Source organism: Canis lupus, chromosome 21 (assembly GCF_003254725.2).
Source record: "Canis lupus dingo isolate Sandy chromosome 21, ASM325472v2, whole genome shotgun sequence".
NCBI lineage: Eukaryota > Metazoa > Chordata > Mammalia > Carnivora > Canidae > Canis > Canis lupus.
In genome coordinates, this window is record NC_064263.1 from 29728940 (window position 1) to 29801028 (window position 72089).

At 37.3% G+C, this 72089-nt stretch overlaps 4 protein-coding genes and 1 pseudogene across 4 annotated transcripts; 2 read left to right on the forward strand and 3 right to left on the reverse strand.

Annotated features, from left to right (window-relative positions):
- The first annotated feature begins 1683 nt into the window (after positions 1 to 1683).
- On the forward strand, positions 1684 to 2637 carry LOC112667923 (olfactory receptor 56A3-like). The gene has a single exon (XM_025459980.1). The coding sequence runs from the start codon at positions 1690 to 1692 to the stop codon at positions 2635 to 2637; it is 948 nt and encodes a 315-aa protein (XP_025315765.1). The 5' UTR covers positions 1684 to 1689.
- Positions 2638 to 25428: 22791 nt separating this feature from the next.
- LOC112667924 (olfactory receptor 56A3-like) lies at positions 25429 to 26370 on the forward strand. The gene has a single exon (XM_025459982.3). The coding sequence runs from the start codon at positions 25429 to 25431 to the stop codon at positions 26368 to 26370; it is 942 nt and encodes a 313-aa protein (XP_025315767.1).
- An 8289-nt stretch (positions 26371 to 34659) lies between these two features.
- On the reverse strand, positions 34660 to 36581 carry LOC112667925 (olfactory receptor 56A4-like). The gene is made up of 2 exons (XM_025459983.1): positions 36333 to 36581; positions 34660 to 35355 (listed from the first exon to the last, which is right to left on the reverse strand). The coding sequence occupies exons 1-2, from the start codon at positions 36579 to 36581 to the stop codon at positions 34660 to 34662; spliced, it is 945 nt and encodes a 314-aa protein (XP_025315768.1).
- Positions 36582 to 45020: 8439 nt separating this feature from the next.
- Positions 45021 to 57160, reverse strand: LOC112667927 (olfactory receptor 56A4-like). The gene is made up of 2 exons (XM_025459984.3): positions 55974 to 57160; positions 45021 to 45441 (listed from the first exon to the last, which is right to left on the reverse strand). The coding sequence occupies exon 1, from the start codon at positions 56982 to 56984 to the stop codon at positions 55977 to 55979; it is 1008 nt and encodes a 335-aa protein (XP_025315769.1). The 5' UTR covers positions 56985 to 57160; the 3' UTR covers positions 45021 to 45441; positions 55974 to 55976.
- LOC112667926 (olfactory receptor 56A4-like) lies at positions 49099 to 50060 on the reverse strand (annotated as a pseudogene).
- Positions 57161 to 72089: the final 14929 nt, after the last annotated feature.

The following is a 72089-nucleotide window of genomic DNA, read 5'->3' on the forward strand; positions in this document are numbered from 1 at the left end:
CTTCAGAAGACAAAGAAAATCTGCCTCTTCCTCTATACTTCTCCATGAGCATTTCTGTCTGAATTACCATTTCTTCCATGTGGCTGTACCCTTCAATGGTCATTTCAAGTTTTTCCCTCTTTCTATTCAATGAATCCCTAATTCTTTCCAAGAATACTCTGACATCCCTGAAGATGAAAATCTTCTTGGAAATGGTAAGATTTGGTGTTCTGACTTGTAAGAGCCAAATGTCAAACTTTTACAGAGAGTAGGAACAAAAGATGCAATCAGTAAAGATCAAATGACAAAACCTAAATGATGAAAGCAGTTTAAGGGAGTATTTTCATTTGGTGGCTTGAGGATGTACATGCTGTGGGTCATTGTAGCAAGGTCTGAGCTGAGCAAGAAGTATTACTTTATCCTTCAAACTTATAAGTAAATGTATCTAATGAGAAAAAAATAACAGATAGGCAGAGTTCAATGAACATAGTGCCCAAGACAGGAGAAAGTTTTTGGTCAACAACTCAAGACTAGCTTTATTTGTCCACGGGTTTTTGTCTTCATGACTTCCTGCAATTCCAGTATCTCCCATGCCTTGTGGGCCACTCTACCAAGGCAAAGCATAAAACTACTAGACAAAAGAAGCTGGATCATTATACTGAGGATATGATATAAAGAAAAACAGAAAGCAGATGAAAACTTTAAAGGTAGTCTTCATCACCCACACACTATTACAAATAAAACAAACAACTTCATCTTCTTCCATGACAGGTATCACTCTCACATACCTATGGGCAATTACTTATGCTCCTTTTAATATTGTTTCTTCCAGAAGTTAAGAATCCTACAATATGCAAATGTATAGGGGAAGGAGCAATTATTTGCCAGGATCCATACCTACCTAATTAAAATTTTTAGACAAAATGAAAATTAAATAACTTTATTTTCAGGATATCATTTTTTAAAAAACATTTTATTATTTACTCATGAGAGACACAGAAAGAGAGAGAGAGAGAGAGAGAGAGAGGCAAAGACACAGGCAGAGGGAGAAGCAGGCTCCATGCAGGGAGCCTGATGTGGGACTCAATCCAGGGACTCCAGTATCATGCCCTGGGCTGAAGGCAGGTGCTAAACCACTGAGCCACCCAGGGATTCCCAGGGTATCATTTTTTTAAATGCAATTAAATCAAACTCCATTTGAAAACTCAGAATAGAGGTAGAATGGGGAACTAGGAACATTTATCTGAGTCCCTATTTGTGCCTGGTTCTACTACTTATCTGTGCATATTGTTACAGTTAAATGATCACATGGTGGCCTATGTGGACATTAAAAAAAGGAAGAACCTTATAAGGACAAATTTAGAGACTAACCTGTCACAAAGAAGTTCTGAAGCAATTTTTTCCCTTCTTTATACATTCTGCAAGAACATAATAGTTCCATTAAAAATAAATCTTGAACTAATCAAAAATGTATAAATAAACCATCTTTCCTAAGTCCTCTATACTATTTAAAGTGATAGGAATGTCCTAGTAGCAGACCACAAAGAATAAACAGATGAATTCACATGGGTCTGGATGACCTGCTAGAACTAACAAGTTTCACCCAGATGAAGCAAATTGTTGTAAAGTCATGTGTCTTCAGTCACTAGCTAATTTTTATCCTAATTTTACAGATCATAAAAAGAACGCTGTAGAAATATTTGGCAAAATATGACAGCACATCCAAATGGTACAATCTCCATTGAGGTTTCAGACTTCCTCCTGAATTGTTTTGTCAGGTCTCCCAGCTGGAAGCTCTGGTTGTCCCTGCCCCTAAGCTTCCTCTTCCTCCTGGCCATGGGGGCGAATAGTGTTCTCTTGGTCACCATCCAGCTAGAGGCCTCTCTTCATGAGCCCATGTACTACCTGCTGAGCCTCCTCTCCCTGTTAGACATTGTTGTCTGCCTCACTGTCATCCCCAAGGTCCTGGCCATCTTCTGGTTTGACCTCAAGTCCATCAACTTCTATGCCTGCTTTATCCAGATGTACATCATGAATTGCTTCCTTTCCATGGAGTCTTGCACATTCATGGTCATGGCCTATGACCGCTATGTGGCCATCTGCCACCCACTGAGGTACCCATCCATCATCACAGAACAATTTGTAGCTAAGGCTGCTGCCTTTATTTTGGCCAGAAATGGGATTTTAACAGTGCCTATCCCAATTCTATCATCCCGACTCAATTATTGTGGGAGAAATGTCATTGAGAATTGCATCTGTGCCAATATGTCTGTCTCCAAACTCTCCTGTGATGATGTCACCATCAATCGCCTTTACCAGTTTGCTGTAGGATGGACACTGCTAGGATCTGACCTCATCCTCATCTTCCTCTCCTACAGCCTCATACTGCGAGCTGTGCTGGGACTCAAGGCAGAGGGTGCTATGGCCAAGGCCCTGAGCACATGTGGTTCTCATTTCATCCTTATCCTCTTCTTCAGCACCATCCTTCTGGTCTTCGTGCTCACTCTTGTGGTGAAGAAGAAAGTCTCCCCTGATGTGCCAGTCTTGCTCAATATCCTCCATCATGTCATCTTCTCAGCCCTCAACCCCATTGTTTATGGAGTGCGAACTCAGGAGATCAAGCAAGGAATCCAGAGATTACTGAAGAAAGGATGGTAGTAAGGACAACTGGATCTCTGCATTCATAATATAGGATGAGCTTTTAATCAATAATTGGTGAATAGACTGAAATTCAAATCTGTGAGTTGAAATTTACACTGGGTAAATTGGATATTGTGTCTTCATTAATAAAACTTAAGTTATATTATAGTTCCCTTTTCTCTAACTTTTCCTATAACAACATCATTGACCCCTTTTGCTTTTCCCATACATATTATCTTATTTTAACAAAATACTGGGGTCCTTGGGGCAGGTTTTAAGGTGAGAAATTAAGGGTTTGTAATACACAGCTGTGAATATGCTATGCCTTTACAATCATGAATATGTATTTGAGGAAATTTTTGGGTAGAGTTGTGTAATGTGTAATGCCTTCTTATTCTCATTTTCATAGAAGGAAGCTTATAGGAGACAAAGACATGGAAGTAAAATTTCAGTCCTAAATGATAGAGTGTTACTATTCATCTGTAATTGGTTCTGCAAATGGGCAGTTATTTGAAATAAGCATTGCAAGAGGAGAGGGGTTTTGCATGGATTTCTCATTCATCCAACAATAAGTAATGAATTTCATTATATTTGAGAGACTCTTAAATTCTCCTCCCCAGTGGGCTTGTGCTTTAGACATTTATCTTTTGGATCCAGGTTGTCATAATTAATGGTATGCACAAACAGCTCTGCTAATGAGTTAAAGATTGGAAAATTAAAATATATTATCCAATAATAATAATTTACAATTTTGAAAACATAATATCTAAACATTGTTTTCATATTAAGTGGACAGTTTCTGGTTTTTTGTATATTTTTTATTGGAGTTCAATTTGCCAACATATAGTATAACACCCAGTGCTCATCCCGTCAAGTGCCCCCCTCAGTGCCCGGCACCCAGTCACTCCATCCCCCTGCCCACCTCTCCTTCCACTACCCCTTGTTCGTTTTCCAGAGTTAGGAGTCTCTCATGTTCTGTCACCCTCACTGATATTTCGCACTCATTTTCTCTTTTTTCCTTTTAATCCCTTTCACTATTTTTTATATTCCTCATATAAATGAAACCATATAATATTTGTCCTTCTCTGATTGACTTACTTCACTCAGCATAATACCCTCCAGTTCTATCCACATTAAAGCAAATGGTGTGTATTCGTCATCTAATGGCTGAGTAACATTCCATTGTATACATAGACCACAGCTTCTTTATCCATTCATCTTGCGATGAATACCGAAGCTCCTTCCACTGTTTGGTTATGTGCACATTGCTGCTATAAACATCGGGGTGCAGGTGTCTCAGTCTTTCACTGCATCTGTATCTTTGGGGTAAATCCCCAGCAGTGCAATTGCTGGGTCATAGGGTAGCTTTATTTTTAACTCTTTGAGGAACCTCCACACAGTTTTCCAGAGTGGTTGTACCAGTTCACATTCCCACCAACAGTCCAAGAGGTTCCCCTTTCTCCACATCCTCTCCAACATTTGTTGTTTCTTGTCTTGTTAATTTTCACCATTCTCACTGGTGTGAGATGGTATCTCATTGTGGTTTTGCAAATGACATATCAGATAAAGGGCTAGTGTCAAAGATCTATAAAGAACTTATTAAAATCAACAGCAAAGAAACAAACAATCCAATCATTAAATGGGCAAAAGACATGGTCAATAATTTCACCAAAGAAGACACACATGGCCAACAAGCACATGAGAAAATGCTCTGCATCACTTGCCATGAGGGAAGTGGACAGTTTCTAAGCACACTTTGCATCCTGGGAATTCTGTTAGCTATTAAGACACAAAAATAGATAGAATATTTTGTTATCAGAGTACAAAGTTTGGTTAGGGGGAATATAAATATGAGTTCCAGGGATATGTTGTTCTCAGTGGGAGAGAATGGGAATGGAATAAGGCACCTATAGGCCGTAAGGTACCTGGCAAAATAAGAAAGCATTACATAGAGAGTTAAAGATCTGAATTGTAAGCCTTGCACAACTACCACAAAAAAGGTAGGTTCTTGGGAACAAATGAGGTGGTTCCATTGTGTTTCATGTTACTTATCTCCTACCCCTGAGAACAGTGAGCAATTTGTTTTAGAAGATCCTTTCTAAATATAAGATTTTATGCCTCAATAACAACTTAAAAGTGTGTTTCCTTGTTTTGACCATGGAAGGAAAATCTATCAATATTTTAATATCAATACTCTCCCCCAAATCTAGGTTCTTCAGCCTTAACTGATTCATCCTTAGACTACTTAAACTTTCATTCAACAAACTATCCATTTCTTTGTCTTCTCTGTCTCACAGTGAAGAACAATATTTCAGTCCTCTGCTCCTGGATATCACTGTGAGCTACCATTTGAAAAACACATATGGGCTCACATAATTAAGAAGCAATAGTTAAAAGCACATAATAAACATTTTAACTAGGAATAATATATTTATCAAAAGGAAAAGAAGAATGTTGGAGTTCCTGGGTGTATCAGTCAGTTAAACATCTGCCTTTGGCTCAGGTCATGGACCCAAGGTCTTGCTATCAAGCCCCATGTCCAACTCCACACTTAGCAGAAAGTCTGTTTCTCCCTCTCCCTCTCCCATTGCCCCTCCCTCTGCTTGTGCTCTCTCTCTCTCTCACTCTCTCTCTCTCTCTCTAATAAATAAATAATCTTTCTTTAAAAAAATAAATCTTTCTTTAAAAAAATGTCAAGATCCAATTAGGTTCATACCATAGATGCCCTTTTTCTTTATAACTTGAAAAAGAATTCCCAAAAATCTCATTTCCTCACACATTTCAACATAAGAAAAAAATGACTTGGTTTAAAGTGTGCATAATAAAAACAAGAAGGTCTTACAAATATGAAAATACAAGGTGCTAGTGTAAATTGAAGCTACTATCTCTTAGGGAATATTAAAAGTCTACTAGTTTTAACACTATCATATATTAACATCTACAAGTCAAGGGACTACAAACTTTCAGAATTAATCTCTACCAGGGTCACATTGTACAACAAACCTAGATCTCTCCAGTTAACTGTTAGAAAGCTTGAACACCGAATGCACAAAAAGGGCTACATCAAGGGATTTAAAACATGTACCATCCATGACTGAGAAAGTTAGATACAAGTCTTGTCTTCCAAAATAGACGGTAATATCTTTATATTTAAAACATATATTTTTGAAGGCTTTGCATTGTTGTGCTTATATGCAACTTTTAAATATTTTTGGCTCCCATCAAAGCAATATTTTCAAAAAAGCAGCACTGATAGGATCATTTGAAAAACAAGGTGAACAGATTAATTACAACTTTATCCCACTAAAATAATTGACACTAATAATGATATCCTCTAGAATAGTGCTTTTTTTAAGATTTTATTTATTTATTTATTCATGAGAGACAGACAGAGAGAGAGAGAGAGGCAGAGAGTGAAAATGGTTCCATGCAGGGAACCCAACGTGGAACTCAATCCCGGGTCTCCAGGATCACGTCCTGGGCTGAAGGCACCACTAAACCGCTAAGCCACCCAGGCTGCCCTAGAACAGTGCTGTCTAATGTGAGCCATTTAATTTTAAATATTTTAGTGGCCACATTAAAATATAAAAAGAAAAAGTTAAATGGATCTTAATGTATTTTGTTGAAATCAATATATCTAAAACATTATCACTTCAATGCAAAATAAATATAAAAGATTTAATAATAACATAGTTTACATTCTTTTTGTGTAGGCAAGGTCTTTGAAATACAGTATGTATTTTACATTCACAGTATATTTTGTTGGAACAATCTCATTTCAGGGGCTCAATAATGACTAGTAGATGCTATATGGATCAGAACTGCACTAAATCATATAGCTTTAAAATGCAAATGAAAAATGGGTAGGAAAGCAATTGAATTAAGGAAAAAAATGTATCCTTGGAAAAGAGCTAAAACAAAATTCCTTCTCTTTGGCTGTGATTTTTCTCTTATGTTTTTCCATGTGGAGAAGAGGAAGGCAGTGTTTTAGAGGATGAATAATAATGTCTTTGTCTTAAAATGCCACATTACATGAGTACTTATGTCCTAGACACCAATGTGAGAACAGTACAATATGAGATGGTTCATTTATTGGCTTCTTACAACACATAGTCCTCAAATCCTATAGCAACAGATTTGAAATAGAACCATGTATGAACCTGGGAAGTTACAGAACCCAAGGAAAAATGTAAATAGAGACTTTACTCATGATAAGGCAGGAATATTAGTGCTAGGAGAAGCAATAGATGTTAGTGTCAAAGGTTTGTCAAAAGGTAGATGAAAATAATCATATTTTGTAATTCTTTAAATTTCTCTTAACACTATTTACATGCACATATGTATATTTTAAATTGGTTCTTTTGTACTCTATTATATTGATAAAATATATTTATATGAAATGCTTAATAATGAAAGTGTTATAACTATTCAATAAAACATATGAGTAGGAAATCAGTCTGTTCAAACCAAATAGTCATCCAGAAAATGTTGAAGTTTAGATTTTGTTGGTAAGACTTTTCAATTTACTCACACATTATCCATAATTAGACCCTCCTTCAATGACCTGAGAAAGTAAGACATATTTGACGGGAGGCCCAGTTGACACTAGAAACTGGGCCAAGAGAACAATGCAGAGTGCATACAGAGAATGGTAATGGCCCTTTGGGCCCACAGTTAACATTATATTATCTGCAAAATATGCACTTATACCTAATATAGACAAATCTTTGTTATGGTGATACATTTGCAATAATGAGTAAGATAGGCAAAGTCCATGTTTATAAGTGCAAAGAGTCCATGCCTAGAGAAGCAGAAGTCCAAGAACATGGGGAAATCAATATGTAGGAAAGACATAGCCAAAAAGAAGCTAAAGTAAAAGTCTAAGGCAGCAGCCACTTGGCAGGAAGTCAAGGCCCAAATCTAGAATAGAATTTGAAAATCTAGACAGAATAGTGAGCCAAAGAAGTAACACAATCTTCATGACTGAAGCTATACAGAACAAATTGGAGCTGAAAAACAGGAGGCCCTTCATCCAAACCAGGTATAATGTATTTAAACCAGATAAAATGTATTCAAGTGTAGTCTAATAGAAATTATAATTCAATACTAAGACCTCTATTTTCCAAAATATTAATCAAATAATTACATTATTCTTCCAGCATGCCTAGATTAGGTGTCACATGAGTGAAAGCTGAAACAATTCATAGAAGTTCAGATCTGGCTACATCTGGTAGAACCTTGGAAAAGGGTAGCAATCTAATTCCAGGACTCAGACACACTGTCCTTTGTCAGTGAGAGTTTTCAAACTTTCTGGTAATTAACAGTATTTATTTTTCCTTCTGCATAATTTTATATCTTGCTTGAATGTTGTGAGCTCTATTTCATGTATATGAAGATGGGGTTACTTGTAATGTTGTATGATTTTAGTGAATGTTTTCTTATAAAAGAGGTACTGCCTATATACATGGGCTTTTATAGCAGAATTTGACAGTTTAGGGAATAAAAAGAACTTAAAAGTATAGGTATGTAAAATATTTAAACTAATGAAAAGAACAATGCTAAAAAAAAGTACAGCGACCTGACAACTTATGAGATAATATTAGCCAGCCTAGTATTTGTGTACTTGGTAACTGAAGCCATTGACAGAGGAAAAGTAAGGGAGCAAAACATACTGGCAATATACTAGGATTTATGAAACATGGAGAAATAAAATATATGGTAAAAATAGAAGAATGATAAGAAGGAGTGAAACAGAAGTAAACGTTTTTGAACTCTTATTTTATACATGAAGTAGAATAATATTAATAGGTTTGCTGTGATAATAGATGCATTTTTTAAATGCTACAACTGACAACAGCAGAAATTTTCTTTAAAAAGCTCATATTTGGGAAGTCTGGGTGGCTCAACAGTTTAGCACCACATTCAGCACAGGGTGTGATCCTGGGGACCCGGGATTGAGTCGCACATCGGGCTCCCTGCGTGAAGCCTGCTTCTCCCTCTGCCTGTGTCTCTACCTCTGTGTGTGTGTGTGTGTGTGTCTCATGGATAAATAAATAAAATCTTAAAAAAAAAATTAAACAGGACAGCTAAGGCAGTATGTTTAATTAGTTATTGTTCTTGAAACTACCAGCCCTCGCAATTTGCCACTAATGGTTAAAGGCTGATTATGATGTGTCATTTTAGGTTCATCCTTGGTAAAAATGAATGACACTGATTACAGGGAAAGCTAAGCATATGCGTGGAACAGGGAGTATATGGGAAATCTCTGTACCTCCTTTTTTATTTTGTTGTAAACTAAAACTGCTTTTAAAAAAATTAAATTTTAAAAAAATCACAGAGTAATAAAAACTAAAAATGGGAGGTTTTTAAAGGAAGGTTCAAAAAATTGAACACACAAAGCAAATTCTCAAAAAAAAAAAACATGAATGGTTATACTAATATCAGATATAGAGTGCCTGGATGACTCAGTGGCCAAGTATCTGACTCTTGATTTTTGTTCAGGTCATGATCTTAGGGTCATGAGATTGAACCCTGAATCAGGCCCCACTCTGGAGGTCGAGCCTGCTTATGATTCTCTTACTCTTATTCTCCTCCAACCACTCACATACACACACTCTCTCTCTAAAAAAATAAAAATAAAATAAAAAATACTAATATCAGACGAATTTCCATTTCACGTACGGTCAGGTACACTGTAGAAGGCCTGCTAATCCTACAGATAACCTCTATAAACCTCAGAAGAAGAGGGGCTGAAGGCACTGAAAGGTGAAGGAAAACATTTTTAGGACATAGGATGAAAGCTGAAGTCTAAAAGGAAAGAAATGCTGTGGGTAATTTATCATCTCCGTTGAAATTAGCCTGAATGAATAACAAAGTCAGTACAAAACATGGAGTACTTAAGACCAACAGTCTTTTATCCGTCCTGAAAAAGCTAAAGAAAAGTTTTGGATAATCGCAGCCACTGGAATAGGAAACAAGTATCAAGAAAAGGAGATTTGTATTTCCCTGATGGCCAGTGATGAGGAGCACTTTCTCATGTGCTTGTTGGCCATGTCTATGTCTTCCTCTGTGAGATTTCTCTTCATGTCTTTTGCCCATTTCATGATTGGATTGTTTGTTTCTTTGCTGTTGAGTTTAAGAAATTCTTTATAGACCTTGGATACCCTTATCTGATAGGTCATTTGCAAATATCTTCTCCCATTCTGTAGGTTGTCTTTGAGTTTTGTGGACTGTTTCTTTTGCTGTGCAAAAGCTTTTTATCTTGATTAAGTTCCAATAGTTTATTTTTGCTTTTGTTTCTCCTGCCTTCAAAGATGTATCTTGCAAGAAGTTGCTGTGGCCAAGTTCAAAAAGGGTATTGCCTGTGTTCTTCTCTAGGATTTTGATGGAATCTTGTCTCACATTCAGATCTTTCATCCATTTTGAATTTATCTTTGTGTATTGTGCAAGAGAATGGTCTAGTTTCATCTGCATGTGGCTGTCCAATTTTCCCAGCACCATTTATTGAAGAAACTGTGTTTTTTCCAGTGGATAGTCTTTCCTGCTTTGTCGAACATTAATTGACCATAAAGTTGAGGGTCCACTTCTGGATTCTCTATTCTGTTCCATTGATCTATGTGTCTGTTTTTGTGCCAGTACCACACTGTCTTGATGATCACACCTGAAATCTGGCATTGTGATGCCCCCAGCTATGGTTTTCTTTTTTAATATTCCCCTAGCTATTTGGGGTCTTTTCTGATTCCACACAAATCTTAAGATGATTTGTTCCAACTCCTTGAAGAAAGCCCATGGTATTTTGATAGGGATTGCATTAAACATGTAAATTGCCCTGGGTAACATTGACATTTTCACAATATTAATTCTACCAATCCATGAGCATGGAATATTTTTCCATCTCTTTGTGTCTTCCTCAATTTCTTTCAGAAGTGTTCTGTAGTTTTTAGGGTAGAGACCTTTACCTCTTTGGTTAGGTTTATTCCTAGGTATCTTATGCTTTTGGGTGCAATTGTAAATGGGATTAACTCCTTAATTTCTCTTTCTTCAGTTCCATTGTTAGTGTATAGAAATGCCACTGATTTCTGGGCATTGATTTTGTATCCTGTCATGCTGCCAAATTGCTGTATGAGTTCTAGCAATCTTGAGGTGGAGGCTTTTGGGTTTTCTATGTAGAGTATCATGTCATCTATGAAGAGGGAGAGTTTGACTTCTTTGGAAAGGGAGGAGGGGGAGGGGTTGGGATGACTGGGTGATGGGCACTGAAGGGAGCACTTGGTGGGATGAGCACTGGGTGTTATGCTATATGTTGACAAATTGAACTCCAATAAAAAAAAATTTTGTTTAAGTAAAGAAAAGGAGAGTGCCAGAGTGTGGAAAACCTAAGTTCTGTATATGGACTCTCTCGAGTCTCTGGCTAATTCCTGAAACAAGCATGCATACAGCAAATACAAAGCAGTTAAGATAAAGAGCTGAAGTAATATCTAAGTTGTTTTCCCACAGAACTTTCTGTTTCAGGACCAAACCATGTTAACTATCTGCTTAAACAAAAGCTTCAACCCCCTTTGAAAGACTGTAACAGACTCCAGAGCCTCCATAACATGCTATCCACAATACTCAGCATAACAGGGATAAGACTGAAAATCTCTGAAATGGTAAAAAGACAAAAAAAAATAGAGAAAAATCAATGAAACCAAAAACTGATATTAATATAGATAGAAATTAATATATGACTAAACAAGCTGATCAGGAAAAAAAGGATTCTAGTATGAGATGGCAACCCCAAACTCATCTCTTCCAAGAACACCCCAAATCTACAGCTATTTATAGAACAAACCATCCTGAAGAACTGACGGCTAACTGAACAGCTTCTACACAGCAAAAGATACAAAGAACTACAAGAGAAATGGAGACAGTAATGAAGAGAACCTCCATCCCCAATGCTGAGAACTGCAGTGGGGAAGGACAGTACTGAGGGACTGGGAGCAGATTCATCTGCCCTAAGTTACAGGGAAAAAAACCTGAGGTCCAATAAGCAGCTCGTTTATAAAAGATCCATCCCTAGAAAGCTTCTAAGTGTTGTGAGAGTGGAAGGGACTGGTGAGCACTAGTTTATGATCCCCTTCCACCTTGAAGGGCAGACTGAGGCAGGTTCTGGAAGCCATAGCCAGCCTGCTACCTAAGCTAGTATTGAGTTTCTAGCCCACATCAGCCCTAGAAACACTAGGGCACAGAAAGAGAGCTACAGTTTAAAAGAGCAAGTAGCATATAAAGAAGTCAGTCTTTAAAACTCCACCAAATGGTGAAGGAGCTGCTGGAACTGTCTCAAATTTAAAGGCGCTGGTAAGAGCCTCAGTTTACATTACCCCTCCACCTTGATAGCCTTAATGGTAGAAGGGTCCAGGCACCCTAACCAACTTGCCCAATGAGCCCAGGGCCCCAAGCCTATCTCAGCCCCTGCCATTCCACCAAGCTATCCCCAAGGCAGTACACACCAAGACATAGCCCCAGCCTTCATGCCAAGGTTACATGTGTACATAGTACCCTGGAACACTTTAGGCCCACACTGCTTCAGCTTCAGATAGCTTGTTGGTGCAGCCACATGGCAGAGTGCTCCAGGACCTCCTGGATGATGCTTGATTTGGCTCCAGCCACTTTGCCAGGGCATCCTCATGTAGAGTGCACTAGGACACTCCCACTCATACCATCCTCAGCACCAGCCACCCCACAAAGGCACCTCTGTGCTGAGCACACTGGGAAATCTCAGCTTGCATCAGCTTCAGTTGTCCTCCTTGAGTGACTTCAGTGTTGAAAGCCCCAGGACACCTATGTTTGTACCCACTCCAGGGCAACCTGTGCACAAAGAATCCACAGACTATACCAAGCCATGTCCACTTCAACTACAATCATCCTGCCAGGTCATCCAATGCATAGAACACCCAAGGACACCCCAGCTCACACCTTTCCTTGGCCAGCCCCAGCCACCCTGCCCAGGGTACCCTGAGGGTACCCTCTGAGCAGAAAGTACTGGAAAACTCCAGTTTACATCCATTTCAACTTTAGCCATTCTGATAAGGAGCCTTCTGTGCATTCTGCCCAAGGGGCACCCCAGCTCTCACCCACACCAGCTTCATCTACCCTGCCAGGGCACCCTCTGCACAGTAAGGTTTAGGACCACCCCAATCCATGCTCATTTATCCTGGCCATCCCACAGTGCAGCCCCAGCAGAGAGTGCCCCCTAACCCCTAGGCCACACCAGCCACAGCTCCAGTCAGCCAGTGAAAATCACTAAACACATATGCACTAAACAGAGGATGATCATATACAGAACCATTTCTTCAAGTTGAGGAGTAGTAGTGATTCCATCTAGTTCATAGGAACAAACACAGAAAGTCAAACAGATTTCAGAGACAGAAAAAAAATGCTCCAAAAGAAAGAACAAGATAAAACCTTAGGAATAGAATAATTGAAACAAAGTTAAGCAATATGCCTGATAAAGAGTATAAAGTAATGATTGTAAAGATGCTCACAGGGCTGGAGAGAAGAGTAGAAGAACTCAGTGAGACTTTCAACAAAGAAAGAGAAAATATTTTTTAAAAACAATCAGAGTTGAAGAATTCAGTAACTGAAGTGATAAATACACTAGAGAGAATCAACAGTAGAGGATTCAGAAGAAAGGATCAGCTGTAATTAAAAATAAAAATTTTAAAAAATAAAGTTTTTATTTTAATTTAAAAGTAAATAAATAAATGTGAACTATATTGTGATAAAAGCCTACCTCAGGAAACAAGATAAAGGTCAAATAAACAATCTAACCTTTCACCTAGAGTCACTGAAAAAAAAAAAAAAAAAAAAAGAAGAAAGCCTGAGATCAATAGGAAAAAGGAAACAATAAAGATCAGAGTAGAAATCCATGACATTCAAATTAAAATAACAATAAGAAACCAAGAACTCATTCTTCGGAAAGATAAAATTAATAAATCTTTAGCCAGACTCATCAAGAAAAATAGAAGGACCCAAATAAAATCACAAATCAAAGAGAGTAACAATTTACAGCACAGAAATACAAAGGATTGTAAGACTATAAAAAATTACATGCCAACAAAATGGACAACCTATAAGAAATGGATAAATTACTGGAAACATACAATCTTCTAAAACTAAATCAAGGGCAGCCCCGGTGGCGCAGCGGCTTGGAGCCGCCTGCAGCCGGGGGTGTGATCCTGGAGAGCCACGTCGGGCAGCCTGCATGGAGCCTGCTTCTCACTCTGACTGTGTCTCTGCCTCTCTCTATGTGTCTCTATGAATAAATAAATAAAGAAAATCCTTAAAAAATAAAGTAAAAAATAAAACTGAATAAAGAAGATACAGAAAATCTGAACAGACCAATCGCTAGAAACAAGATTGAATTGGTTTCAAAAAACTACCAAAAAATGAAAATTCAAGACCAGATGGATTCACAGGTGAATCCTACTACACATTTATAGGAGATTTAATACCTACTCTTCTCAAACTATTCCAAATTGTAGTAGAAGAAGGAAAGTGCCTATGTATAGCCTATAAGGCCAGCGTTAGCCTGATACCAAAACAAAGAAAACTATAGGCCAATATCCCTGATAAACATAAATTCAACAATTCTCTACAAACTATTAGCAAACTAAATCCAACAATACATTAAAAAGATCTTTCACCACAATAAAGTGGGATTTATTCTGGGAATGCAAAAATAGTTCAACATTCACAAATCAATTTGATACACCACATTATTTTTTAATAATAAATTTATTTTTTAATGGTGTTCAATTTGCCAACATACAGAATAACACCCAGTGTTCATCCCGTCAAGTGCCCCCCTCAGTGCCTGTCACCCATTCACCCCCAACCCCCGCCCTCCTCCCCTTCCACCACCCCTAGTTCTTTCTGAGTTAGGAGTCTTCACATTAACAAAATGAAGGATAAAAATAGTATGATCATCTCAATAGATTCAGAAAAAGCATTTGACAAAATTCAACATTTGTTCTCTCAACAAAGTGTGTTTAGAGGGAATATACTTCAACATAATAAAGGCCATATGTGAAAACTCCACAGCTAACATCATATTTAATAGGAAAAAGCTGAGAGCTTTTCCTCTAAGACCAGGAACAAGAGAAGGGTGTTCATCTTGCCACTTTTATTCAACATAGTACTGGAAGTCTTAACCAGACAAGAAAAAAATTAAAAGCATCTACATTGGTAAGGAAAAATTTAAACTGTCATCATTTGCAGATGACATAATATATATACACAGAAAACCCTAAAGACTCTAAGACCAGAAAACTATTAGAAATAATAAATGAATTCAGTAAAGTCACAGAATACAAAATTAATACACAGAAATTGGTACACTAATAACAAAGTAAGAAAAAGTGAAAGTTTTAAAACAATAGCATTTATAATTGTACCAAAAAGAATTAAATACCTAGGAATAAACTTAACCAAGGAAGTGAAAGACATATATCCTAAAAACTATGAAACACTGATGAAAAAAATTGAGGACAATACACACCAATGGAAAGATATTCCATGCTCAGGGATTAGAAGAATTAATATTGTGTAAATGTGCATACTACCCAACTTGATCTACAGATTCAATGCAATGCCTATTAAAATATCCACAATGTTTTTCACAGAACTAGAAAAAATAATCCTAAAATTTGTATGAAACAAAAAAGACCCTAAATAGTCAAAGCAATTTTGAGGGTAAAAAAAGCTAGAGGTATCAAAATTACAAATTTCAAGATACACTACCAATAGTATGATTTTGGTACAAAAACAAACATATAGATCAATAAACAAAATAGAGGGCCCAGAAATAAACCATGCTTATATGTCAATTAACCTATAACGAAAGAGGCAAAAATATACAATGAGGAAAAGACAGTTTCTTCAACAAATGATGCTGGGAAAACTGGACAGCCAAATGCAAAAGAATGAAACCAGACAACTTACTAACACTATACCCAAAAATAAACCCAAAATTGATTAAAGACCTAAATGTGAGACCTGAAACCATAAAAATTCTAGAAGAGAATGTAGGCAGTAATTTCTTTGACATTCACTATAGCAACATTTTTCTAGACACGTCATCCTAGGGAAGAGAGCAAAAGGAAAAATAAAAGATTTCCACACAGTGAAAGATGCCATCACCAAAACAAAAAGCAACCAACTGAATGAGAGAAGACATTTGCAAATGATTCAATAAGGGGTTAATTTCCAAAATATATAAAGAACTTACACAATTCAATACCAAAAAAACAAACAAATGAACAAACAAACCCACAATTAATCTAATTAAACATGAGCAGAGGACCTGAATAGACATTTTTCCAAAGAAGGCATACAGATGGCCAACAGACACATGAAAAGATGCTCAACATCACTAATTATAAAGGAAATGCAAATCAAAACTAGCGAGAGATTACCTTGCACCTGTCAGAATAGTTCTAATTTAAAAAAGAATAAATAACAAATGTTGGTAAGAATATGGAGAAAAAGGAAACTTAATGCTCTGTGGTGGGATTGTAAATTGGTAGAACCACTATCAAAAACAGTGTGAAAAAAAACAGTGTGGACATTCCTCAAGAAATTAAAAATAGAAATATATGATCCAATAGATCCAATAAATCCACTACTGGGTATTTACCCAAAGCAAATGAGACACTAATTGAAAATTATATATGTACTTCTATGTTTACTGCAACAATATTTACAACCGCCAAGCTATGGAAGCAGCCCAAAAGTCTATTGACAAATGAATGGATAAATAAGATGTGATTTTATATATATATAAATATTTATGTATTTATATATTTATATATAGAGAGAGAGAATAGAATATTACTCAGCCATTAAAAGAATGAGATCTTGCCATTTGTGACATGAATGGACCCAGAGGATACAATAAGTCAGACAGATATAGACAAATACCATATGATTTCAATTATACATGAAATCTGAGAAAACAATACAAATGAATAAACAAACAAAAAGCAGAATCAGATCTATAAATATGGAAAATAACCTGATGGTTGCCATGAAAGGAGAGAGCTGGGAAGGTGGACAAAATAGGTGAAGGGGAATAGGAGATACAGGCTTCCAGTTGTGGAATGAATACATCATGGGACTAAAAGGTACAGAACAGGGAATATAGTCAATGATAACTACAATAGCATCGCATGGTAACAGATGGCAGCTACACTTGGGGTGAGTATAGCATAACCTATAGAATTATTGAATCACCATGTTGTATACCAAAAACTAATGTAACATTGTTAAACAAATAAATAAATAAATATTTATTTGTATATATATATAAATATATTTATTTGTATATATAAATATTTATTTATATATATTTATTTATTTGTACATTATATATATATATATATATACACACACACACACACTCACAACCCACATAATAAGAGAAATACTTGCAAATTATGTATCTGATAAGGGAATTGTATCCAGGAAATAAAAAGAATTTTTCCAACTCAACACAAAGAAACAACCCAATTAATAAATGGGTTTAAATAAATGGGAGAATAAATAAATAATAAATGGGGGAAAAGATGCATTTTTCCAAAGGAGATATACAAATGACCAATAAGTATGAAAAGATGTTCAATATCTTGAAAATGAAAATCAAAACCATAATGACATACTATTTTATTCTAAGATTTCTATAATCAAAAAGGCAGGTTAATGAGGATGTGAAGAAATAAGAATCCTCACACACTACCAGTGGGGTTATAAAATGATGCAGCCACTTTGGAATAGAGTCAATTTCTCAAAAGTTTTTATGGATTTACTATATGACCCAGCAATTCTATTCCTAGGTAAATAATATATATATGTGTGTATGTGTATATATATATATATATACACACACACACATACATATTATATATATATTATATGTTATATACATACATATATAATATATAATATACATATATTTTTGTACATATATAATATATATTATATGTATATACATATATTTCTATGTATGTATATATGTATATATGTCTATACAAAAGTGCTACACAAATGCTCATAGCAACATTATACATAATAGATAAAAATGGAATCAATCCAAATATCCATTAATTGATGAATGAATGGATCAATAAAATGTGGTATATCCATGCAATAGGATATTATTCAGCAATAAAAATAAATGGAAGTACTGATACACACTACAACATGGAAAAACCTTAAAGAGATGCTGGCTGAAAGAAGCCAATGTTAAAGAACCACACGTTTCAGGATTTCACTTATATATGTCCATAATAAGAAAATCGTTAGAAACAGATAGTATATTAGTAGTTTCCTAGGTGCTGATTGGGAAGGGGGGCTTGGGAAAAATAGAGAATGACTCGTAATGGGTATGAGGTTTCTTTTTGGAATGATAAAATATTACTAAATTAATGATGATGATAATCGCACAACTCTGAGTTTATTAAAAACTATTAACAACAGATGTTGGTGAAGGATGTGGAGAAAGGGGAACCCTCTTACACTGTGAGTGGGAATGCAAACTGGTGCAGTCATTCTGTAAAACGGTATAGAGGTTCCCAGCAATTGCACTACTAGGAATGTATTCAAAGGATACAAAGTGATTTGAAATGATACATTTACCCCAATGTTTACAGCAGCAATGTCCACAATAGCCAAAATATCAAAATAACCCAGATGTCCATTGACTAATGAATGAATGAAGAAGATGTGGTATATAAATACAATGGAATATTATTCAGCCATCAAAAAAATGAAACTTTGCCATTTGCAACAACATGGCCTGAACTAAGAGGGTATTAGGCTAAGCAAAATAAATCACTCAGAAAAAGACAAATACCATATGATTTTACTTATATATGGAATTTAAGAAACAAAACAGATGAGTGTAGGGGAAGCAAAGAAAAAATAAAATAAGACAAAAACAGAGAGGGAGACAAACCCATCTCTTGATGCTGAACTATAGGAAACAAACCAAGGGTGATGGGTAAGGGGATTGGGTAACTGGGTGATGTGTTTTAAGGCGGGCACTTTATGTAATGAGCACTGAAAGTTATATGCAACTGGTAAATCACTAAATTCTACCCCTGAAACTAATAATAAAATATATGTTAGCTAAATTGAATTCAAATTAAAAAAAAATTTTAAGTATACACTTAAAAAAAGAAAAATGGGAAAAAAGGTACAAATTTCCAATATGTGGAAGGGGAAAAGAACATCGTTATATGGAATAGACTTTAAAAAGATAATAAATGAAAATTGTGAACATTGTAACAATAAATTTGACAACTATACAAAATGGACAAATTCTTCAGTGGCACAAATTATCAAAACTGATTATGATGGCTAGTTTTGTCAGCGTGGCTGGGTCATGAAATGCCTAGATATTTGGTCCCATATTATTCTGGATATTTCTGTGAGAGTGTTTTTGGATGAAATTAACATTTAAATTAGTGGAATTTGAATAAAACAGATTATTCTCCATAACATGGGTGAGGCTCATCCAATCAGTTGAAGTCTCAAGTAAAACAAAAAGACTGGTGTGGTGCTGAACATGAGTGAATTAGCTAGCAGACTGCCTTATCTACCCTGGCTTTTTCTGATTCTATAGAAGATGGCCTTCAGACTCAAACTGAAAGATTAGCCCTCCTGAGTCTCAAGCCTGCCCACTCACCCTGCCAATTTTGGATTTGCCAGCCTCTCCTTACTCATAGGAGCCAATTTCTTAATAAACAAACAAACAAATAAGTAAATGACTCTGATTAATTCACTCATACAAGAATAAAATTTGAATAAAGTTATATCTATTTATTTAAATTTATTTTACAACCCTTCCAAAAAATTGGTCACATATGGCTTCCATAGAGCATTCTCTCTTTCTCTCTCTCTCTAATATAAATAAATAAATCTTTTTAAAAATCATGCATTCTAATTTTTCACATTGACTAAAACAATTTAGGGAAACATTAAAGTCCAATTCATCCTGTTGATATTAATATATTTCACAAACAATTGTAACAAAAACATTGTAGAACTGATTCAAAAATAGTCAAATACTCCAACTTAGACGTGAACAATAGTCTCTTGTATATGAGAATGTAACAAACATCATAGTTAACCACACAAATCAGTATTGTTAAATATCTATTACTAATCAATACTAAATATCCATTATTTTGTAAATTGTGTTGGTTAACTGGGTTTCCCATTTGCAAAAAGCAAAGGTGATTATGTACTTTAGAATATATACATAGGAAAAATTAAAAGTATTTAATAACTAGTATAGCTTGGACACTAAGTGATCAGAGTGAATTAGCATCATGAAACATAACCAAAGACCATCAGTTTGCCAAATATTTAACCCTTAATTGTTTGATCCTAAATAGATGACAGACACCAGGGCAGTGGTGGGGATAGTTGCCCAGAGATAATCAGAATAGCAGATTTTATCAACCAAGTATCTTGATGACCAAATGACTATACCTAAGCAACCAACAGAATATCAGCCCCAAGATAGACAACATAAAGCATAAATAAGGATACAAAAATAAAATACTTAAGAACTTATGGAAAAGATAACAACTTTGTGACCTTGAGATGGAGAAAGAGTTCCTAAACAAGGGTCCAACAGTAGAAACTATCAGGAGAGATCTAGACAGGGTTGCCTATATCAATACTAAAGATTTCTACTCAACAAAAGATATCATGTTCAAAAATAGACAAATATATGAGAGATTAGGAGAGAATATTAGCAAAGTCTAAAGCTAGAATTAAATGTTCTAAACCCTAATTTTTTAAATAAAACGTTCTGTAAGTCATCACAAAAAAAGGAGAGCAAGAATGAGTAAAGAGTAAAAGTATATAATTCAAAGAGAGGAAAACCAGAATGACTAAGAAGTTTATTTTAAAAACACCAATAAAAAATAATAACAAATAAAAACACTAAGCAAACATAAAAACTAAATCAAGGGATCCCTGGGTGGCGCAGCGGTTTAGCGCCTGCCTTTGGCCCAGGGCGCGATCCTGGAGACCCGGGATCGAATCCCACATCCGGCTCCCGGTGCATGGAGCCTGCTTCTCCCTCTGCCTGTGTCTCTGCCTCTCTCTCTCTCTTTCTCTCTCTGTGACTATCATAAATCAATCAATCAATCAATCAATCAATCAAAACAATGAGGGCTACCCTCAACTATCATGTCTGTAAAGAAAAAATTGGATAATATCTAACAGTGCTATGGATATAAGAAATCAAGACACTTAAACTAATTCTGGTAGGATTGCATATAGGTATCCTAGAGAGAAATCTGGTATAGGTAGAGAAAAGTAAGTTTGAACCTCCTGATTCCGTAATCCTACTCTTAGGTATATAACAAAGGTAAACTTTCATATGTCCGTTAAGAAAATGGTAAAAGACAATGTCCCTCCTAATGTATTAATAACAAGGTCCCAACCTAAATGTTGCCTATATTAATAAAAAGTTACATACATACAATAGAATACTATCAAAATTAAAAGAAATGAACTATATTTGCATGTTGTATCTTGGACAAGTTTTTTTAAAAAAAAGTATTAAGTGAAAAATTAAGAGCCAAGATGAGATTTATAATAAATATGTAAAAATTGAACACTCATCAACACTGAGAAAAACTTTCTTTTGGATAACCCGTAGAGAAATAAACATATTAAAAGTGAATTAGAAAGAATATATATTAAATAAATAAGGTTTGTGCCTTTTGGAGGGGGCAGAGATTCAGATGGAAGTTAAGTGATGAAGTAAAATTAAATAAGATTTTATTATTAATATTAATAAACAAAAGCATTAGCATAAAGCCAAATTAAGGTCATAATACTAATGTACAATAATGTAAAGAATGTGAGTACCTCAATTCAGGGCACCAGTGGCCCCAAAGTAAAATTAAGGAAGACTTCATGTTCCATAACAATTATTCAGTTAAAATCAAATTACATTTTCATTGTAACAAAAATACTCTTACATGGGTATCCTCTCTGGAAAATGCATTTCATTTCTCAATAGGTAAAATTTTTGTTTCATTTCCATTTTATCATTATAATGGCATGGTTAAAGTCACTATACGTGATTATCCATTCAACAATACAGACAGACAATATCAATCCTTCACTGAGCATGTGCCTGAAATGCACAAAAATGTGTAGATGAACTTAGAGCATCCTTGGAGGAAGATGATAGCATACACATACACAAATGAATGCTCACGTGCAAATGTAAGCCTTTGACATCCAAAGAAATAATCCACTGTAGGTGATATATACAACATAGCACCCCCTAGGGATGGGCTCCCAAAGGCTCTTTTTCCCAGGTAGAAACAATCATTCTCTTCCTTAACTACATGGCTATTTGTTCTAGACGGGCCTTATGAGATTGCTAATCTTCATTTTCATCTCCCTCTATAGGGAAGAGGGATGGACAGTTTCCCCCAGAGTGGATCCCTAAAGCCACTGGGATTATTAGAGTCTCAGCTTTACTAGTCAGAGCTCCATTATCAGTGGAGGCAGAACCCATGCTACAATACCCTCTGAAGGTGAGTCTGTGAAAGAAAGTCTGGAGAGGTACCCATAGGGCACAGACATCAAGATTTGCCAGAAGACAGGGCCTTATCTTTTCAATCAAGATGTGTATCCCTGTCCTTTCCTGAGTCAAGGGTGCTTAAGTAGTCAGAGGTAATAGAGATTATAGCCTGTGTGACAAAAGGACCCTTCTTAGCTGCCTTGACCACAACTGGGGCTTCATGTACCAGGGATATATACTTAAGCTGGAATTTGCCCATGGAATATCAACCAATCTTGGGATAGCTGAAAAGTAGGACTTTTTTTCAATAAAATAATCTGATGTTTTTAATCTGAAGTCTGTAAATCTAGAAGCCATACAGGAGGAAATCTGTGTATATATACTTGATTCATTAGGGAGAGAAGTAAACTCATCCTATGTCATGACAAAGGTCAAAAAACAAAGATACGTATAAGTGCAAGGAGAGGGAGATAACTTACCTCAGTTCAAGATAAAGAATTTCTAAAAGCTGGAATACTAATACTAGAAAAAGCTGCCAGGAAAAAAAAAGTAATTTCCTTTCTGTCTCTGGATCCAGTCCATAATTCAAAGGATAGACTGGTGGGAATATTTCACAAGTTTATCCAAATACCATGGGGCTAGGCAACCTTTTCATCCCCTCCAAATTTCAAAGCTGTGTTTCTAGCATCCCATAACACAGTTCCATCCTGGAGCCTAGGGAAAGGGCTTAAATTAATTCCCTGCATTAGTTTCCAACTTCAACTGGCTTTCTTCAGTCTGACCCTCATGGAGGCAAGAAAAACTAGCTTTGGGGCTTCTGTCCTATTCACCATAGATGGTCTCTGATCGCAGAGGACGATTGAAAAAGGAAACAAAAAGTATCTATGTACATCCAAATAGTTTAGCCTAGAGGTGAGTAGATACTCATTGTTGAATAAATTGTTGGTTGAAAAAAAGGAGACAGGAAGAAAAAAAAAGAAAAAAAAGAGAATAGAACCATAAGATGGAAAATCCTTCCTTTGTGCTCTCTAGAAATTCTATCCTAGTGCTAGAAATAATCTTTCCAAGACTACTTAGAAAATTTTTTAAAAATTCTCCTTCTTCTAGGTTTCCTTATGGATCCTCTTTTCCTGCAGCAGGGGTGCTTCCATATGGCTGGACTCTCTAGAAATCAGGCAGGGATCCTTCATCCAGCTTAACTAAGGTGAGATTGGAAGCTGTGCTAAGAATGAAAGTGCTATAATGTTACTGTATAAGATGTGAGCAGAGGAGAAGCTGGAATAAAAAAAATGAAGTGCAAAAGACAAGTCCTGACAGGAGGAAGTAGTGTCAGAATTTGACACTGAAATTTGCATGTGCTGTGATAAAACTGGCTGGTATAACAGCAAATCTTCCTTGTACTGTGTCTCATTGGCACAAATGAGACAACTTTAAACTTTAAAACCACTCTGAAATTTATGTAGACATTGTTAGCATATGCTATCCTTAATAACAGGAAAAGAAGTGGGAGATAAGGTAAACTCTCCATGTGTCTTAAAATTATTTTTGCCTCCAGGAAGAGACACACGTTTCCTGGCAGACACTTAAAGGAGAGCATTCCCTTGATTTTAAGGCAGAACATCAAATGGAATGAAAAGAGGAGTTGGGGAAGAGGAGGGTAATTCCCACTACCGTTCTCTGACCCAGCAGTTCCCGAGGCTATTGGTAAGAAGGTTCAGGTCTAAGAAACAACAAGGTGATCAGGACTGGACCTATAGGAGCAAGGACATATACAGATGGAAACAAGCGTGTCATTTTAACAGCTACATCACATGGATTGTGATGACTAAAAACTATTTTCAGTTCTCCATTCATAATTCTGTTAAAAATCCTCTTATCTCCTCAGCCCCCATTCCAAAACTACCTCTCTACTGTTGTAATCAATTTTCAAAAATTTTTGCTACCTTAGAAGGACAGATTTTTGTCCTTTGACAGAGACTGAGGAACCAAAGACATTATCATGGCATGCCAGGTCTCAGAAGAATTCTGAGAGACTATCCAACTAATGATCCTTTGCTGGTGAGATGTAGTACAGTATAGGTGACTAAAAGTTGGGTTTAAAATGAAATAGAATTTTGCATCTAGATCGAAAGTTTTACTACCTATGATCTTCTGATTTTCTCAAGCTTTCTTCACCTCATTTTCCTCATTTGTAAATTCATATTAAGGCATACCTCACACAGTTGTTTTAATAGTAAAGTGAGATAATGCTGCTAATATATTTTAACACAGTTCCTGGTAAGTGTTGGAAATCCATTCAATACACTGCAGAGGTTTGTATTTTCCTGCTAGCTAAACAAATGCAAAACGGTGAAATTTAAACACTGATGAAGCAGAGTAATTTCCAATCATGGGATGACACCTGAGCAGAACATCAGTACTAGATGGACAAATCTAGGGACCCTACACAGCATGATTTTAAAGACTCTAGACATGCTGATGTTAAACATTTTGAAGGTATCTCTCATTGCAATAGATAACTCTTTTTCACAAGAGTTTTTTGGACTTGTCTTTAAAATTCAACAGGAGGGGAGTCCTGGGAACACTTGACTTCCCTGTGACTGAAGTTAATATTTACCTATACTCTCATATTCTGCATAATGCTCTGTTATTATTCTTAGTATTGTTGTTATATTTATCTATTCTTATCACACCCAACAGATTGTCATTTCCTTGAGAACAAGGATAATACTTAATCTTTGTGTCTCTTGTATATAAAGGATGAATAAAAGGTACATGGGAAGAAAGGAGTGACAACACTGAAGCAGTACCTGCTGTGGAGGTTAGGGACATTATATGGACAACTGGGTAAAGGGATTCAAAGAGGAATTACTAAAGGCCAATCTCACCACCTTCACACTGCTTAAATTAAAGGACCTATTTTTTCAAAAGTAAGGATGCTGCCTCACAGCTAACTGAAATTACTAATTCTATTTTATAAGGTTGATTCATTAAGAAATTAGAAATATTCCAGAAGTGAGAAAAAATTTGTTAAGGATTGAAATTAATTTCTTCTCCTATATGTAATATGCAAAATCTCCAGTTAAAGCAAAATAGAGCCATAAGTTGATTCCAATGAAGTGACTTTCTCTTCCATTTTAATTACAGTCAGAGGTTAATTTTGATCCTAACTTTTTAGATCGCGAAAGAAAATCTATAGAAACAAAATCCACAAGATGACACCTCACAGAAATGGCTCCACTGGGGTTTCAGAGTTCCTCCTGAATTGTTTTGTCAGGTCCCCCACTTGGCAGCTCTGGTTGTCCCTGCCCCTCAGCATCTTGTTCCTTGTGGCCATGGGGGCCAATGCTGTTCTCCTGATCACCATCTGGCTGGAGGCCTCTCTACACCAGCCCATGTACTACCTGCTCAGCCTCCTCTCCCTCCTGGACATTGTTCTCTGCCTCACTGTCATCCCCAAGGTCCTGGTCATCTTCTGGTTTGACCTCAAGTCCATCAGCTTTGATGCCTGCTTCCTACAGATGTACATCATTAATTGTTTCTATGCCATGGAGTCCTGCACATTTATGGTCATGGCCTATGACCGCTATGTGGCCATCTGCCACCCACTGAGGTACCCATCTATCATCACTGAACGATTTGTAGCTAAGGCTGCTGCCTTTATTTTGGCCAGAAATGGGATTGTAACAGTGACTCTCCCCATTCTATCATCTCGACTCAATTATTGTGGGAGAAATATTATTGAGAATTGCATTTGTGCCAATTTGTCTGTCTCCAAGCTCTCCTGTGATGATGTCACCATCAATCGCATTCTCCAATTTGCTGGAGGCTGGACACTGCTAGGATCTGACCTCATCCTCATCTTCCTCTCCTACGGCCTTATACTCCGAGCTGTGCTGAGACTCAAGGCAGAGGGTGCCATGGCCAAGGCCCTGAGCACATGTGGTTCTCACTTCATCCTTATCCTCTTCTTCAGCACCGTCCTTCTGGTCTTCGTGCTCACTCATATGATGAAGAAGAAAGTCTCCCCTGATGTGCCAGTCTTGCTCAATGTCCTCCACAACGTCATCCCCGCAGCCCTCAACCCCATTGTTTATGGAGTGCGAACCCAGGAGATCAAGCAAGGAATCCAGAGATTACTGAAGAAGGGGTGGTAGTGAGGACAATTGGATCTCTGCATTCCTAATATAGGGATGAGTTATAAATCAGTTAATGAAAACTTGGGTTGAAACTCATAGCTCCATATAGGTCAAGACATAAGATTAAGGAAAGTAAGTTAAAATGTGAAAGAATTTCTTGACTCTATCCCTCTGCTTCAAACCCTGATAATCCCCTAAGAAAAATCTGGCATCTCTGTGACTTTTTAAAAATTTTCCCCAATCTTTGTAATTCTATCTTATCTACAATGTGAAAACTCAGGAGGATGAATTCTACAGATAAGAAATGAATCCCAGTTAATATTGTATTTACTATTCTATACAGGTCATTTTTAAAAAATATATAACTGTGTGGGCACCTGGTGGCTCAGTCAGTTAAGCATCTGGCTCTTGATATCAGCCCAGGTCATAATCTCACAGTCATGAGATCAAGCCCTGCATCAGGCTCTGCGCTCAGCAAGGAGTCCACTTGAAAAATTCTCTCTCTCTCTTCCTCTCCCTCAGGCTCTCTCCCTTGCACTCATGCTCTCTCTCTCTCTCATTCTGTCCAAAATAAATAAATAAATCTTAAAAATGTGTGTATATATATATATAAACTGTGGATATTAATGTCTTTGTTTATAATATTATTAATTTATTATTGTTTTCAACCTAGTTGTATAATCCAGTTGAAAAAGACCACAGTCTTTAAATATCAGCTCTGAATGATGAAAAATAACTAGTGTCCATAAGTAAATCTCTTTTAGTTACCTCCAACCGAACCAATAACTTTTTTCTCCTTGACCAAGCAAAAACTTCCTTTTCTGGTGCAACCCTCAAATGGTTAGAGTTTTTGCAAGAAGTGCTCATATGTGGAAAAATGGCATTTGCTGGGTTTCAGAGAAGTTATCTCACAAAGCCTTTCTTCCATGTCTTCACACTACTATCTGTGCTTGAAGCTTCATCTTCAGGGGTCAAAGATTCACTTTGTGATATGTTTATAGAGTTCTGCTTTGGTGTACTAATATGTCACAGCATCAGAAGATGTTCCAGTAATGAAACTTTAATATACTAAGACCTACTATGAATTGAACAAAGATTTTCTAGGCATCTGCTCTGGTATAGGAACTTCGTTGGAGTTCGAGGGCACAAAGATGCACAGAACAAATTTATAGTCATTGAGAAATGCACAAGCTGTTTAGACAGAATATAAAGCAATCTAGACCCTATAACTTTGAAGGAATGTTTTCTTCTACTTAGAAGGAGATGGAAATACATGATATATGAATAAGTACAGTAAGCAACTTGAAAAAAAGAAAAATCCTGAGATGGTGAGTTAGAAGTTATGTACTCTAGTTCTTGCACAACCACATACAAGATTTGTGACCGGGAACAAATTAGTAGCATCCCTATAGCATCTTCATCTACTACATGAAAACAGTGAACTAGTTATTTTAAAACACATTTCTCCTTCTCAGAGTCTATGAAACCATGATCTGCCTTAAGATAGGCATCACTCATGCTATTGAGTCTTGTTTCCAAGCATGGGCATGAACACTTCCTCCCACTCTCTCATGACAGCTGAAACTAAATGGGAAATTTAAACATTGTATCAGGAATAACTTCCAAATACTATAATTTATAATTTTGTTCACAGGTGGAAATCCAAGCCTTCTTGAAAGATCATTTATATATGCACATGTATAGGTCCAGCCTGCATTCACCTGCCCAGAGGAAGTCGGTGGTCCTTCCTAATGGGAGGACTCTTTGTATGTTTATTTCATGATCCGATAACCTTGATGCCCCCTCATAAACAAAGCATACTGAAAAAGCTGTCATAAGATTTGAGCCATACTATCTGAGTCTTAAAAATCTGTCATACTATTTGAGTCTTCATCTTGTCTTTAGGATTCACATGCTCCTAGAATTACTGATGGGGAAAATATCAATTCGGGAAAGTCCTACTAGATCCCAAATTATAGGTTCCTGCCTTCTGAGCCTAAAATGAAAATGCCTCACAGTCCACTATCAGTACAGTTCCCCAAGTCTAGGCCCTTTGTCTTGAAATAAACTACTTAACAAATCACTGATCTATTTAAGGTTGGGTCCTCCACATGTTGTCTGTTTCTTTAATCCTCCATTCAGTAATGAAAATAATCTTTCTTCTAATGGTCTTTGGTTTCACTACTGATGGACTCCTATTAGCACCTGCTTGAAAATGAAAATACATGTACTTCATCCTAGTAATAAATAATAATTGCAGGGAATATTAGGTCAAAATTTCCTTCACACAATGCACCTTTATTATATAGACTAGATATCCAACTAAAATTTTACTGTTGAGGGGCCCCTGGGTGGCTCAGTGGTTGAGCATCTGCCTTTGGCTCAGGGCATGATGCTGGGGTCCCAGGATCAAGTCCTCCATCAGGCTGCCGGTAGGGAGCCTGCTTCTCCCTCCTCCATCTCTGTCTCCCTCTGTGTGTCTCTCATGAATAAATAAATAAAATGTTTTTTTAAATGGCCATAGTAATAAATGAAATGTCTCTCATTCATTTCTGCTTTACCATGAAGAGAAAAGGAGGCCAGGGAATCAGGGTAAATGATGACTTCTTTGTGCTAAAAATAATGAGAGAATATAGAATCTCAGAATGTAGGGTAAAATGGTGGAAGGCTTATTTTTAGCTCTCTGCACGTCAAACAGTCCCAAAATCCAATAACAGGACTAAGGCTAAAGATGAGTCCTAAATAAATCCAGGAAAATGTTATTACTAATTAGTGAATAATTACTTATTATTAGTGTTATTACTTATTAGTGAATAATAAGAAATATTAACCTGATAATAAGCAATGGTTGCTCAAGTGGAGTTTATCAGAAAGGAAATAATTACATCATATTTATTTATCTGAGCTGAAATCTTGCCTTGAAGATATTTCACAATTTTATACAATCAGTATTTAATATTGACTAGTTTTAATTTTTTAAGGTTTTTAGAGGAGACATAAAATGTAGAAAGCCTTATAATCTACCATTCAAAATGAAACACAGTGGGAAATCTACCTTTCTGAACCATGGAGCAAATCCAGATAATGATAAATGAAGGATTTGTTGGAAACTTTAACATTACTAGGAATCACAGATTCTTTCCCTGTCACTGGGAGATGTATCAGACAAATATCTCAGGACATTGTAACTTACACTGGAGATTGATCTAAGAAAATATTTCAGAATGTTCACGGGGTATGACAGTGGCCCTGCAAGACAAATTTTGGGATGAGTTATTACTTTACTTAATATGTATTCAATACCTGATATGCCAGGCATATCATGATGTAGGATTCTAAATAGAGAAATCATTCCAGAAAGCAGTAAGCACTATAAAGAAAAAAAAATGGCATGATGTGCTAGAGTGACCTGAAGCAGGAGCAGGAGGCCACTTTGGGTGTAACTATTAAGGAGGTACTCTCTGTGTCCATTGAAAGATGAATGGATAAAGGAGCTGTGGTCTATGTATACGATGGAATATTACTCAGCCATTAGAAATGACAAATACCCACCATTTGCTTCGATGTGGATGGAACTGGAGGGTATTATGCTGAGTGAAATAAGTCAATCGGAGGACAAACATTATATGGTCTCATTCATTTGGGGAATATAAAAATTAGTGAAAGGGAATAAAGGGGAAAGGAGAAAAATGAGTGGGAAATATCAGAAAGGGTGACAAAACATGAGAGACTCCCAACTCTGGGAAATGAAAAAGAGGTAGTGGAAAGGGAAGTGGGCAGGGGGATGGGGTAACTGGGTGATGGGTACTGAGGGGGACACTTGGCGGGATGAGCACTGGGTTTTACTCTATATGTTGGTAAATTGAACTCCAATAAAAAATGTTTTTAATAAAAAAAAATAAGAAGGTACTCTCTGTGTAGGTTGGTCATTTTTGAACTGAGATTATGAATGTTGATAAATTAATCATTTGAACCTATAAGACTGTTCCAATCAGATGGAACAGTAAGCAAAGAGGCCAAAGCTGAGAACAGGTAGAGAAGTCCAAGAGGTAGTGGACATCCTAGCAGGGAGGGGGGATACAGCCAAAGGGAGGCTAAGGCAGAAGCCCAGGGCAATGGCCAATGGAAAGATCTGCAAGTAGCAGGACCTGTGACAAAGAACAAATGGATATTAAAAGGTGACTATCAGTTAAGACCTGGCAAAGGACTAGAGGTCAATCCAGAACTAGTAAATAGGAACTCACATCAGTACCAAAGCAGGCACCCAATCCTACAAACCAGAGACATACAGGAGAGAGGCTGGAATTTAAAGGCTAGACCCTATTATTATAATGATACTACAGATAGAATGCTACTACAGGGAGAACATTTTATCTTGGGCAAGGTTATTGGAATGGTGCTCAACATTAAGCATTTTCTTCAAATATTGATTAATTGCATAATTTCATTCTCATTACTCTTAGACTGGAGGAGGCAGATCTGAGCTGAAGAGTAGATTACTAAATCTGGCTGGGATAGCTGTAAATAAAAGAAATCTAAAAGAATCTCCTTTCCCTGTATACTTTACCAGGGATTCTGGGGGATCTCAGTTGTAGTGGCAGGGGCAGGGACATATTCTGCTTGTCCAATGAGAGGTTTCAAGTTTTCTTTCTATTGACTATATGTTTCATAACATCCTACTGTATGAATGTCTTCATTTATGTTTTAATTGAGGTATAATTGATATAACGTTATGTTAGTTTCAGGTGTACAACATAATGATTTGATATTTGCATATACTGTGAAGTGGTCACTACAGTCTACCTAACATCCATCACCATACATAGTTACAAAATTTTTTATGATAAGAACTTTAAGATCTACACTCATAGCAACTTTCAAATATGCAGTACAGTTTTATTACCTATACATCCCCATGATTTGTTATATAACTGAAACTTTATGCCTTTTGACCCCATTCACCAATTTCACCCAACCCCCGCCCCCCACTTCTGGCCACTATCAATCTGTTGTCTGTTTCTACAAGCTCAGGATTCTTTGTGTGCTATTTTAGATTTTATATGTAAGTGAGATTATACAGTACTTGCCTTTATCTGACTTATTTAACTTAGCATAATACCCTCAAGGTCCATCCCTATTGTCACAGATGGCAAGATTTCATTCCTTTTTATGGCAGACTAATATTCCAGTGTGTGTGTGTGTGTGTGTGTGTATCACATTTTCTTTATCCATTCATCCATCAATGGATATTTAGGTTGTTTCCATATCTTGAATATTATAAATAATGCTGCAGGGGTGCCTGGCTGGCTCAATCAGTAGAACATGGGACCCATGATCTCAGGGTCATGAGTTCAAGCCCCATATTGGGCATAGAGCCTATTAAAAAATAAGTAAACAAGTAAATAAATAGATAAATAAATAAATAAATAAATAAATAAATAAATCTGCAATGAACGTGGTAGTACATGTATCTTTTCCAATTAGTATTTTCAGTTTCTTCAGACAAATGCTGCCCAGAAGTGGAATTGATGGATCATTGGGTAGTTCTATTTTTAATTTTTTTAGGAACCTCCATATTGTTTTCTATAGGAGTTGCACAAATTTACATTGCTACTAACAATGCATAAGTGTTTCTTCTTCATATTCTTGCTAATACTTCTTATTTCTTATATTTTTGATAATATTCATTCTAATGGGTGTGATGTAATATCTTATTGGATTTTAATTTGCATTTCCCTGATGATAAATGATGTTGAGCATCTTTTCATGTACCTGTTGGTCATCTGTATGTCTTCTTTGGAAAAATGTCCATTAGATCCTCTGTCCATTATTTAATCAGATTTTCTTTTTGCTTTTGAGTTGTATGAGTTCATTACAAATTTGGGGTTTTTTTTATTTTTTAATTTACATTCAATTAGCTAATATTTAGTACATCCTTAGTTTCTAATGTAATGTTCAATAATTCATCAGTTGCATATAGCACCCAGTGCTCATCACATCACATACCTTCTTAATGGCCCATCACTCAATTATCCCATCCCCCTACTCACTTCCTCCCCAGCAACACTCAAGTTTTTTTCCTATAGTTAAAACTCTTCCTCTCTGATGACTTCCCCTTCATTATATATTTTGAATATTAACCCCTTATCAGATATATGATTTGCAAGTATTTTTTCCCATTTGATAGATTGCTTTTTCATTTTGTAGATGACTTCCTTTGCTGTGCAGAAGCTTTTTAGTTTGATGTAGTTTGAATAGTTTATTTTTGCTTTGGTGCTTTTGCTTTTGGTATCATCCAAAAAAATCAGTGCCAAGACTGATGTCAAGGAGCTTACTGCTATGTCCTTAAAACATTGTCTATTTTGAATATAAGAAGTCCATTACTCTGCTAAATTATGTTAATGAATGTTTTTACTCTTATAAAAATGATAAAACTTTTAATATCTATCTGCTAAAACCAGCACATGAAATTTCATCAACAAATAGTATTATTTTTTGATTAAGACTCCATAATCCAGATGCCACACACTAAGACCAAAAGTTTTGAGACAGTCAAAATTATTTATTAATTTAAAAAGCACCTACTATGTGCCAGATACACAGAAGAATTAAACACAGTTTCTGACTTTAATGAGACTATAGTCTCTGGAAAGTGGCAAACAAGTATGGATCCAGAGTACCCAGCATTTGAACAAATTTCTCAAAGAAAAAAATAGAAATAAGTGGATAATTCATAGACATAATTCATATCACACATCTAAATTGGATTTAAATACCACCTATTCACTCTTATGACTAAAAAAATGTGTCTCTAGCTTAGATCTTGCCCTTGAGCAGTGCCATATGTTCAATTGCTTACTTCTACTTCCCCATTTAGATATTTAATAGTTATTTTAAAAGTATAGTCATTTGTAGGAGTTTGGTATCAAAATAGAGTTAAGTGTCCAAAGCCAAACTTCTGATACCACACATTAAACAGGTTCCTTGATTAATGGCAACTCTGACTTTCCAACTACTCTTACAAAAAGTTGGAGAAATAGACTCTTAACTATGGAGAATAAACTGAAGTTATCAGAATGGAGATGGGTGGGAGTATGGGTTAAATAGGTGATGGAAATTAAGGAGTATACTTGTGATGATCCCTAGGTGTTGAGTGGAAGTGTTGAACCAGTATATTGTACACCTGAAACTAATATGCCACTGATGTTAACTAACTGGGATTTAAATTAAAACTTCAAAAAATATGGAAAGAGCCCAGATGTCCACTGACATATAAATGGATAAAGAAGATGTGGTATAGATATACAATGGACTATTACTCAGCCATCAAAAAGAATGAAATCTTGCCATTTGCCGTGATGTGGATGGGAGCAGAGGGCATTATGCTAAATGAAGTAATTAGACAGAGAAAGACAAATACTATATGATTTCACTCATATGTGGAATTCAAGAAACAAAACTGATGAACATAGGGGAGGTGAAGGAAAAATAAAGTAAGAACAGAGAGGGAGGAAAACCATAAGAAACTCTTAACTGTAGGAAACAAACTGAGGGTTGCTAGAGGGCGATGGGTAGGGGAATAGGGTAACTGAGTGATGTGCATTAAAGAGGGCATTTGATGTAATGAGCACTGGGTGTTATATGCAACTGATGAATCACTAAGTACTACCCCTAAAACTAATAATACACCATATGTTACCTAAATTGAATTTAAGTTAAAAATTTTTTAACTTCTTTTAAAAAGCCTTGGAGTCAAAAAAAAAAAAAATAAAAAAAATAAAAAAAAAAAAAAAAAAAAAAAAAAAAAAGCCTTGGAGTCATCCTTTACTCCTCTCCATCTTTTATACACTACATGTGGACTCTCAGCAAATATTGTGACCCATAACTTTAATTTTTACTCAACATCTTAATCCAAGCCATTACTCCTTTCATTGGTTCCCCTAACCATACCCATATTTCCCATGTTCTATATAAACTGTTTCATCTTTGCCCTATGAATTAAATGTGATAGGCACTCAGAATTTAAAGACTGAGAAGGATGTGGAAGGTATTAAGTAATCATTTAATGAGTAATTGAAGGATCATGATGGCAAGGGGTTAAAATTAAAAAGCAATGGATTACCAAATGTGTGTTTAATGAAGATTTGAGAAGGAGTTAGTAAGGGTAAATATTGTGATAGTGGCTAGAGAAGGTTTAAGTTCAAGATGAGGATAGCATCATGGATGTCAAATATGTTCCTTGTGGCATTCAAATGAAACCAACACTAAAACAAACTTCCATAATCCCTGGTCTTTGACTCATATCTCTCAGAACTGGTACTTGAGTAGCTTGATAATCCCTTGTTTGATTTCCTGGGTTCGTACTCCATAAACAATGGGATTCAGAGCTGGTGGAATGAGGTGGTGTAAGACATTAAGAAGAATGGGTACCTCTAAGGGCACCTTCTTTCTTGCCTTGTTTGTAAAGATGAAGACTAGTAGCAATGTATAGAAGAAAAGTATAAGAATGAGATGGGAACCACAAGTACTCAGGGCTTTGGTGGCTGCACCTCCTGACTGCAGACGCATAACAGCCCTCAAGATGAAGCAGTAGGATAGCAAGATGAGCACCAGGTCAGAACCCAGTAGACACCAAACACTCACAAACTGGTAGAGCTTGTTTAGGTGGATATTCCCACAGGAGAGCTTTGCTACAGAAATGTTGGCACAGATACAGTTTTCCACCACATTGCTGGCACAGTAGTTGAGCCTGGCAGCCAGAACTGGTGTGGGTAGTGTGGCCAGCAAATTGCGGAAGACAATGAAGACAGCTGCATAAGTGACAAATTTTTCAGTGATGATGGATGGGTAGCGGAGAGGATAACAAATGGCCACATAGCGGTCATAGGCCATGACCAGGAAGGTGGAGGACTCCATGGGAAGGAATGTATTCATGATGAACATCTGCAGAAAGCAGCCTGCAAAGCTGATAGTCTTCATGTTGAACCAGAAGATGAGCAGGACCTGCCAGAATCATTATTCTCAAAAACTGCATCCATTTCCACTCTAGAGTACCTAACTTTGGGGAAACTCCCAATGTTTTTTTCAACCATCTATATCCCCAAACCATAGCCCCATAATCCCAGCTGGCACAGTATCCTAATTTCAAGTACCTTCTATGTGTATCCCAATTAAAGCCAGATTTATACACTTTTCTCTCTATCTATAGATAATGTCTTTTGCTTAAAAACGCTTATTTCTAGCCTGTCTTCTCTTGATCAACCGCAGATTTCTTACCCAAATTCCAGCTGAACACATCTGCCCACCTGAATGTATCACAAGAATATCAGAACTCAGTAAGTATAATACTTATATTTGGATACCCTCCAATCTCTTTATACACAAAAGAAACCTCTTCCAAATATGATTCCTATCTCAGCATATGATGTAAATATACATCCAGTTACATTTTAGTAAGTAAATTCTAGTCTTCTTGGATGTAAAGGTGGGATCATTCTGAGTCAAGAAGAATCTCTCCCTAGAAGTAAAAACAAAGTCCAAACTTGGCATTTCATTGACTGAGACATTGAAAGAGGGCCTGTCAGTTTGGAAGAATGAAACTTTTAATTTTTTTTTAATTTATTTATGATAGTCACACAGAGAGAGAGAGAGAGGCAGAGACACAGGCAGAGGGAGAAGCAGGCTCCATGCACCGGGAGCCCGACATGGGATTTGATCCCGGGTCTCCAGGATCGCGCCCTGGGCCAAAGGCAGGCGCCAAACCACTGTGCCACCCAGGGATCCCAAGAATGAAACTTTTAAAGAAGTGGACACTGAGAATGAAAGGGACATATGTGGGAGCTGTGATGAACCCAGTGTGATAGTGTGGGCAACTCATTAAGAATTTGCCTTCAGAGGTAGGAGGATTTATAGCAACAAAACAATACTATTCAGAGATAGATGACTGAGTACCTGGAAGTGAATCTAGAGGGGGGTCTAACCTTAGGAATGACAGTGAGGCAAAGGATGATGTCCAGCATGGAAAGGATGGCAAGCAGGTAGTACATGGGTTCATGCAGAGATGTCTCCTGCTGGATGGTGAGTAACAACACAAAGTTAGCCCCAAGGGCCAAAACCAGAAGGGGAGCCAGGACTACAGAGAGCCAATGCTGTGTGTCCTGCAATCCTGGGAAGCAGATCATCAGGAATTCAGTCACTTGGGTGCCTGTGTTGTTGAGAAATAATACCATGACTGGCAGGTGGGCCTGAAACTGGCTGAAAGAAAAGACATGAATTCACAGTTTGACTGTTTCCTTAGTAACTTCTAACTGATGTACTGCCTCTGTTCTAGGCCATCAAGGTTCTCCACAGTTCAAATGACATAAAATCTGTCTACAACTTAAATTATACAAGTTATTCTTTGTTAAAACAATGCCCTTAGCATTCATAACTATGAATAAAGAATAATTCCATTCACAAATATATTCCAACTCTACACATAGACTCAGCCACCAATAGAACATTCTTTGCACTTTGTCTCACTTCTTGTTTTTATATGTGATATCCTACTCCTAGAATCAACTCTCTTGCCTTCAGATAACTAACTTCTGCCTCTCCCATTCTATCTGGACAAGAAGTTACAGTTCTTAGGAATATTTTTTCTTGTTATTTTTCCTGTATCCATAGTTACATGCCTCTTCTTTCCATTGTTTCTTTATGATCCTTAAATATCCTGAGCAGGCTGCTGTTAAAACATTAATAAAACTCTCCTATACAAATGACATTTCCTACTTGTATTCCAAAAAAGTCAGTGCTCCATCTGTCAGCAATGGAATTTCATCTTTTTTATTATAGCACAGAGGAAAGCACTTCATGCACCTGCTGACATCATAGGCACTCAATAAGTACAAATCAGATATATGAGATTAACAGATTATTGAATGCGTTAAAATACCCTTGACTTTTTTAATTTTGCATCTCCATATCTTGCTGTACTGTGAACCACCAGCAGTCTTGTTTAACACTCAGTATAAAGTTGAACAAAGCAGAATGGGGAAAAAAATTAGTGATAAAACCTAGGGATGAAAATAATAAAGACAAAAGATACCTGTCCTGCATGTTACTTGCATCTAGGTTTGGAAAATAACTTAAAATAATGAAATAAAAACCACTCTATTTCCTGGGTTGAGAAAAAATAAGGAAATGAAGCTTCTAGAATAAGAATAACTAAAGGAATATTGAAATATGCCCCAGGACAGGATGCACACACTGGAGCTTCAGTTCTCTTCAAGTATCTTCTTAATCATCTCAGGCCCTGATGGGAAGAAGTTGCCACGTTCTGCTGTATTCTCCTCTGAGGCATGCTCCTCTGCTGTATTCTCCCTCCTCTGGGGAAAAGCCATCTCTCACAGATGGATTTGGGGGCATGTTGTTAGGATGCCCCCAAGCATTCATACACACATATACACAAATCTCCCAATCAAGGATTAGAGCTGTTTATTTGTTTTTCTTGAATATATAATGTGGGCTTCTCATCAGGATTTTTCTTTATCTGGACCAGTGGATCTCAAATGTAGGTGTGTATGAGATCACCTAGAGAGCCAGTTGAAATGCAGATTGCTGATACCAACCTCCAGAGTTACTAATCTTATAGTTTGGGGGGATAAGGAGCCAAGAATTTCCCTTTCTAACAAGTTTCCAGGCAATGCCAATACTTCTTTTTCAGGAACAATATTTTGAGAATGACAAAGCTACACTCACTTGTCATAGCTGACTTAACCACTAACTTAGATGAACCCTAATCCAAGACTGCTACCTCAGTTCAGCTAGCCATAGCCTCAGCTCTGTTCAGCCTCAACATCACATTGGCTGCTTCTCCCATTATCTTTATTTATATTATATGAGCACAATTCTGGCCAATCTCTGGTCTCCTAATTTGACAGTTATCTTCCTCCTACAGAGGAATTCTATAGGTTCCCTTTTCATGGTTTTATCTCTCTGCCTGGATCTATAGTTCTTAGCCACTTATCCTAGGAGGACCAAAGCTCATTAAGGTCAAGAGCAAGGTATGTATCACTTTTTTGTGTGGCAGGGTCTTCACATACTAACATCGGAGGATATGATACCATTCTTCTAAATAAACAGTGAACTAAATTGAAGACCAAACTCAAAGTATCACTTATGCTTGGCTTTCTAATGTACTGTTCTCAAAAATACTTACAGAGAAAGTCTGCTCCAGATGGCAATTTGACCATCCAGCTGCTGTCAGGTAATGTGTGGCTTCTCCAACTCTCACTAGCCCTCTCCTTATGGCTTTGGTGGAACAGGAAAGAGTGTTGTGACTTTGGCCCTGGACAGCTTTATGAAGATGTTGTCCCTATAACAGCCACCACTCTCCTGTGGCTGGAAACATGAAGAGTTGCTTGGGGCATCCTGCTCCCATGGGTTCCTGCCTCCCTGCAGATTCACACACACTTTCCTAATATAAAAAGAGAGATTTTTGCATTTATACTCAAAGGAAGTGATAGAGTAGTCATTAGCTCATAGTTTCTTTTGAGGTGTCCAAGAGTTACCTAAACTGAGATGTATCACTTCTAACAGAAAGGAATATCACTCAGGGACTTGTAAGATGCAACTGAAAGACTCTATAGAAAGACAAACATTAACAGGCTTATGGAATGACTTCATCTTACAAATTAGCTGCATTCTAGAAAAATAGTTTTAAAATGAGTACTTTATGATGATTTATTTCATCATTAATTTATATTAATTTTTAGAAATATCTTCACAAAGGGAAAAATATGTCACTTATAGGAAAACAACTATAAGGAATCCTGAACACTCCAAACAGTATATTTAAATAGACTGTAGTAAGTCAAGAATATCAGTTTTTATTCTGGGATTATCACTGAAATAACACTAAAAAAGACTGCATAAAAATTTCATTAATCCAAAATAAGACAAAAAAGTTAAAGAAGGAAATTAAAATGTGTGAAGTAATATACAAATAATAAGATGGTAGCTATAAAGCAATATGCAGTTGCATTTATGTAAATAGACCGAGTATTCCAAGTAAAAGACTAAGACTATCAGATTAAATATATTCATGTTGCTTATCAAAAAGACACATTTTAAGTATAAACACTCTGATTGAAAACAAAACAATGGAAAAATATATCATGAAAATACTAACCAGGAGATTGTCAGTAGCTATTCTAATTAAAGCTAGAAGCATTACCAGAAGTAATGAAGGACATTTTATAATGATGAAGTTATTAAAATGATGAATTAGAAAATATACCAATATTGTAACTTCTATTAAAAAATGCAAAAAAATCAACACAAAACAAGAAATAAATCCACAAAGTTAGATTTCAACATGCCTTTCCTAAAATATGACAGAACATCTGATAAAAATAAGACCCACACTGATATGAAACATTAGAATGATGCAATTAACAAATCTTGCTCAAATGACATGTACAGAACATTATACCCAATAACAATAGTATGAATATTCTTTTTAAGTGTATATAAAACATGATCAAAACCAACCAAATGCTGAAACATAAAAAAGTCTTAACAAATTTCAAAATATTGAAATTATTCAGAATATGTGCTCTGACCACAGTGGAATTAAACCATGAAGAATAATAATAATGTATCTGAAAATATGCACATCACACATATATAATAATGTATATCTAAATAACTATAAGTAACAGAAAAAATCAAAATGTAAATTGGCAAATATTTTGGGTTTTTTTTTAAGATTTTATTTATTCATGAGAGACACAGAGACAGTGAGAGAGAGAGAGAGAAAGAGAGAGAGAGACACAGGCAGAGGGAGAAGCAGGCTGCATGCAGGGAGCCTGACATGGGACTCAATCCCAGGTCTCCAGGATCACGCCCTGGGCTGAAGGCAGTGCTAAACCACTGAGCCACCCAGGCTGCCCCAGCAAATATTTTGAACTGATATAATATAAAACATAAGCAACCCTATAGAATAGTAAGAGTACATAAAAAGAAATTTATAGTCAAATATATATACATATATGTATATTATATATTACATTTAACATATTAATGTATTACATGTAATAAAATATATTACATATGAATGAAAAGAAGAAAGAATAAAAAGTAATGAATAAATGACATCTGAAAAAAGGACTAATCAAAAAAGTAAAAGGAAAGCAATAATTAAGGTAAAATCAGAAAGATCTCCCAAACACAAGAAACCTGAAGAAAACTACACGAAGGCACATCATGATCAAACGGCTCAAAATCAATGATAAAAAGAAAATCTTAAAAGCAGATATAGGAAAACAGACAAATTACACACAAAGGAAAAATGCTAAGTATAACAGCAGATTTTTTTTGTCAAAAGTTATTCAAGTGAGGATACAGCAATGTGTTTAAAGTACCAAAAAAATTTTGTCAACTTAGAATTCTATATTTAGTGAAAATACCTTTCAAATCTAAAGAGAAAAAAACATGTTTTCAGACCTACAAAAGCTGAAATTATTCATTACCAGGAACCCTGAACTACAAAAAATATTAGAGGAATTCTTTTTCAGCAGAAAGAAAATGACAGTAGATGAAAATCTGGTTCCACACAAAGAAATAAATAGTTCCAGAAATGATAATTACACAGGTAAATAAATAAGCAAGCTCTTACAAGATTGTTATAGAATATATGAAATGGTATATCACTTTAAGGCACTCTGTGATAACTTGATGTATACTTAAAACTTAAAGCAACAACTAAAATAAAAAAACAAAAAGCTATAATTAATAATCAAAAGAAGAGAAGAAACAGTAAGAAATAATCCAATATAAAGCATTAGAACAAGAAAACATTGAACAAAGAACAGATAAATTGTATAGAAAACAAATAGCAAGATGGTAGATTTAAATCCAACCATATCAATGATAAAACTAAGTGCAAATAAGTAACAACCCAATTAAAAGGCCAAAATTGTGAGTTTGAATAAAAAGTCCTGACCAATTATATGATATCTATGAAAACCCCACTTCAATTATACAGACAATACACAGATTAAAAATAAAAGAAGGAGGGAATAATTTCCATTACCAGAAAAGAAAATAAAACAATTTCTGTCATGAACATGGATATAAAAGTTCTTAACAGAGTATGTGAGTGGCTCAGTTCCTTAAGCAGCCAACTCTTGATTTTGGCTCAGGTCATGATCTCAGGCTCCCTCTCCCTCGGCCCCTTCCCCTGCTCACACACTCTCTTTCTCTTTCTAAAATAAATCTTTTTTAGAAGAATTATTTTAAAATCATCAGCACATCAAATGCAATGAATATATAAAAATGGTAAGTGATCACAAACAAGTGGACTATAATATTTGAAAACTAATGTGACTTGCTACATTTACAGAATAACAATGAATCCATGTGATCATCTCAAAGGAAACAGAAAAAGCATTTGACCGAAGTAAACACCCCTTTTAAAATCTTAGCAAGTTAAAATAGGAGGGAATTCCTTCATCTGATAAAGCATATTTCCAAAAGACCTACAGCAGTCATGGTAATCAATGGTTAAATAATAAAGACTGTTCCTTTAATAAAAGACAAAATAAAAGGCAAAAATTTCTACTATCACCATTTCTCTTCAACACAACACTGGAGGCTCATTTCAGTACAGTAAATCTGGAAAAAAATAGCAAGCAGGAGGATTCCAAAGAAAAAAGTAAAACTGTCATTTTGCAAACATATGAGGATTTAGAAAACCCAAAAGTAAAATACTAGAATTAATACATGAATTTAGCGTTATGACCCAAAACATTGCCAATACACAAATTAGCTATGACAACAAACAGAAAACAAAACAAAAAGGACACATTCACAACAGTATCAGACAAAAAATAGTATCTAAGAATAAGTCTAACAAAGATTATATACTCTTTACACTGAAAGATACAAAATTGGAACCTAAATAAAATATACAAATGTAGTTATTGACTTGGAAAATTTAATACTGTAAGGATGTCAACCCTACCCCAAAGTTAAAGCAATCCCAGTCAAATTCCCAGCAGTTTCTCCCTCTTTTTTTTTTTAAGAAGTCATTTGTAGGGATTCCTGGGTGGCTCAGTAGTTGAGCGTCTGCCTTAGGCTCAGGGTGTAATCCTGGAGTCCTCGGGATTGAGTCCCATATTGGACTTCCCCGCATGAAGCCTGCTTCTCCCTCTGTGTCTCTGCCTGTGTGTGTGTGTGTGTGTGTGTGTGTGTCTCATGAATAAATAAATAAAATCTTTAAATAAATCTTTAAAAGAGAGAGAGAGAGAGAAGTCAATGTAAAACATGTAAAACCTGTAAAGCTCATGTGGGAATTGAATAAAGCAATCTTAAAAATGACCTGGATGGCTTATATTGGCTGCCAGATTTCAAAACATATTACAGAGCTATCAGAAGTAAGACAGTGTGATATTGGCACAAAGATAGACAAACAAACTAATTAAACAGCCCAGAAATAGGTAGATGATAGATAGATGATAGATAGATAGATGATGATGATAGATAGATGATAGATAGATAGATAGATAGATGATAGATAGACAGATGATACATGATAGATGATAGATGATAGATACATAGATGATAGATAGATAGATAGATAGATAGATAGATAGATAGATAGATAGATAGCCACCTGCCTGATTGACTGATAAGAAAAGCAAACTAACAATTTCAGGGCCCTGGGAAAAACGGTCATTTTAACAAATGTTAGATGAATCAATAGGATATCCACTATATATCAATATAAGTCCAGATGGACTTATATTCATCCCTTCTGAATGTTAAAATTAGTGTAGTGTAGTTACTAGTGTAACTCCTCAAATACCTCTGCAATGCTTCTTTCAGAACAATCTGAATAAAATGTAATTTAGATCATGCCATTTCCCCCTTTAAACATCCTTCTGTGGCTCCCATGAGTTTTGGCTAAAAAAAAATAACTCTTAAAATCAAATTCTGCGTGTTTCTACAAATATAGTAGTTCAGCTACACCAGTATAATTTTATCCTTTGCCTCATCCCTGTGCCCTTCTGAAAATTCTCTGATGGAAGACTAAATCCTAGAGCAACAGGATAAAACTAAGTGGTATTGAGGCAGAATCCAAACTCATTTCAACTGTATTCAATCTCTCATTTTGTTCATTTGGGAGCTGATATCGCAAATGCTTGGCCCTTTCAGGGTAGGAGCTGCAGAATATAGTATTAAGCTTTCTGAGGCAGGGAGAGATGTGGCCAGTTGTCCATAAAAGGACAGCTTGGTATGTGAAAATTAATAAAGGGAAACATCACAGAAATAGAGACCAGAGACCAGAAGGGGGCGCCATACGATTCAGCACTGATTACGGGAAGACTTGCCGATTACAGAACCCAACAGGGAAAGATGTACATTGAATCTCCGATAAGAAACTGGCTACTCCTGCAACTCAGTCAATGAGAAATTGTCATAACCCCGAATTCTTGCTTTTCTCCAATCGACTTTTCAACCCCTTCCAACTTCTTCCTTCTTCTCTGTAAAATAATGTTCCTCTTCTTTGCTTGTTGGGCTTGCCTATGGTTTGGGGGTAGCTTGTATGTCATGTATTACAATTCTGTGCTATAAACTCACTTTGCTGGTAAAATAACTGGCTGTTTTATTTTGTAGGTTAACAAGTGAAATGTTGAAGAGCCTAGAAAATCTCAAATTGGTACTTCAGTTCTCTTTGGATGATTCCTAGACCATCCATCATCATCCTGAGTTACTAATTTTGCCATGTTTTCTCCAAAAACATAATAAGCCAAGTGTTAACCTCTTATGGAGGGGTGTTTCTATACACTGTTCCATTCCACCACAGCTTTGGGAGAGAGAACTGGAGTCTTAACTCATGACAAATTATCTCTCAGGAAAGTAAATTCTCCCTTTCCTCAAATGTCTCCATGCGGGCTCTGGTTTTAGGTTAACCTAATCTTATTCTTGCCTTAGCTAGTCCAGCTCTGGACACAATTTTACTCAGTGTTAGACATCAGAATGGCCACTGTTCTCATTACTTGAGCACCAGTATCTCCCTGTCCCTATGCCTTCAAGTTGACAAACTCTTCTCCAATCAATGTTTAAAGCTCTACAGCTATCTCTTTTCCAACTTTACCTTTCAACTTGGAGCTGTAGTTCTTAATGTAACTGACATCTTCCTTGATAATACCAAAGTTCATGAGGAAAAATGACAAAATCTTAGACATTTTTGAACACTCATCATCTGGTGCAGAAAAAAAAAAAAACCCTGACACATCTCAAAATTGGATAATAATTTTCCTTTCTTGGTTTCTCCATTCAGCATCACTTCTAAATGCAGATCTGAGCTACACTTTACATATTTTGGGCTAACTTAAAGGCATTCCACCAAAATTGTGTGTAGTGGAATGATGTGTCTGATGGAATAGTGTATGTCTGGTGCATAATAATCTCTGTATCTTTGGGTTATCAAACACCAATATCTAAGAGGTGCATTCTCATTCTTTTATATTCAGGGTGGAATGGAAACCCTAACACAGAGTATTACTTCTGCTAAGACGTTTTTTAAATTGAATAAATTTGACATATAACATTGCATAAATTTAAGGTATATAGAAAGTATTACTTTGCTACATTTATATATTGCATTATGCTGTTGGAGCAATATTTATCATGTTACATAATTATGGTACAATATTATTATTATTTGTATTGATTATACTGTACACTAGATCTCTATGGGCTATTTATGATTCATTATAAATTTATACCCTTAAACACTATCAATCTTATTCCCTCACTCTCCATCCCCTGGTAACTACCATTCTACTTTCTGTTTTATACAGGTTTGATTTTTTTTTTTTAGATTCCACAAATAAGTGATACATTCAGTGCTTGTTTTTCTCTGACTTATCTTGTGCCAAGCCTTTAAATGGATATTTTGAAGGTAATGTGTAACTTTCCTCTAAGTAGATAACTTATTCAGCTAGTAGTCTGCTTCCAGCATGTGACTCTTCAACTTCTTGTTGCTTTATGTTCTTGGCTGGGCTCCATGAAATTGCTAAAGTGGCAATGTTGCCTTTCCTGTAGATCAAAAGATAATAGAGATGCCTTGAGTTTCCTGTCCTCATGGTCACCATTCCCTGAAGTATTACATCCTACACAAACATACATTACATCCTACACAAACATAGTTTTTGGTAGATTCTCCACATTGGCTGTCATTTCTTTTTTCTTAATCTTTGGATACCTAGGATTTCATATTTATAGTGATTTTAGAGTCATCAAATCTAGAATCCTCCTAAGCCTACACACATACTTATACAGATCCACACACTTCCAAAGATGAAGGAAAGATGTATGCATTTAAATACGAAAAGAAAGAGAAAACTAGAGGTTTATACCACTTCACCCAAAGCATCTTAAAATCCCATGCATTGGAGTATTTCTCTGTAAGAGATACCAGACATTTAGGACCATATTCCTCAATATAAAATTTACCTCCCACATTCTATTTTATTATATGCTTCATTCCACATTTTGTTAATCTATCACATATGCATTTGCTAAACACCTTTTACAAGTTTGTTATTCTGCTTGACTTGGTAAGAAAAGCAAAGAGAGTAACAAATACTAACCTAATAGAACTTATAAAGGAGAAAGCACATTAGAGGGAAATGAGAAATTATTTAGAAGACAGTGAGCAATATACCTCTTTGAGAGGTATCAAGCCTACAAGCTCCTAAATGGAATGCTGCTAAAATGACTGAAGCTAATTCTAGAAATTTAACTTACCAGAAAGTTTCCATATGGGCCCAAGGAAAAAAAATTGCAGACAAGTGAGAGGATTTTTAAAATCCCAAACAAAAAGGTTTTCTATCCAAAGTGCTACAAGATAGTTTCTTGTCAACATATTAAATTAAGCAAATCTTGAATGTTTAGTTATCAAATAATCTTTAGTGGAAATTCCAAGAGGATTCTAGATTTGATGACTCTAAAATCACTTTAGATATGAAATCCTAGATATCCAAAGATTAAAAAAAAAAAAAAAAAGAAATGACAGCCAATATGGAGAATCTACCAAATATTATTGTGTGCTTCAAGAGGTAAATTATAGAAAATTTGATTTTTTCTGTAAATTCATATTTCATTTTTGAATGAAATTTGAAATTTTAAAAATGAAATTTAAACATGAAATTAAAATTAAAATAAGATGCTATTTTATTTTATTTTTTAAGATGTTATTTTAAAAAAATTAAATTTTATTTACTTTAATAAATCTTTTTAAATGAATCAGTAACATGAAAAATTGTGGAAATACAATTTCTAAATTAAAAAAATGAAATAGTAACATGAAAAATCATAGAAATACATGTGGTGAATCTGTGATTACATGTTCCTCATGGCTCACTTGAGAAGCCTACAATCATTCATCGTGAAGAGAAGTGCTTTAGTCTGGATCCATTCCAGACTGTTAGGCAACTACCAACATCTGAAATGAGGCAGCAGGACCAAGGTTTTAAAAGATGACTTAGAACAAGGAATGACTCAGGATGCCATGGCACACCATGAACTTCAAGTAAGAAAAGGATTTTATAAGACAGTGATGCACAATAATCAAGAAATTGCACTGGGGACCAGGAATGACACACAGGGCAGGACAGACATTTCTGAAATACATCGTGATGTATAAAATAATGAAGAGCATCTTCCTTTGAATGAGAGAAATCAATGTTTATAGGAGATAGTAAAATGGGTTCCCATTTACAAGTTATTAGCATGTTTTAGTCTCTGGTTGAAAAACTTTCCATAGAGTAGGCCACCCAGTAATCAGATAATTATATAATTAAAGGTCAGTTACCACTCTTCTTAAATGAGAAAATGAGAGCTCAGATCAGTGGGTCAGAAGTTACACATCTAGTCAGTGACCAGATTGGAATACCTGGGATTCAAATAAAGACTCATTTGTATCTCCTCCAAAAGAAGCAGTCTTATGTTCTGTGCTATATAAAATCACATTGAACTGTGAGTTATGTAAGGCTTTTTTTTTGCAAAGTGCTTTGGAGAATACATTATATTAACAACTTGATCCTTCTTCTAAGAAGTTTTCAGAGGAAATAGGAAACAAAATGTGCATGTATGAATTATTCACTTTAGTTCAACAAAAATAACTAAAATATGTAAATAATTGTGTTGGCAGCCCTAAGTATATAAAGTCAAGAAGATGAACAAAACTCTCAACAGACTTAGGAATTCATAATCTAGTATCAGCAGAAGATAAGCATGTTGCTCAAGATTATCAGATTACTTCCACTGGGGTGAATAAAGGGAAGCATTGTAAACTTGCAGTTTATCAAATGAAGACACTGGTAATGGTTTTCTTTGTGGAAGAAGATTCTTGAGCATTGTCCTTAAGAAGAAAATCAATGGGTATAATTTGAAAATAATGAGCTAGGAACAACTGGAAAGATGTGTGAATAGGATACTGTTTGAGAAGTTTATATTTTGGTTAGGATCAGTCTTTGGAGCTGTGAACAGATAAGAGAGAATGGATTAAAGCTATCACTTTGGTGAAAGACAATACTATAGTAATGATAAATTAGTTTATAAATCCTCCAAGTATGACTAGCTTTATCATAGATCAGCTATGTTAGAAGACATTCTCAAATGGCTCTTATATGTGAGGAGGAAGCTCTCAGTATCCAAAAGAGGATGTTGCCAATGTAAAATAATTCCAGGAAATATTGTCTGAGTCCCCACCATTTTCAGAGCATGATCAGGAAGAGAATTGCAAAGAATTAAACACACCTTCCTTGTTCAAATAACCCACTAATACAGGTGCCTGGATCCCATAGGACACTGTGTTGGCAACAGCACAGGATATTGACACAGCAGAGATGAAAGTAGAATGAATAAGTCAATTTAATTGTATATCTAAGATAAGCAGGAAGAAGTGGGGATGCAGATAGTGCCTGACATCTGATGGAAAAAGTCAGATAGGAGAGGATGAAAACGCGAGTTAGTAAAGCACATCTGAAAACAGGACACACACTCTGCTTAAAGCAAAGTGCACACATACAAAAATGAGTCATCTTGTGAAAATTGTTTAATTCATTAAAAATAAGTAAGGAACTACAGGAAATTCATACTCCAGAGAAGTGGCATTAGATAAATACATTAACAATATCTGGCAGAGCTTAGAGGAGGCAGTGGGTGACACATGTCATTCCCTCACTATGAGAATCAAAGTCTTCAAAAAAAAAAAAATCAAAGTCCTAGAGACAACTTCTGTATTTCCAGAGGAGACTCATTCATGACACAAAACCAGTTTGAACTGTGGCAGATAGAACCAAAAGACCTAATACATATCTAAGTATTAAGCAATTGAGGAAACTGAGAGGCACTGAAAGTGACTAGAATACCATTTTTCTTCATTTGAAAAGCAGTATCATTCTAATTAAGTTCCTGTAATTATGATTTGACAATTCTCCCTCACACAGATGAGCTTAAGGGAAACTTCAGGTAACTCTAGAATGCAAAAAACTAAGGTTCCAGTCAGTGCAGGTTAAAAAGAAAAAAAAAAGAGTCAGGATATGAATATCTCCATAATCAATGAAAATTTGGAGAATGTAAATTCCAAACTTATTCCTATAGTAACTATTTAAATTTCCTATGTATTATGAAAACTATTCCCCATTATCAATTTCAATTCCACAGGTGAGTTCTTACTCATTTTACTTCTTACAATCTTCTAAGTAGCTTCTGGATTCCTTGCTTGATATCCTTGGTTCTCACACCATAAACAATGGGGTTCAGAGCTGGGGGGATGAGGTGGTGCAAGATGTTGAGCAAGATGGGGACATCTGGGGGAATTCTCTTCCTGGCCAGGTTAGTGATGACCTAGAACCAACAGGACTGTGCTAAAGAAGAGGATGAGGATGAAGTGAGAACCACAAGTGCCTAGAGCTTTGGCCATAGCACCCTCAGCCTTGATCCTTAGCACAGCTTTCAGGATGAAGGAGTAGGACAGAATAATTAGGATGAGGTCAGAGCCCAGTAGAGTCCAGCCTGCCACGAACTGGTAGAGTTGATTGAAGGTGATGTCATCACAGGAAAGTTTGGATACAGACAAGTTAGTACAGATACAGTTCTTGATGATGTTCTCTGCACAGTATCTGAGCCGGGAAGAAAGTATGGGGATAGGCATAGTAAGAAGGCCATTCCGGGCCACAACAAAGATGGCAGCCCTAACTACAAATTGGTCAGTAATGATAGATGAGTATCGTAATGGGTGGCAGATGGCCACATAGCGGTCATAGGCCATGATCATGAATGTGCAGGACTCCATGGGGAGGAAACTGTTCATGATGAACATCTGGAGGAAGCAGGCAGAGAAGCTGATAGGACCTCAGATCAAACCAGAAGATGGCCAGGACCTTGGGGATGACAGTGAGGGAGAGCACGATGTCCAGCAGGGAGAGGAGGCCAAGCAGGTAGTACATGGGCTCATGCAGAGAGGCCTCCAGCCGGATAGTAATCAAGAGGGTGGCGTTGGCCCCCATGGCCAGGAGGAAGAGGAGGCTGAGGGGCAGAGACAGCCAGTGCTGCCAACTCTGGTAGTTAGGGAAGCAGATGAGGAAGAATTCAGAAACTAGAGCAGTGGAGTAGTTGCTGGGTGGTGCCATGTAAAGTGTTCTGATCATTACTTCAGTGACTAACACTTCAGAAAACCCTGAAGGAGGAGACAGGAAAAAAATCCATCCAAACAATGTGAATATCTATGGGGAAGTAACTTATTTTTCAAAGAACCATTCAAAAATTATAATAAGTGTCTGGTACTCCTTCTGTACCAAAACACCTATGTAGGCTCTGCTGTTAGAGAATATCAACCATAGGTCCTACACAAATTCATGGCCCTGTTCTTCTTCCAAGAGAGGACATCACAGACAAAGGAGAAATCAAGACTAGATGCATCACCATGAAATACCTAAAGACTTCAATAGAGTTCCTACCATTTATATAAGAAATAGCATCTTAGAGAAGTCTAAAAAAGAATAGACTTTGAGATAACAAGGTCTTCTAATGTCTTGGGCAGGCAGTTTGAGTAAGAACAAGAAATTGCAGGAGTTAGCAATTTTGGTCCAACAATACTACTCAAGAGTGACGTACAGCAACAACTGCTGTCTTTATCTGACTCCATGTGGATTCTCTGGCAGTCACAAACCCAGAATGAGCAGGTTCACATGGGTTCCTGGACTGATACACCCTAACCAGTTTTGAGTATTTAAGACACTTCTGAGGTAACCTTTTATATGGCTGCCATACTAAGGCTTATCTCAGAATATTGAGTGACATGTTCAGTGACACTTTGTTTTCCACACTCTAAGGATGCCCAAAACAAGCTAATTTTTCTCAACGATGGCGGTGATCCTAATGACGGTTAGACTCGCCTAGAGCCAACTTTCCTGCCTTTTCTGAGAGGTAAGAAGGTAATTTAAGTGTAAATATTTGAAGGCATATTTTGAAAATGGAAGAAATAAATTTGTTCCTCTATTTTGCCTAATACATTATCAGTTTCCATATTTGCTATTTAATCTATAGCAGCAATTCCAACAGAAAGATACCGCAAGACATATACATAATTTTACATTTCTAGTAGCCACCTTAAAAAATTCAAAGGAAACACATGAAATTAATTTTAATAATATGTTATTTTCTTCAAAAGTCCACAATATTATCACTTCAACATATATCAATATGAAAAAGTATTAAAGAGCTATTTTACATTCTGTTCTTGTTTTTGTATTATGTCTTCAAAATCAGGTACATTTTATACATGCAGCACATCTTAATTATGACTAGCCACATTTCAAATGTTCAGTAGCCACATGTGAACTGGATGTGTACTGTATTGGGACAGCAAAGGTCTAGAGTTCTGCAAAACTAAACATTCCTCTTTCTATTTTGCTTAACATGAGTTCACTTTTGTATTGCAAATGGCATCTATAATTTGGGTTATTTATGGAAATTCCATTCACTTAGCTCTGGGTCATCTCAAATTTACAGTTTTTATTTTCCTTTTCAACACTCCCCATCAAATTTCCTTTAGAGGTTCTTTAGTAAATTGATCTTTCAAATTTCAGGATAAGAATCATTAAGGACAGAGATAATCAACACATTCAGAGCTCCCAACCTAGGTAACACAGATGCCTCTATCAGAGACTAGGACTTTCCAGTAACCCTTACTTCCTTGACTCAGGTTAGATCATCACTCTTGCCCTGACCCCTACTTTATTTTTTTTTTTCATTAGCATAATTTTTTTTTTATTGGTGTTCAATTTACTAACATACAGAATAACACCCAGTGCCCGTCACCCATTCACTCCCACCCCCCGCCCTCCTCCCCTTCTACCACCCCTAGTTCGTTTCCCAGAGTTAGCAGTCTTTACGTTCTGTCTCCCTTTCTGATAATTCCCACACACCAGAAATGTGATTTAATTATTTTGGAGTCGATGTCATTATTCAGCAAAGAACATCAGAATGTCCAGATATCTCTAAATGTGGTCTATAGGAATACTGTTCTTCCACATAAGATTTGGGGCCTGTAATTAGGTTTTATTAAGAAAGTGTGGCAAAAAAAAGTAGAGTTCAGAGAGTAGAATCAGAATTAGGTAATAGCTATAGCTTCAGACATAAATCCAGACAAAAACAATTTATCCTGTTAGTCAAACCACATAAACTTACCTACAGCCAGATTCCAGTTACCTTAAAGAAATAAATCTATTCCTACAAGCCCATCTGCTTCATTTTCAATTGGTCATTATGCTCTTTTTCCTGGATCAATGAACCAAAAATAAGGTATCGACTCTATACTCAGTCTTCCAGGGAGCATGCTAACATGAATAATAGAAAACCTATTCTAGCCAGAGAAGCAAGAAAGAGCATTGGGAGACAAGGCAGGATGAGAGGGAGAGGCCTAGAAGAAGTAATTAAGGCAACTGGGATTGCTGGTTCTATCCCATCTGGTGCTTCTCCAGCAATTTTCTGTAGGGTGCCTGATTGCAGCTGAGAATATCAACTCCTGGTCTCTAGCTGCCATAAGCAATAATGAAGATACAGATTTACTCAAGAACAGTCACCCAGATCTCAGCTTTTCTAAATGGGAAGGGTATAGCTTATACTAGAAAAACTTTGCTTCTACATAAAAGTAGTGATACAGAGGCACCTGGAATGGCTCAGTTGGTTAAGCATCCAACTCTTGATCTCAGCTCAGATATTGATCTCAGGGTTGTAAGTTCAAGCCCAGTGGTAGGCTCCACACTGGGCACAGAGCTTACTTTAAAAAAAAAAAAGAAAAGAAAAGAAAGCAGTGATGCATCAGAGTTGGAGAAATTAGTAGAATCTGAATCTGTAGCATCAGGCCTGCTATAGTCCTACCAGGAGAATTCTTTCTCCCTGCTCTTATTGAATATTGAATATCTGAAGGCCTACATGCTTCATCATTCCCATCTTCATAATTTTCTTGCCTCCTAAGCAGACTGACCAGTTTGAGGAGGCTGTACTCCACTGCTGCTATTTATGACTATTTACTGCACCACCTACCCCAGACCTTCAGAGGCTCCAGAGGCTATTTTTATGACCCTAAGCTCTATCCTGTCTCTTGCCTTCCCACAGCTCACAGAGGCTAAGGCTATTTAGCCACCTGAACCTAGAGCCTAAAGCACATATTCTCAGGAGGGGAGGTGGAGAACAAAGCAGAGAAAACACAGAAGACAAAATCTAATATGGGAATAGCCGTGAACAAGGAGAGAATTAAGGAAAACTTTTCTTCAAAGAAGGGTACTTCTAAATAAAAAGCATATATGTTTGAAAAATAAGTATTTCACTTAGAACAGAGAGAAATTTATTTCAGGTCTTAAGCGTACTTTTGGAAAAATTATCATTAAATGAGAATTCAATATTACCCTTAAACTAGGGTCACTTCTTTATGGCCATTGTACAAAAATGGATCGTGCAGGAAAGATAATCCTGCTATACTTTATTCTTCTAACCCTGCACCTCTTCCTGAACAGAAGAGAAGATCCCAGGCAGGCTCCTGCTACTGTCTGGTTTATGTAGCATCCACATGCCAGAACCAGAAGCCCTCACTCAGAAAGTCTAAATTAGGAAATATAATACATAAAGATGAAATCATGATAGAAAAGATAAGTACAGACAAAAGTGATGACACCAAAGAATGACTCCATCGCTCTTTTCTACTGAGAACACTTCCAAAGTAGAGAATCATAGCTTTACAGCTTTTCTCAGATGAAGTGCCAAGTCATAGTTTGTTCTGAGAGAAATTACAGAAGCTTTCTACCCTAAAAAGGGAAATTGAACTAGAGTGAGGACTCTGAAATAAGTTAATCGGAGAAGGACGAACATTATATGGTCTCATTCATTTGGGGAATATAAAAAATAGTGAAAGGGAATAAAGGGAAAGGGAGAAAAATGAGTGGGAAATATCAGAAAGGGAGATAGAACATGAAAGTCTCCTAAGTCTGGGAAACAAACAAGGGGTGGTGGAAAGGGAAGTGGGCAGGGGGTGGGGGTGACTGGGTGACAGGCACTGAGTGGGGCTCTTGGCAGGATGAGCACTGGGTGTTATGGTATATGTTGGCAAATTGAACTCCAATAAAAAATAAAAAATAAATTACAAAAAAAATAAAGTGAGGACTCCATGAGATCTGTAAAAAATATGTGATATAGAATTATAAGCTCTGTTTATTTCTTTGGTTATTTTACAGGTAAACTTAGGGTGATATTCCTTTCTCCTGCCCTGGGCAGAAGCTGCAAACCAATCAAGCATCTGCATATCATGCAGCCACAAATCAGTAAGATAATGTACTACACAGTTGTCTGGGTGTGGTAAAAGCAGTCTGCTGTTTCACGCCTGGTGTATAAGAGCCTGTCTTTCTCCTTTGACTATCCCAGATGGAAATGTGGAGGCAACTTTGGGGGAACAAGTGCATTGGAAGCCAGAGAGCCTCAAAAATGTGAGCACTGGATGGTATCATAGCCACATATCATCCATGGCCATCCTTTGCAGTTCCAGAAGGTATGCCTGTAGATAGCCTCATGGCATACCCAGCTTGCATAGGTATGAATAGAGTAAGTTCAACTGACAGATTTATGGAGCACCACTTTGGAGTTTCAAAAGTAACCCTGACATAGATAAACATTTCTCAAGGAAAGGTACTAGAAAGGTACAATAAAATGACTGTAGGGCAGATCTATTTTTAACTCTTTGAGGAACCTCCACACAGTTTTCCAGAGTGGCTGCACCAGCAATTGCACTGCTGGGGATTTACCCCAAAGATACAGATGCAGTGAAACGCCGGGACACCTGCATCCCGATGTTTCTAGCAGCAATGTCCACAGTAGCCAAACTGTGGAAGGAGCCTCGGTGTCCATCGAAAGATGAATGGATAAAGAAGATGTGGTCTATGTATACAATGGAATATTACTCAGCCACTAGAAATGACAAATACCCACCATTTGCTTCGACGTGGATGGAACTAGAGGGTATTCTGCTGGTGAAATAAGTCAATCGGAGAAGGACAAACATTATATGGTCTCATTCATTTGGGGAATATAAAAAATAGTGAAAGGGAATAAAGGGGAAAGGAGAAAAATGAGTGGGAAATATCAGAAAGGGAGCCAGAACACGAGAAACTCCTAACTCTAGGAAATGAACTAGGGGTGGTGGAAGGGGAGGGGGGTGGGGGGCGGGGGGGACTGGGTGGTGGGCACTGAGGGGGGCACCTTGATGGGATGAGCACTGAGTGTTATTCTATATGTTGGCAAATTGAACACCAATAAAAAGTAAATTTACAATAAATAAATAAATAAATAAATAAATAAATAAATAAAATGACTGTAGGGTTAGAGGAAGACAAAATGAAGTGGATACCTTAAATGAGGAGTGAAACAATGATCCACCTCATACTCAGAGGGCAGCAGGGAAAGTAGTGTGCTTAAAATAATATAGGAATAATAATGGTATTATCATTATTCATTTAATGTCTATGTAATTAAGGTGTGTGCATACAAGATACTGAACAAAAATTTTCATACTTAGTTTATTAACTCTTCATAACAATGGTCAAGTATGTTCAGAGTGAAGCATTCAACCCCCAAAACCAAAATTCTGGGGTGAATTCCTTACTTCAGCCCAATCAACCCCTCACTCCACAAAAGCCATGTCTAAAAGAAGAGGCAGGAGATTCATCTATGTTCTTTGCAAATCAGGAGACAGGCAGATCTCTTTAAGTATAAAATTTGTTTCTTTAGGGCAAACACTCCCACTCCAATCGAGCTCCATTTGGCTAAGACTTAGCAAGATCCTCAGATAAGGAGTCAGTCAGGGCAAATTCCCAAGTGACTACAGATACAAGAAAGAAAGGTTTCCTTTGAAGCAATAGGAAACAAGGATTCACAGAACAATGTTTTCATTATTGTCTGAGACAAAAAGAATCAGAACTCATTCTGGGATTAAATAGTAAAATTTCCTTTCCAGCATAAAAATAATTCCCAACTTTTACTAATAATTCCAAAGGTGGATATGATCCTTTTACCTCTTACAACCTTCTCAGCAGCTTCTGCATTCCTTGCTTGATCTCCTTGGTTCTCACACCATAAACAATGGGGTTCAGAGCTGGGGGAATGAGGTGGTGCAGGATGTTGAGTAGGATGGGGACATCTGGAGGAATTCTCTTCCTGGCCAGGTTAGTGATGACCAGAACCAGCAAGACTGTGCTGAAGAAGAGAATGAGGATGAAGTGGGAACCACACGTGCTCAGGGCCTTGGCTGTAGCACCCTCAGCCTTGATCCTTAGCACAGCTTTCAGGATGAAGGAGTAGGACAGAATAATTAGGATGAGGTCAGAGCCCAATAGGGTCCAGCCTGCCACAAACTGGTAGAGCCGATTGAAGGTGATGTCATCACAGGAGAGTTTGGACACAGACAGGTTGGTGCATATACAGTTCTTGATGATGTTCTCTGCACAGTATCTGAGCCGGGAAGAAAGTACTGGAACAGGAAGAAAAAAGAAGGCATTCCTGACCACAATAAATATGGTAGCTCTAACCACAAATTGGTCAGTGATGATGGATGGGTACTTCAGTGGGTGGCAGATGGCCACATAGCGGTCATAGGCCATGACCATGAATGTGCAGGACTCCATGGCAAGGAAGCAATTCATGATGAACATCTGGAGGAAGCAGGCAGAGAAGCTGATGGACCTCAGATCAAACCAGAAGATGGCCAGGACCTTGGGGATGACAGTGAGGCAGAGCACGATGTCCAGCAGGGAGAGGAGGCTGAGCAGGTAGTACATGGGCTCATGCAGAGAGGCCTCCAGCCGGATAGTGATTAAGAGGGTGGCGTTGGCCCCCATGGCCAGGAGGAAGAGGAGGCTGAGGGGCAGGGACAGCCAGTGCTGCCAACTCTGGTAGTTAGGGAAGCAGATGAGGAGGAATTCAGAGACTGGAGCAGTGGAGTAGTTGCTGGGTGGTGCCATGTAAAGTATCCTGAACAAGCTAAAAGTCCAGAGTTCCTTAAAATGCAGGACAAAGTATGTCAACATAGAAAGTATGTGTTCTATATATAGTAAAACTCAGGCTTTCATTGGGGCTTTTATTCTGTCACAATGAAGTTTTCAAATCATCATCATCATCATCATCATCACATCAATCTTTGCTAACCTTTAACTCTAGCAGTTACCATTTGCTACACAATATGCTGAAAGTTTATATTCATTATCACATTTCCTTTTTAAAAACACTTAACAGTAAATAATATTATTATCCTAATTTTCCAGATAATTGAAAGGAAAGGGCAAAGAAGGGCAAACTAGTTTTATCAAAATTAGACCAAGAAGTGGTGAAGCCAGAACTATGACAAAAGAGTCTGACTATAAAGTCCCTGCTTTCAGCCACTATACATTAATTTAGCATCAACAAGCGCAATTGCTTAACCCTACCTTCTATCAGAATTTGGAAAGAATAGCGTTCCGTTTTAGCAGAATACATGAAGGTCCTAAAAAAGCCCAACCCCCTCCTCCATTGACATAAATAGGAAGTGACATCAGGATTCCTAATTTTCATTCTCTAAAAATATAGGATTAAAGGTAGAGCATCCCTTGACCCCACCCAAGAGCAGTAATATCTTCTAGTCCCAAACAGGATTTCACTTTTAAAAGCATAGTGTTTGTCATTCTTACTGGGTTATTTGCTGTGCTTTCTCTTTGTGAGGTTCTACGGTGTTTCTTTGGTTTAGATTCTTTAGAAAAGCCTATAAATTTCATATTCTTGTGACAGAAACTGTCAACACTGAGAGGTACACCAGGAGGTTCACCAAAGGTAGATTAGGAGCTAGCTAATAAGTATATTTCAGGTATACAAACCTATACAGGATCCATTTATCTGGTAAGCAACATTATGTGTGGTTCCTTGTGGACAAAATCCAATTATTCTACCCATATGGAATCTATGCTTTATAAACTCATCTGTTTTATTTAGTTATTTCTTTTGGGGGGTACCATCTTATTTCCCTCACTACTAAACAAAGAACAGAGTGGCCAAGTACTAAGAAGAGTGACAGTAAGGGCTATCCCAGCCAAAGAAGCAGAAAAGAGCCAGGGAGTCAGGGCAGACTAAGATAGGGAGCCCAGGGAGCAATAATCAGTAGAGGTGGGACTACTGATACTGCTCACCTGTTCTTCTGATAAATATTTTCAAAAAGAATAAATTGCTTAAAAGAAAGTATCAGACTAGCTGCCAGAGAACATAAGATTTAAGATTTTTCATTCTGAATAACTGAGACTTTCCAAATATAGATTAACAATACACACACACACACACACACACACACACACACACACTTTCTACTCATTATGGGGCTTTAAAAACAAACTAAAGTAGGGATAACTATGTATCAGCTTTGTCCTATATTTTTATACGTGATTAGGAAAATGACCCTCAATGTGAATTAGAGATATAAAAAGCATAGAAAACATATCCCTTTTCAGAAAAGACTTGTCCATTTCATAAAACTCAAGTTCTGTATCCTCAAAGTGACCTGATCTACTTGAATAAGCAAGAAAAGAGTCAGTACCTTCCCTGTACCTGGTCTTAATGTTAGGCATACAAATATATATGATGTGTTAAACAAAGACTGGTATCCTAACTAATAGAGGAAAATTGACTTACAAACACATATAAGATAGTATTGTTGTAGTAATAAAGATGATCTTAAAACAGTAGGAAAGAAATAATGCACAGATTAAAGAAGCGATCTGGTATGGTTGAAAAGTTAGCTTCAAACAGAAATGAAACCTGGATCTTACACTCATTAAAGGACCCTGATATAAACTCCATGATACACATATTTCTCATTTAAGAAATAGAAAAATAATATTTAACATCAAGTATTGTTATGGGGAGAAAAAAGGGCTATGATTTCCTGAGATACTGTTAAGCCCAGAGACACGATAAGCTGAGAGCATCAGAGAAGGATACAAAAATGAGGCAACATTCCTTGGGGAAGGAGGACTCTCCCTGTAGGCAATGGTAAGAGAACAAATATCTATGTGGATGTTCAGTATGATTGGTAATGAGGTGCTAGGGGCTGGTACATCCTAAGTTCTTTGGGGAATCAGAAGTATCCTGAGACATGGTTGAGGTGTTCAGAGGCAGCCATGTGAGGTCCACCTGAGAGTAGGCATGATCATGTACACTGTAAAGCACAGAGTATTTGAAATCAGGAAGTGATGTGCTGTAGATGGGACACAGGGCATCACACAGAACAGAGGGAGGCTTCTAGAGAGTCCTGAAGAGTCTAAAGGAAAAGTGATGAAGATCTGAAGGAAGGCCATGCAGGTAGAGAAGAAGGATGTATCTGAGGTGTGGGGAGACCTACAGGATTTAGTTTAAGAAAACATAAGTGGACAGAGAGACTGAAGTCTGGAATGTTACCAAGGACCTTTTAAGTGATACAGGGAAGAAGTGTCCTTTTCAGACTTCCTATAACACTGGTATTTTCTCCCAGGTGGTAATATATTTTCAGCTTTGTTTTAGTAAAGTCCTCAGCAGCTGGGACTATTCTTCCTCTCTTTCTGTATTCTCCTTAGGGAAACTGAGGCATAATCTAAGAAATGAGGACTCATTGGCCATCTGTAGCATTGCTCTGATATTTAGTATCCAGTTCCATTCATTTGTAGTGGCTTGGAACTGACATTTACAAAGCTCTGAACTTGTTCTAAGTGCTATTGAACAAACATGGTCTCTGGCTATGGTTGACAGTCTGGTAAGGTCAAACAAGCCTTGAATAAACAAAATTATGACAGAAGACCAAAACCCAGGTAAGAAAACAGACCAATCACCTTGGCTTATAGATGAATTTAGACTAGCGCAGAAAGGAAGAATCTGATCCACCCAGTCACAGGGCCTTGGTCTCCCAGCCATGATATGGGTGGGGGTCTTTAAGTCTATAGAAGTTTGCAAACTCTAGATGAACACAAAATGACTCAGCCCCATCTCTGATGAAATAAGAGCATTAGGGTGGTCCCTGCCACTCAGCCTTTTACTTGGTCTAAGCATCTTGGCAGCATCAGCATGTACACCAGGCCTTATTGAAAGAGTTCCATTTCCTTTACATATTAGGCTCCTAGACTCTATTATCACCTTCCTCACAATCATCCTGCTGGATCCAGCTTGAAACTCACCAGTTACAGAAGGCTACACTGCTGCTGTTTCTGGCTTCTGGAGAAAGCAATGAACTGGCATCTCCAAGGGCTCTAGAGGCTGGTTTTATGAACTCTGACTCCACTATTGTCCCTTCTCCCCATTGCTCACAAGATCTGGTGCCCTTGTTAAGTACTTGGGCCCTGGAGGCCCTCTGGTCTATTTCCCAAGAGAATATATTGTAAAAGGCTTAATTCATCATTGTCAATAATGTAAGGGCAGGAGAGATCAAAGGCTCTTGGGGAATCTAAATAAACTCTAGAGAAAGAAGGCTAAGAAAACTGTGTGAGGAGAATTTTCTTTGGGAAAATTTGTATGGATGCATCTGTGGAAGAACAGACTAAACTATCCTCAACCCTATAATTCTGTGGTAGAGGTCACAGAGGAACACCTCCAGCCATCAAAGGAGCATGGATCTCAGAGAAGCATGGACCATGGGCAACCAGGGGGCCAGGGAGCACTTACCCTGTGAGCTCCTCTCCTGTAGTGTAAGCATCAGTGGTCTGGACCCAAAAAAATCCCTTGGAGAGGCTCTGTTTAGAGACACATGTGTCTCATGTCCAAGATTTTACCTTCATGGCTCTTCTTAGTCTAGACTCTGTTATATAAGTGTAGTTGCAGAAAGTTCAACTGTTAACAATCTTCACCTTCCATATAGCAACATTTGGCATTGTTACCTTGGGAACAAGTGGGACTGCCACCAGTACAGCCACCCCTCTGAATTGATGCACAGTAGGACTTAGATAATCACCTCTCCTGTGGACCTTCCCAGATGCATCTTACAATAGGGAATCTTAGGCTAAATATAAGATCTTTTGGGCTTAGGGTATAGGAATTTTGGAGAAAGGAGAGCAAGTGGAGTCTGGTTCTAGGTCTCACACTTTCCTACACATAACTGCTGAAGAAGACATCAGAGCAGGAATGTAGGTGGAGTATAATCTTGTTCCCTGCCTTCACTAACTACTTTCCTGCCCCACCTTTGCCTTGATACCTGGAGGTCCTGGTTGAAGTGCCAAGAGCCTTGTCAGCATACAATAAGATTGATAGACACACTAAATGAAGAAAACTACTTCATGAGTGAATGATCATTCAAAGAATGTTGCTGAGCACACAGTTTACTCTGGGAAAGACACCCTGGTCCTTGTGTTTCTTATAAATGAATAATCCCTATTCACTGTCAGATCATATGGATATGGGGAAGAGATCATTGGAGGCTTACATTCAAACCCTTCTTGTACTACTCTCTCATTGCTTTTCCTTGTAGAATGTTCATCAGCTCTCAGAACCACAATTCCCTCCTCTGAAATATAGGCATAACAAGTTTTCCAACACAGATTTGTTGTAAGGATAAAATTACTTTTACTTTTTCATTGAACAAATATTTTTACCCTACCTTGGCAAAGCACTACATATTTGAAATACACACATCAAAAAATGGTTTCTGCCACCTTACAGAGGGAGAACAAAACTTTATATAAAGTCATACCAATGATAACACTAGTAATAAGAATAATAAATCTTCAGAGTTCTTAATGTGTCATATTATTCTGAATATTACTTGATATTTCATTTAATCCTCATAACAACCTGATGAGATACATATTGTTAAAATAACAACTATAGTTACAATTCCTGATAAGAAACCAAAAAATATATGTTTTGGATTTAAATGTGTCCCCTAAAATGATAGTTTGAAGTCCTAATCCCCAAGTACCTGTGTGATCTTTTATAGAAATGGGGTCTTTGTAGGTACAATCAAATTAAGAGCTACCATTTTAACACAAAGACTGATGAACTTCAGTCCAACCACCCCCTGAAAATACATCCCAACGTCCAGGTTAGAATGTGTGTATGGGAGGATAGTTATCAGATCCTGTTTTAGTGAGTCCCAGACTTTGAGTTTTGTCTCCTCAAACCAGAAAATTGCCAAATTTTGCTCCATTTCACACTGATTTCTTCAGGAATGGCAGAAGTCCTCAGAGCAGAAGTAGCTTTAAGTTCTGGTTTTATCTCTCAGATTTTATCTTCTCCTAGATTTTGACCTTTTCTTAACTTTTCAGTACTTTCAAAAATATATCTCTATTTCATTAATTCAAATAGGGAATTTTTTAGTGACAATTTTGCTGGGTAAAAAATTGAATATGAATAAGCATTTTATAGATATACAAATCGAATAATATTTTATATATATGTTTATATAACATGTATAATATATGCATAACATGTTATATGTTATATATTACTTTATATATTGTAAATATATATATACATTTACACAGCCTTCTGATATTTGTTGTTGCTATTGATAAGTATACTACCAGTCAATTGCTATTCCTTTGTAGGTAATGAATCATCTCTCTTGCTCTATTAAAAACACTTCATCTTTAGGGTTCTGGAATGTTAGGATATGTGTAGTTTTTTTAGAAAAATAGATTTGAGAGCCCAGAAATAAATTCGTGTTTATAAGGTCAATGATCTTCAACAAAAGAAGTGAAAATACACAACAGGGAAAGAGTCTCTTCAATAAATGGTTTTAAGACAACTAGCAAAAAATGAAAGCGAACCACTTTCTTACATCACATACAAAAATATGATCAAAATAGATTAAAGACCTAAATGTAAGACCTAAAAGCATAAAACTACTACAAGAGAATACAGGTAGTAATCTTAGCAATATTTTGCACATCCACCTTAGCAATATTTTTCTGGATATATCACTCCACACCAGGGAAACAAATGCAAAAATGAACAACTGGGAATACATCAAACTAAATTATTTTGCACAGTGAAGGAAACCATCAACAAAACAAAAAGGCAACCTACTGAATGGGAGAAGTTATTTGTAAATGATATATCAGATAAGGGGTTAATACCCAAAATACATGAATAACTGATAGAACTCAACATCAATAAAGCAAACTGATTTAAAAATGGGCAGAGGATCTGCCTAGACACTTTTCCAAAGGAGACGCACAGATAACCAACAGACGTAAAAAGATGCTTGATATCACTGATCATTAAGAAAATACAAATCAGAATCACAATGAGGTATCACCTCACACCAGCCACAATGGCTAGTATCAACAAGGCAAGAAAAAACAAGTGCCAGCAGGAATATAAAGAAAAAGGAATCCTCATGCACTGTTGGTGGGAATGCAAATTGGCACAGCCACTATACAAAAACAGTATGGAAAATCCTCAAAAAACTTAAAATAGAAATACCATCTAATCCAATAATTCTCCTTCAGGGTATTTACTCAAGGAAAACAAAAACACTAGTTCAAAAAGGTATATGCACCCCTATGCTTACTGCAGCATTACTTACAACAGGTAAGATAGGAAGCTACCCAAATGTCCATTGATAGACAAATGGATAAGGAGGATGTGGTATATATACACAACGGAATATTATTTGGTCATAAAAAAGAATGAAATCTTGCCATTTGTGACAACATAGATGAACACCTAGACAGTATTATACTAAGTGAAATGAGACAGGCAGGGAAAGAAAAATATGATATGATTTCATTTATATGTGGAATCAAAAAAAAAAAAAACGGGGGCAGGGGCAAGATGGCGGAAGAGTAGGGTCCCCAAGTCACCTGTCTCCACCAAATTACCTAGAAAACCTTCAAATTATCCTGAAAATCTATGAATTTGGCCTGAGATTTAAAGAGACCAGCTGGAATGCTACAGTGAGAAGAGTTCGCGCTTCTATCAAGGTAGGAAGACGGGGAAAAAGAAATAAAGAAACAAAGGCCTCCAAGGGGGAGGGGCCACGAGGAGCCGGGCTGAGGCCGGGGCGAGTGTCCCCAGGACAGGAGAGCCCCGTCCCGAAGCAGGAGCTGCAGCAACCTTCCCGGGCGGAAAGGGGCTCGTGGGGAGTTGGAGCAGGACCCCAGGAGGGCGGGGATGCCCTCAGGCTCCCGGGGACACTAACAGACACCTGCGCCCCGGGAGAGTGCGCCATACCCCGCGGCCAGAGCTCCCTAAAAGACTGAAGCACGCTCGGCTGGACCCGGAGCAGCTCGGAGGGGCTCGGGTGGCGGCTCCGCGGAGGGGGCTGCATGGCCGAGAGCGAATCCAACAGCGCAGGCCCCGGAGCACAGGGCGCCGGGACACAGCCCAGGATCTGGCCTCCCCCGGGACAGGCAGAGGCCGGGAGGGCCCAGGACAGCCAGGACGCTCCTGCCCCAGCTGAGCAGATCAGCGGCCCCGCCCCGGAGCCTCCAGGCCCTGCAGACGGAGAGCTCTGGAGTTACTGCGGGGGCTGAATCCAGGGCTCCAGAGCTGCAGCAGCCACTGGGGTTGTTCCTCCTGAGGCCTCACGGGGTAAACAACCCCCACTGAGCCCTGCACCAGGCAGAGGTACAGCAGCTCCCCCAAGTGCTAACACCTGAAAATCAGCACAACAGGCCCCTCCCCCAGAAGACCAGCTAGACGGACAAGTTCCAGGAACTTAAAGTATACAGAATCAGAAGATACTCCCCCATGTTTTTTTGTCTTTTTTTCTTTTTCTTTTTGATTTCTGATTGCTTCCCCCACCCTTTTTTCACCTTTCTTTTTCTTTCTCTTTTTCTTCTCTTTTTTCCTTTCTTTTCTTCCTTTTTTTTTCTTTTTCTCTTTTCTTTCCATCTCTCTCTCTTTTTCTCCTTTAATACAACTTGTTTTTGGCCACTCTGCACTGAGCAAAATGACTAGAAGGAAAATCTCACCTCAAAAGAAAGAATCAGAAACAGTCCTCTCTCCCACAGAGTTACAAAATCTGGATTACAATTCAATGTCAGAAAGCCAATTCAGAAGCATTATTATACAGCTACTGGTGGCTCTAGAAAAAAGCATAAAGGATTCAAAAGACTTCATGACTGCAGAATTTAGATCTAATCAGGCAGAAATTAAAAAATCAATTGAATGAGATGCAATCCAAACTAGAAGTCCTAACGACGAGGGTTAACGAGGTGGAAGAACGAGTGAGTGACATAGAAGACAACTTGATGGCAAAGAGGGAAACTGAGGAAAAAAGAGACAAACAATTAAAAGACCATGAGGATAGATTAAGGGAAATAAACGACAGCCTGAGGAAGAAAAACCTACGTTTAATTGGGATTCCCGAGGGCACCAAAAGGGACAGAGGGCCAGAATATGTATTTGAACACATCATAGCTGAAAACTTTCCTAATCTGGGAAGGGAAACAGGCATCCAGATCCAGGAAATAGATCCCCCCCTAAAATCAATAAAAACCGTTCAACACCTCGACATCTAATAGTTAAGCTTGCAAATTCCAAAGATAAAGAGAAGATCCTTAAAGCAGCAAGAGACAAGAAATCCCTGACTTTTATGGGGAGGAGTATTAGGGTAACAGCAGACCTCTCCACAGAGAACTGGCAGGCCAGAAAGGGCTGGCAGGATATATTCAGGGTCCTAAATGAGAAGAACATGCAACCAAGAATACTTTATCCAGCAAGGCTCTCATTCAAAATGGAAGGAGAGATAAAGAGCTTCCAAGACAGGCATAACTAAAAGAATATGTGACCTCCAAACCAGCTCTGCAAGAAATTTTAAGGGGGACTCTCAAAATTCCCCTTAAGAAGAAGTCCAATGGAACAATCCACAAAAACAGGGACTGAATAGATATCATGATGACACTAAACTCATATCTTTCAATAGTAACTCTGAACGTGAATGGGCTTAATGACACCATCAAAAGGCGTTGGGTGTCAGAGTGCATAAAAAAGCAGGACCCATCTATTTGCTGTCTACAAGACTCATTTTAGACAGAAGGACACCTACAGCCTGAAAATAAAAGGTTGGAGAACCATTTACCATCAAATGGTCCTCAAAAGAAAGCAGGGGTAGCCATCCTTATATCAGATAAACTAAAATTTACCCGGAAGACTGTAGTGAGAGATGAAGAGGGACACTATACCATACTTAAAGGATCTATCCAACAAGAGGACTTAACAATCCTCAATATATATGCCCCGAATGTGGAAACTGCCAAATATATCAATCAATTAATAACCAAAATTAAGACATACTTAGATAATAAGACACTTATACTTGGTGACTTCAATCTAGCCTTTTCTACACTCAATAGGTCTTCTAAACACAACATCTCCAAAGAAACGAGAGCTTTAAATGATACACTGGACCAGATGGATTTCACAGATATCTACAGAACTTTACATCCAAACTCAACTGAATACACATTCTTCTAAACTGCACATGGAACTTTCTCCAGAATAGACCACATACTGGGTCACAAATCAGGGTCTGAACCGATACCAAAAGATTGGGATGGTCCCCTGCATATTCACAGACCATAATGCCTTGAAATTAGAACTAAATCACAACAAGAAGTTTGGAAGGACCTCAAACATGTGGAGGTTAAGGACCATCTTGCTAAAAGATGAAAGGGTCAACCAGGAAATTAAGGAAGAATTAAAGAGATTCATGGAAACTAATGAGAATGAAGATACAACCATTCAAAATCTTTGGGATGCAGCAAAAGCAGTCCTGAGGGGGAATACATTGCAATATAAGCATCCATCCAAACAAATGGAAAGAACTCAAATACAAAAGCTAATCTTACACCTAAAGAAGCTACAGAAAAAACAGCAAATAGATCCTAGACCCAGCAGAAGAAGAAAGTTAATAAAGATTCGAGCAGAACTCAATGAAATCAAGACCAGAAGAACTGTGGAACAGATCAACAAAACCAGGAGTTGGTTCTTTGAAAGAATTAATAAGATAGATAAGCCATTAGCGAGCCTTATTAAAAAGAAGAGAGAGAAGACACAAATTAATAAAATCATGAATGAGAAAGGAGAGATCACTACCAACACCAAGGAAATACAAACGATTTTAAAAACATATTATGAACAGCTCTACGCCAATAAATTAGGCAGTCTAGGGGAAATGGATGCATTTCTGGAAAGCCACAAACTACCAAAACTGGAACAGGAAGAAATAAAAAACCTGAACAGGCCAATAACCAGGGAGGAAATTGAAGCAGTCATCAAAAACCTCCCAAGACACAAAAGTCCAGGGCCAGATGGCTTCCCTGGGGAATTCTATCAAACGTTTAAAGAAGAAACCATACCTATTCTACTAAAGCTGTTTGGAAAGATAGAAAGAGATGGAGTACTTCCAAATTCATTCTATGAGGCCAGCATCACCTTAATTCCAAAACCAGACAAAGACCCCACCAAAAAGGAGAATTACAGACCAATATCCCTGATGAACATGGATGCAAAAATTCTCAACAAGATACTAGCCAATAGGATCCAACAATACATTAAGAAAATTATTCACCATGACCAAGTAGGATTTATCCCTGGGACACAAGGCTGGTTCAACACTAGTAAAACAATCAATGTGATTCATCATATCACCAAGAGAAAAACCAAGAACCATATGATCCTGTCAATAGATGCAGAGAAAGCATTTGATAAAATACAGCATCCATTCCTGATCAAATCTCTTCAGAGTGTAGGGATAGAGGGAACATTCCTCAACATCTTAAAAGCCATCTACGAAAAACCCACAGCAAATATCATTCTCAATGGGGAAGCACTGGGAGCCTTTCCCCTAAGGTCAGGAACAAGACAGGGATGTCCACTCTCACTACTGCTATTCAACATAGTACTGGAAGTCCTAGCCTCAGCAATCAGACAACAAAAAGACATTAACGGCACTCAAATTGGCAAAGAAGAAGTCAAACCCTCCCTCTTCGCCGATGACATGATACTCTACATAGAAAACCCAAAAGACTCCACCCCAAGATTGCTAGAACTCATACAGCAATTTGGCAGCAGGACAGGATACAAAATCAATGCTCAGAAGTCAGTGGCATTTTATACACTAAGAATGAGACTGAAGAAAGAGAAATTAAGGAGTCAATCCCATTTACAATTGCACCCAAAAGCATAAAATACCTAAGAATAAACCTAACCAAAGAGGTAAAGGATCTATACCCTAAAAACTACAGAACTACTGTGAAAGAAATTGAGGAAGACACAAAAAGATGGAAAAATATTCCATGCTCATGGATTGGAAGAATTAATATTGTGAAAATGTCAATGTTACCCAGGGCAATTTACACATTTAATGCAATCCCTATCAAAATACCATGGACTTTCTTCAGAGAGTTAGAACAAATTATTTTAAGATTTGTGTGGAATCAGAAAAGACCCCGAATAGCCAGGGGAATTTTAAAAAAGAAAACCATATCTGGGGGCATCACAATGCCAGATTTCAGGTTGTACTACAAAGCTGTGGTCATCAAGACAGTGTGGTACTGGCACAAAAACAGACACATAGATCAATGGAAGAGAATAGAGAATCTAGAAGTGGACCCTGAACTTTATGGTCAACTAATATTCAATAAAGGAGGAAAGACTATCCACTGGAAGAAAGACAGTCTCTTCAATAAATGGTGCTGGGAAAATTGGACATCCACGTGCAGAAGAATGAAACTAGACCACTCTCTTTCACCATACACAAAGATAAACTCAAAATGGATGAAGGATCTAAATGTGAGACAAGATTCCATCAAAATCCTAGAGGAGAACACAGGCAACACCCTTTTTGAACTCGGCCACAGTAACTTCTTGCAAGATACATCCACGAAGGCAAAAGAAGCAAAAGCAAAAATCAACTATTGGGACTTCATCAAGATAAGAAGCTTTTGCACAGCAAAGGATACAGTCAACAAAACTAAAAGACAACCTACAGAATGGGAGAAGATATTTGCAAATGACCTATCAGATAAAGGGTTAGTTTCCAAGATCTATAAAGAACTTATTAAACTCAACACCAAAGAAACAAACAATCCATTCATGAAATGGGTAAAAGACATGAAGAGAAATCTCACAGAGGAAGACATAGACATGGCCAACACGCACATGAGAAAATGCTCTGCATCACTTGCCATCAGGGAAATACAAACCAAAACCACAATGAGATACCACCTCACACCAGTGAGAATAGGGAACATTAACAAGGCAGGAAACCACAAATGTTGGAGAGGATGCGGAGGAAAGGGAACCCTCATTACACTGTTGGTGGGAATGTGAACTGGTGCAGCCACTCTGGAAAACTGTGTGGAGGTTCCTCAAAGAGGTAAAAATAGATCTGCCCTACGACCCAGCAATTGCACTGCTGGGGATTTACCCCAAAGATACAGATGCAATGAAACGCCGGGACACCTGCACCCCGAGGTTTCTAGCAGCAATGTCCACAATAGCCAAACTGTGAAGGAGTCTCGGTGTTCATCGAAAGATGAATGGATAAAGAAGAGGTGGTTTATGTATACAATGGAATATTACTCAGCCATTAGAAACAACAAATACCCACCATTTGCTTCAATGTGGATGGAACTGGAGGGTATTATGCTGAGTGAAATAAGTGAGTCGGAGAAGGACAAACATTATATGGTCTAATTCATTTGGGGAATATAAATAATAGTGAAAGGGAATATAAGGGAAGGGAGAAGAAGTGTGTGGGAAATACCAGAAAGAGAGACAGAACATGAAGACTCCTAACACTGGGAAACTAACTAGGGGTGGTGGAAGGGGAGGAGGGTGGGGGGTGGGGGTGAATGGGTGCTGGGCACTGAGGGGGGCACTTGACGGGATGAGCACTGGGTGTTTTCTGTATGTTGGCAAATTGAACACCAATAAAAATAAATTTATTATTAAAAAATGGAAAAAAATGAATGAAAAACAACAACAATAAAAGAGAAAAAGACTCATAAATATGCAGAAAAAAACTAGTGGCTGCAGGATGAGGAGGGGGATAGGTGTAAACTATTTGGTTGAGAAAAAAGATGGTGGTGCAAAAGTAAAGTGAAGGTGGTGATACTAACCAAGGCAGTATTTGCCCCACAGCAAGAAAAAGACATGTAGAGAAGTATGATCTTACAGTCTCAGAAGTACGTTCTAGCAGAGAGTAGTTGGCTGGATAAGCATAGTGTACAGACTTCTTTATACTCCTCCAAAGGCATCAGCAGACCCAGGAAGCTAAGGAAACTCACCCAACTCTGAGGAAGCACAGCACATGGACCTATAAACAGACCTCTTTTTGGCTCCATCTACAGACAAATCAATATTTACTTTTTCAGGAGCAAGCATAAGTCTCACAGCTACTTTCCCAAACAGGACACAGTTCTTAATTCTATTATAAACATCCAAGCGAAGGCAATAAATTCAGTGACTGTGGAGGAAATCCACCAAAATCTGCCCTTCCCTAAAGTATTAACTCATCAGGTCCCCTACCTGCTATGTCCTAACAGCAATGTCCCTTGACAGACCAGAAGAACTCTGCACAAACTAAAGGACTGAGCATAAAATGCTTTAATCATTGGATTTCCATGCCAGGATCCTGATGTCATCCTAGCAAACCTCAAGAAAGCTTTCAGGAATATATCTGGACAGTCTGGGGCTAGAGACTGGGTCTGGAGGGGAGGACATTCAAATCCCTGTACCCATGCACTAAGATGCAGCATATTATCAAATGAGGCTCTAAGGCTGACAGTGTCTCAGAGAGACCAGGAGAACCATAAAATCTCCAGAAGTCTCCTACCACTTCTCACCCTTCCCACTACACAGCTTGAAGTTCTACTGACAATCGATGTGTACAAATGACATAGATAAGGGTAAGTTCACTGAACAGAGTTCTTCCTCCTCCTCAACACACAGATAAATTTACTTTTTTCCAGGCTCACCTGTATTTAAATGAGGCTATAAGATTGAGTTTGGCCAAAGAAATGGCATGCATTTACTAGGCATAATACTTACAGCCTACTTGATGTCCTCTACACTCTCTCCCTGCCATTCTGGCCAGTTGCATTTAATCCACTGGAGACATGAAGCCCTAGAAATGATGGAACCACACAATGGAAGAAGCTAGGTCCCTGAAAGACAGCATGGAGAAGAGCCTCCCCTCCCACATACTTTGAATGAATGTCGTTAAAAAATAAAGTTGTATGTGTTAAACTACTGACATATTGAGATTCTTTGTTTCATCAGCCAGAAACTATCCTGATTAATGCTGGAAATACTGAGAAAGTTGACAACCAGAGCTAGAAAGATCACACAACAAAGAAAGCTGACATGTCTACTAAATAATAAATCTAGGGGAAATGTTGGAACAATTAAAATAGTTGTGTGTATTTGCAATTGTTGATTCCATTGACAAGTTATTACAATAAGTAGATGAGCTTAGCAGAAAGTTGACTGGTCTTCAAGTAGAAATTAATTATAATAGATAAAGTTCATAAATATGGAAACTTGAAGAATTGTCCTACTGCTTGGGAGATCGAAGGTTAAGAGAAAGTTTTACGTTGTAAAACTTTGAAAAACAGACTATTAGCAACCAGCACTGACAAGAGTAGATTATGTGTACAGTTGTCTTACTCAAGTCCAATGGCCTTAGATAGACACCATTACCTAAAAAAACACTGACATGGTGAACTAGAAAAGGCAATAACAAAATGAAAGAAAAAATTTAAATTATGCTTAAGAAAATATGTGCATTTGATTATTAGTGCTTGGAAATGCCCTGATAAAAACAGGTCAAAAATCTGTTTGGTTTTTGAGGGTGTTTATTGATAAAGGCACCTGAGCTTAGCTTTTAAAGAAACTTTTTGATTAAGAACTAAAACAATAATTGATCTTAATATTTTATGAGCTGGAAGCAGGCTCCAAATGCAATAATGAAAAAAAGTCACATGTTCCAGTGCCTTCATGTTATAATGCCATGGGGAACAATGAAGAAGACACAACCCCCCAAAGGCAGAACAAATGGCCATAGAAACAATGGTAAGTTCCTCCCAGAGAACATAACCAATGTTTAGTCAATGTTTAGTCATTTTCCACCACTTCAGTGGGTAAAAATGTTGCAGCACCTGCCACCAAAGTATTCCAGCCTTACCATGGACAAGTTC

What these genes read in the sequence shown, in the direction of transcription:
- LOC112667923 (XM_025459980.1), top strand. Translation starts at nt 1,690, where the DNA reads ATGACAGCACATCCAAATGGTACAATCTCCATTGAGGTTTCAGACTTC.
- LOC112667924 (XM_025459982.3), top strand. Translation starts at nt 25,429, where the DNA reads ATGACACCTCACAGAAATGGCTCCACTGGGGTTTCAGAGTTCCTCCTG.
- LOC112667925 (XM_025459983.1), bottom strand. Translation starts at nt 36,581, where the DNA reads ATGGTATTATTTCTCAACAACACAGGCACCCAAGTGACTGAATTCCTG. An exon ending in GCCTCACTGTCATTCCTAAG is followed by an intron (nt 35,356 to 36,332) that starts GTTAGACCCCCC and finishes TGATTCTGGCAG; the next exon opens with GTCCTGCTCATCTTCTGGTT.
- LOC112667927 (XM_025459984.3), bottom strand. Translation starts at nt 56,984, where the DNA reads ATGTTGACATACTTTGTCCTGCATTTTAAGGAACTCTGGACTTTTAGC.